This window comes from Glycine max, chromosome 14, assembly GCF_000004515.6.
Source record: "Glycine max cultivar Williams 82 chromosome 14, Glycine_max_v4.0, whole genome shotgun sequence".
Taxonomy (NCBI): domain Eukaryota; kingdom Viridiplantae; phylum Streptophyta; class Magnoliopsida; order Fabales; family Fabaceae; genus Glycine; species Glycine max.
In genome coordinates this window covers 30902684-30974772 of record NC_038250.2, presented here as the reverse complement: position 1 = coordinate 30974772, position 72089 = coordinate 30902684, and the positions used below count along the sequence as shown (strand labels likewise).

The window sequence follows — 72089 nt, the reverse complement described above, 5'->3', positions numbered from 1 at the left end:
AATAATTGCATTTAGGACCCTATAGTCAACACAAAATTGCCAAGTACCATCATTTTTTAGCACCAATAAAATAGAGGAGGAAAAATGACTATGACTGGGAATGATTAAGCCATCTTTAAGCATTTCAAAGATAAGTTTGGACATGGTATCTTTTTGGACATGAATGTGTATGTAAGATTTAACGCTTATGGGTGTAGAATTTGGAATGAGAGGAAAATGGTGGTCATGGACATGGGGTGGGGTAAAGCCTCGGGGTTGGTCAAAAATAGAAGCAAATTGGGTTAAGAGGGGTTGGATGGTGGCAAGCAAAGAAGCAAAAGGGTTAGTGTTTGGGCATATGGGCTATAGTATGGATTTATTAGATGGTGGGGTGTAGGTAAAGGTAAGGAGATGAAGAGAGACTATTGTATCGTGTTGTATGAAATGGTTAAATTGTTGGAGAGAAATTAGGCTAGGCTTAATAGTTGTATCTCCCTTGAGAGTCGCCTTGGTTTTGGCATGATTAAAGGACATGCAGGGTTGTTGTGCTTCACACATAATAGGCAAGTGAACCTAATCTAATTGTTGAAAGAAATAGTAAGTATAAGAGTTATCATATCCATAGAGATTATGTGCAACATAAAAGGAACCAACAAACAATTTTTACACATATTTGGTGCAACGAGTTATCAATTCATTGGCTTGAATGTGTTAAGTTTTAGTTTTTAGTCGCTATAACAAGTCGTCAATTCATTATGGTGAAACTAAACTATTTTTTACTTTTGAACACAAATTTTTGAGCGAAAATGAAATCAAAGAGAGAAAATGTTGCTAAGATAAAATCCACAAAATTCTCTTAGTTCAATCCAACCAAGATCTAAACTACAATGACTAATATCCTTAGTGATTAATCCTTGAGTTCCAAGCTAAATCCCTAATTCCTCTTGTGATTTAGACCTAGAAACTAATAGCTTGATCAGTGAATCTCTAAATGGAAGTGTTTGGTCCATTCTTGCATCAAATCCTTGCACAATTTAAATTTAGATCTAGGATTTGAACTTGTTTCCATACAATCCAAATTCCTAAAAGCTAGGTTAATCATTCTTAGCATGCATCTTAGCATAGAATTGAAAGAGGATCATATTAACTATGTGAATTGTTAACTCATTGGCAAGTGTACCAAATTTGTCACAAGTAGTAAAGTACTCGGAAGTTCGAGTGTCAAATCCACAGGGACTTTGTTTGTACTTAGATTGATGCAAACTCAAATTACAAGAAATAAATAAGGAAATTAAAATAAAAGATGAAGAAAGATAAAAGATAAGATAAAGATTTAAAAGAAAAGACACGAGATTTAAAAAAAAATAAAAGATAGAGAAGATAAAATATTTAAGTTAAAAGATGATTAATATAAAGATATAGAAGATAAAAAAAGATAATATAAGAAAAGTAAAAGATAAGAAAAATAAAAGATGAAGATGATGATAAAGAAAGATAAATTTAGAATGTGATAATGTTAGGACTTAGCCTGCCTTATTTGCCTAAGATGTATTATTTTAGATTTTTCTCTATCAATTTCGTGAATTTTTTTCCTACCCACATCTATTAGAATACTTGCCCCTGATGTCTCACGATGACAAGCCTATCTTACCTATCTATCTCCCAAACGTCTTTGCAAAGACTCAATAGATAAGAGGCATGAAGTTCTAATTCTAGATGTTTGCTTTGATGCGTGGGCATAATGCAATCACTGTATGTCTAGCAATGATTTTATTAAGATACCCCTTCTTTTTAGTTCTATTAGAAATTATCCTCTATCGAGCGACTAATCCCTAAAACTGATGCATGTAAGACCTTCCTTGTATTTTTATTAAGGATTACCCTCTGTCGAGCACCTAACCCCTAAAGATGATGCAGGGATGAATGATACATGAAATTAAAATAAGAAAGGATAATAGTAAATAAAACACCCATTTACATTGATAAATATGAAGTGTACAATACATCTTTTGGCTTTTTAGGCCTGTCAGGCCCTAACTAATGGTTTAGCCTCTCATAGCCATAAGGGGTCTTACACTTGAAAAGGGGTTTAGAAACTGATGGAAGATAAGGGATGGAAAAAGAAAGATTTTCCCTACTAGAGACACTCAGACTTAGGATGTATTAATTAAAGAGCTTTGAGTCTCCAGGGTGGTGTCTTTTCTCCTTGGCTTACTTCCTTTTTATAGTTGTTGGAGTGGACTTGGGTATGATGCCAAAAATCTTCCTTATTCATATTTTTGATATTTTCTGGATCTTTTTCGCTTTTAATCTCTCCTTTTCATATCTGCAAGTCATAAATAAGAAAAATATCAATTCCTAACATTTAAGCCAAAAATAACTACTAAATCAATATTTTTAAAGATATATTCAATATATTTTTATTATAAAAAATAGTTCATATTTAGCAGTTATCAAGAATTGATCAAAAAATAGAGATTACATATTTGATTTTTACTTCAATCACTTGACAACTATGAAATTTAACTCGTTTGGATCATGAAGGATCCAAATAGAACCTCAAGAGAGTAATAATGCAAGAAAAAAGAGAGAAAGAGATTTCCAGATTTTATTTCTGAAATTCACAAATAAATCAAAATTTCTTACAAAGGATGTTACAAGCTTTTTATATAGAGTTGAGATTACATTATTTTTTGTGCCACAAAGGATTTTCACTGTAGCAAAATTAAAATTATACACTATATACTTTTGCACTGGATTTTCATGCTTCTGAGCCTTGTTTGTTGGGGCAAATGGATCACTCGCTGATACGAATCAACTTATGGTCGTCTTGAAGTCAAGAAAACAAAACAAAAAGGAACTTGACCCTAACCGCAACTTGCCCATAGAACCAAAGTTATCAAAGAAGCGTGTCTCTAATCACGACCTGCCGATAGAACAAACACTATAAAATTCTTAACCAAAGAACAAAAGGGAGCTCTCTCTGTGGAGAAAACACTCAAATTCTTATTATTCAATTTATTCTTGTTGTTTTCCATTACATGGTTTCCTATTTATAGGGAAGTAGAAAAACAAGTAACATAAATAAATCCTAGTTTTATCTAAACTAAAGATAAGAAAATATCCTAATAAAGAAAACAAATATTAATAAGATATAATTTTCATCCTAATAAAGGAAATAAATCTAAAGATAAGATAAAATCCTAATAAAGGAAACAAATCCAAATACAAGATAAAAACATATCCTAACCATATTAATTCTAAATAATAAATCATAAATGTTGGTTGATATCTTCAACATCTTCAAATATCTCCTGGTATCTTCAACATCTTCAAATATTTTCTGATATTTTTAAATATCTTCGGATATCCTCAAATATCTTATAATATCTTCAAGGATAACTAATGCTAAAAATCATGAAAATATCTACAAATATGATGTTTGTTGGATCTTTATTACTCCTTGTAGTGAGTTTCTTTTAACTCCAAGGTCTTCAGATTTGTAGATTTCTTGTGGCGAATTGTAGCTTCACTAAGGCGAATCTTTGTCAATCATAGTTGATCAAAAGTCTTGGTTGTTGTTATGAAATTATGTCTACAACTCTTCATTCTTTGATAATTAAAATATGATCTTGTAACATCTAAATTTACACAAAAACATCAAACAATATCATTTTATTTTCTAAAACCAGTTTATACAATTTTTTAACAAAAACAACAACTATGTGGAGAAAATCTAAATAAAAGCTAAGATAATTGCTCACAACATAAGGCGTGATAAACAATTACGAAAATACCCCAAACATAAACAATTGTTTGTTCGCAACCAAGACAAAATTCAACAAACAATGAAAAAAATTATTTACACAAGCACAATAATGGTCAAAATCATCAAGCACATACATCATCATAATGAAATTTAAAATCATGCATGACCAAGGGAATTACATGTGCAAAAGTGTTTGTAAGGATTCATCAAAATCATGGAAGCAAGTCTTTTGAAATTGAGAAGTGCAACATCTTAGGACTGAGAATTCACTACTTTGCATGGACCCTTACAAGTCAAGTGTTTCACTTAAGGAATGATTTGTCAGGGTTATCACTTCCGCTCATTCACACATTGAAATGTCCAAACTCAACTTTGTTTTTCATCCCATTTTTCATCAAAAACATCACATAAAAGACATGTATCAATAAGGTCTTTTAGGCTTGTAACTTGGCTAGGCTTGCAACAAATTTTTGTTTTTCTAGCCAATCAAAATCATCCAAGGATCAAGGAGAAAAATAAATATACAAGTTTTGACATAAGCAAACACCTATTCTTTCCAATTTCTTTTCCCAACTAAGTTTCTCTTTTTGAGTGTGAATTTGACACTTTTTTGTTTATAAATTTTGCTTTTTATTTTGTTTTCTTGGAGACTTTGTCTCTATTTGCTTATTTTTTATTTTTGAGAAACTTGATCCCTGGATTTTTTTTTTCTACTCTTGCCCATTTTGATTTTATGACAACATTTTCATATGGTAAAACCACCCCAAACTTATGTCAAACTTTATCTTGAAAGATTGTTCTCATATTACTAAAATGAGAGAAGCAATGGTTTTTCTCATTGAGCTTTTATTGAAAGGTTTCAAAATAAAATATTTTTGTATTTTTTGTTCGAAAATGGTTCAAGGGTTAAAATTAATCAAATTATTTTTATTGTTGGCTTTTTGGCAAAGAGGCTAAAAAAATCATTAAAAAAGAAAAAAAAAAACAAGTACCTTGATCACTTTCAATGGGTGTTCAAAAACCCGATTATATAAAACTAATCCATAACTAACCATATCCAAATCACTTTAAATCCATTTTAATGGGTTGGTTATATATCTAAATCCATTTTTTTGGATTTTAAATCCAATCCAATTATTTGGATATGGATTGGGTTTTTATTAGATTTTTAGATTTTAAAGCGTTCCTCTTAAAACAACCTTGATCAAGGTCAGTCAAAAGCAAAATTTTGGTTGACATTAGTCGTGGTTATTTTCGGCCAACAACAATCGATGGTGTTTTTACATATGTTGGTCAGAGTTTTTCGACCGACATCGATTGATAATGTTTCTTAGCCGACATCGACCAAGGCTATTTTTTGGAAGATGTTAGCTAGGGCTTTTTGCAGCCGACGTTGCTCGAGGCTATTTTTTGCCGATGTCATCCAGATTTTTTTCAACCAACATTGGTTGATGATGTTTTTGGTTGACGCCGTCCCGAATTTTTCAACCCATGTGTTGCAGATGATGTTTTTGGGCCAACATTGGTCAAGGTTATTTATTTCTCAATCGACATCGACTAGGAAGTTTGGTGGTTGACGTCAACCGAGACTATTTTTTGACTGACACTGTTAGGGTTTGTTTCAGTCGACATCGACCAAGGCAATTTTTGGCTCAATGCTATTTTGAAACTGAAGTCATTCGATGCATTTTTTTTTTTGCTGACATCGGTTAGGTTTTTTTGGTTGACATTGGTGGGGTCTATTCTTTTGTTGGTGTCGACTAGGATTTTTTAGGTTGACATCAACTTGGATTTTTTTATGAGGTTGATCGGTGATTTTTTTTTTTTTGCCAACATCAGCTAGACCTATTTGTGGATGGCGTCAACCAAAAATCAGCAGCTGTGAGAATTGAAATAGGACTACATTAACTATGAGAATTAATCAAAAAATAGATATTACATGTGAAATTTAACACATTTAGATCATGAAGGATCCAAATAAAACCTCAATAGAATAACAATGGAGGAAGAGAAAGAGGGAAAAAAGAAAAAAAAATAGTTCAAGATTCTATTTTTGAACCAAAATTTCTTACAAAGGATGATACAATCTCTTTATATGTAGTTGAGATCACATTAATCTTTGTGCCATAGAGGATTTTCATTGCAGCGAAGCATAATTCGTTGGAGCGAAATTACAAATTATACACTACGGCCTTTTGCACTATATCTTTGTGCTTCTGAGCCTTGTTCATTAGGGTAAATGGGTGACTCGTAGCAAATTTCTCTTAACTCCAAAGTCTTCAGCTTTGTAGATTCATTGTGATGAATTGCACATCTCGCTATGGTGAGATCATTGTGGAGAAAGCACATCTCGCTATGGTGAGATCATGTCTAGAACTCTTTATTCTTTAATGATCAAAATATACTCTAGTAACATCCAAATTTACGATCATTTCTTTTTAATTTCTAAAACAACTTTATACAATTTATTAACAAAAACAACAATTATATAAAAAAATTTAAAGAAAAATTAAGATAATTACTGAACAAAATAAGATGTCAAAAGCAATTATCAAAGATATTGAAAAATCTGAGTTGATGGGACCCAAGGTACTTAGCCATTGCACGCCCAACACCAAATCATGCCTGAGCAGATCAAATGTTCCCGGTTACTAACCATGACTAAAATTGGGGAATATGGGTCATAGCCAGCTTCAAGTGTGAGGTAAAACAAGTCTGTATGATATTGTAGGAACTGCCAGAGTCCACTAATACCATAATAGGGTGACCAACAGTAGATCCTTGAAATTTAAGTGTTTGCGGGGAAGGGCTACCAGCTAAGGCCTGGGAAGATAAAAGTAAATGGACTAGTGAATCCGCTTGAGTTGGTTGTGAAGGCTCAGTTTGAGTAAGCATGAGAGCCAATTCTGTATGTTGGGCCTCTGAAATGGGGACATCATCCTCTACAATCAACACTAAAGTTTTGGGAGTTTAAACATTTATGGCCTGGAATGTATTTCCAATCATAATAATAAAACAACCCAAGAGCACACCTTTCATTGATGTGGGACTGGGAAACTCGTTTGATGGCGAGGGGTTAGGTAGGGGAGGTGTTTGTGATGGTGGATGCGGATTGAGGCTAAGTGGTTGGGGATTTGAAAAATGGTTTAGGTTTGGAATCCTTTAGCTTGGCCTCTATGAGTTTGTCCAAACCTATGGCTTGATGGATAAGCTAGGTCTGTGAATGTTAATTTCGCGTCTGATGTCAGGGCTTAGCCCAAAAAGGAAGCAATTAAGGAGATGTCGCCATTCGAACCATACACTTGGTTAGACAACTGCTCAAAACGACCTTGATATTCAGTAACGAAGCTCGTTTGGCGGCGTTTGTAAAGCTCTTCCTGGTGGTTGTGGTATAAGACGAAGGGCTGTAAAGCACCTCCAAAGCTCAAGTAAACGTTTCCCACTCAGTAAGTTGGTTGTTGTAGTGCATCAACTTATACTAACTCAAGGCCTCACCTTTCATATAAAAGGCTATGGTGGATCCTAAAGGAGGTGGACAATGAAAAATAGGGGTAACAAAAGGAGGTTGGTTGAAAAGGAAAGAAGCAATTGGTGTGGGAGTGAAAAATATAAAAATAGTTGGTGAAAATAGGTGTTTACACAACCCAAATTTAATAGTTTTTATTTTAAATAAAATTTGGGTTGGTAAATATTTTTATATTTTTGTATATTGTTTTTATAATATTTTTTTATATTATTTTATTTAATGTTTTTTACTTTTTTATATTTTATATTTTATTTAATATTTTTTTTAATTTTTTTTCTAATATTAAGAATTTATTTAATATAGAAACTATTAAATAAAATATAAAAAAATTAAATAAAATAATATAAAAATATATTAAATAAAAACAATATACAAAATATAAAAAATATTAAATAAAGTGTAACCCAACGGACCCAAGCGCGACCCGTCGTGCCTGGGTCTCCAACACGACCCGACGCGCCTGCTGCAGCGCTACCCATCGTGCTTGTACGCAGGGTGCGTCCCAAGTGCTGCCACGTGTTGCCTTTACGGCAAACGCGTCCTTCGAGGAGGCACTTTGTAGTACAAAAACAGATTCATGGAGTAAATAATTTTAAACCAGACCCATTTAAGTAAATAATTTATAAAAGAAACTTCATTTAGTATTTTTGGCATGCGGAGGGTGAATAATCAAAGGGGAAGTAACCTTGGCCATGGAAGAAAAGGGTGGGGTCACATCCGGTTGAGAGGTGATGGGTATCGTAAAGTTGGGTAGTGAAGCGACCTTATCCACCAAGGTATTAGTAACCGTGTGTAAACACCTTCATAACGGGTGTCCTGGACTATCTGAAGGTTATCCAAGCGTTCTGACATGGCTTGCAAGATTTCCTCCAACTCTTTACCCTTGTTTGTAGGCACGATGATGTGAAAGCACCAATGGTAGACTCTATTACCTTTGACAGCTAGGGTATATGAAATATAAAGCTACAACTACCAAACTATAAAAGGATAAAGAGATAATTGATTTCATAGTTCTAGTCAATACCAAAAGGCTACATATAAAGACCCTCAAGGATCCAAAGTTCACTACAATTCATGCTAGCTAATAATTAAAAACAATTTCTCTATTTAATTCCCCACACACAGTGGAGACTTGTTACTTTAAGCATGGTTTTCCACCCGAGTTCAAATTCAAAGACAAGGTTGTTATTTAATTCCCCATTAATGTTTTTGTTTGTTACGAATTTCCGAATAGCCTACATCAATTTTTAGGGTGTAATTTAGATATCTATTGGGAATAAAGAGATACTTTTTGCAGGTAAAAAGTGTAATTAAATCTTAAATTTGAGTAACAAGAACGTAGCACACAATTCGTCCATATTTTTAATTTTTATTTTTTTTAAGTATGTATTGTTGGAATCAAATAATTCCGTAGATGAAAATCATCATCTAGCAATGCCGAATGAGTCATGTTAATCATTAAGAAATTGAAGTGGAAGCCTACCTATATTCATGATGAATGATCACTCTTTAAAATTATGCGATTTGACCTTCCAGATCAACACATATTCTCTTGAGAGAATCCTTTAGTTTTCTCTCTGATGATGGAATGTCAAAAAAGAAGAGAATGATTAATGTACATGTTACTTAGGAACCATAACCTATTTAATAGACAACCCTAAGATTATTTTTGGTATCTCTATCTTATTCCATCGTAAAAATAAAATTATTCTCCACTCTCTACAAATTAAAAGTCCATATACCCTATTAGATATATTAAAGCCAAAATTACTAAAACCTTATTAGATCACTTTTAATTGAACTTTAACTTTAAATGAAAGTCTGCAATACATAGTTATTAATTTACATATAATGCGAAAGTTGGATTATGGATACAACATGTATAAGCTTTATAACAATTCTTTTGGAAGAAGGGTAAGCATACAGGGATGAAATTAAGAGACAAAAAATATTTTGATGCCTTCCCTTTCGTTGCAAAGACGTGTAATGAAACCCTTACTCCCAGTTTCACATGAACGATGACACTGGCCAAGGTGCCATCTTAATGGGAGTGGCTACCTGCACCCAGCATTATTGTTGGGGCACCCAGCATTATTGTTGGGGCACCCATCAAACAGTGAAGTGGTGAAACTGCCTTTCAGCAATTCTTCTTCCGGAAGAAGATTTTTTCTGGAAATTTTCGGAAAACCTCTTTTCGAAAATTTTCCGGAAAAACCTTCTTCCGGAAGAAGAATTTGTGACTCCCGAAAGTACCCAGAAACTACTTCCGGAAGAACGTCATCCTGAATGTTTCCGGAAGAAGGTTCTTCCGGAAGTTAGTTTTTTTGAAAAAAATATTTTATTTTGTAATAATTTACTTTTAATGGATAAACTAAATTATAAAATAATTAATACTATTATAAAATAATTAGTGAACGTAATTATGACTAATATTTATAATTTGTTTTTACGCGCATGTCAAATATTAATTTGTGTGACAATTTAGTATAATTTAAACCATAAAAATTAATTAATTCGTAAATTTTATTAAAAATATAAATTATTTATTATGATAACATTTAATTTCTATTACAAAATTATTTATTAGTATAATAAAATTTTATTATTTTATAACAAAATGAAGAAAAAAGAATTTTCATTTTATAATAATAAGTAAAAATAAAATAATATTTAATGCGTATGAAATGACGATTTTACCCTTGTGTAATTTTCTTTAAATTAACGCGTTCACGCTTCTTTTTACTGCGCTTTCTTCTCTGCTTTGTTTCTTCCGTTTTGGTTTTGGTTGCTTGTTGTTGTTCCGGTGGTGGTCCCTTTTGCAGTTTCCATTGGTGGTCCCGTGAAGTATTTGAAGATTTGGTGGTCCCGTGTTCCGTATTTGAAGTTTTGTTAGTGGTTGTTCTTCCTATTTCGTCGGAGGTACGCATTTATGAGTATTTTTTTCGTTTTCCGGCTAGTTTTTAGAGAAGAAAAACAGTAAAAACTGTATCCGGAAGAAATTTTAGGCACAGCAGGAGGAAGATCCGGAATGACTACTTCCGGAAGACCTTCTTCCGGAAGTTACTAAGGCCTATTCCGGAAGAAGTGCTTCCGGAAAACACTTCCGGAATGGGTCTTAGTAACTTCCGGAAGAAGGTCTTCCGGAATGTTAAATTATTAGCATTTTTTTTATTTCTGTTTGATAATTTATATATATATATATATATATATATATATATATATATATATAAATTAGGTATAATAATGGATTAATTAGGTATAATGGTATAATATTAAATGATTTAGGTAACTTAAATGTATAATGGTACAAAAATGTTTTATTAGTTGTTTATTATAGTGATAAGTTTAGTTTAAGTAAATAATATAGTTATAAATTTAGAATATATTTGTATTAGTTGTTACTATGTTTGTTAGTTAATAAGTAGTCAATTTATGGATGTGGTTATATGATAATTTGAATATACATTGTGTATGATGCATATGTGTTGTTAATGTTTTTGTTATTTAAGGTGTAGTAAATTTTTGGATGTGGTTATATGATAATTTGAATGTACTTGTGTATGATGCATATGTCCTTAAGATGGACGAAGATCGTATGACTTTGCGATGTCACAAGAAGTTCATATGGATTATGATTATGATAATCAAGAAGAATGTGGGGTGAATGAACCACATGTGGATTGTTCAAATGCTTTTAATACGTCTCAGGTAATCATAGATAATTTGAGTCATTTGGTTGAATTGATGGTTTGTATGAAAATTAAAATGTTAGGGTTGCGTTGTAGGTATTCGCTACTCGAGATGATGTTTTGCAATAGGCTCGAACAGTTGCCCATGAAAATGGATTTGTTGCAGTGATTATGAGGTCTGACACAGAGACCGGTAGCAGAGGAAGAAGTTCATTTGTCTTAATTGGGTGTGAAAGGAGTGGTACGTACAAGTGTAGAAATAAAGAATTCGTTAGAAAAGACACCGGGAGTAGGAAACCAGTGGTTGTCCCTTCAGGCTTCGTGGGAAACCAGTGCATGGAGGGGAAGGTTGGATGGTGAAGTTGATTTGTGGGATTCACAATCATGAATTGGCGAAGTCCTTAGTTGGACATCCATACGCCGAGCGATTGACTAAGGAAGAAAAGAAAATTATTGCTGATATGACAAAGTCGATGGTGAAACCGAAAAACATCTTGCTAACGTTGAAGGAACACAATGCCGACAGTTGCACCACGATAAAGCAAATTTACAATGCAAGAAGTGCATATCGTTCTTCAATAAGAGGAGCTGATACCGAAATGCAGCATCTGATGAAGCTTCTCGAACGTGATCAATACATTCATTGGCATAGATTGAAGGATGAAGTTGTGGTGCGTGATCTGTTTTGGTGTCACCCAGATGCAGTAAAGTTATGCAATGCATGTCATCTAGTGTTTTTTATAGACAGTACCGACAAAACAAACAGGTACAGACTCCCACTACTTGACTTTGTTGGAGTGACACCAACGGCGATGACATTCTCTGCTGGGTTTGCATATCTGGAGGTTGAGCATGTTAATAATATTGTATGGGCTTTGGAACGATTTCGAGGCCTATTTTTAAGACACGATCGCCTCCCTCTTGTTATTGTCACTGACAGAGACCTAGCACTGATGAATGCAGTGAAAAATGTGTTTCCCGAGTCTACTAATTTGTTGTGCAGGTTTCATATCGATAAGAATGTGAAGGCGAAGTGCAAATCTTTAATCGGGGAAAAAAATGCGTGGGACTATGTAATGGATAACTGGGGTACTTTGGTTGATTGTCCGTCCGAATACGAGTTCCATGAGTCACATCAGAAGTTTCAAGTTGCTTGTTCGCCTTGGCCGATGTTCGTTGACTATGTTAACGACACATGGATTATCCCCCACAAGGAAAAATTTATTACAGCATGGACGAATAAGGTCATGCACCTAGGCAACACAACAACAAACAGGTATTAACAACTGATTTTATTTGTTAGTAACGATTAATATTAAATGGTATTTAATTGTTGTATATTTTCATGTTTGTTGTGTATTTTAAATGTAGGGTTGAATCAGCTCATTGGGCTCTCAAAAGAGTACTACAAAATAGCGTTGGAGACCTATGTAGTGTTTGGGATGCCATGAACAACATGATCACGCTGCAACACGTCGAAATTAAAGCATCCTTTGAAACCAGTACGCATGTGGTTGGCCATGTATATAAAAAAACCTTATACAAGAGGCTTCTTGGGATGGTTTCGAGGGATGCTTTAAATCAGATTGCTTCTGAGATTGACCGTCTACGTTATCTCGGCAACAATCTCTCTTCTTGTGGTTGTGTGATGAGAAGCACGCACGGGCTTCCTTGTGCATGCGAGCTTTCTAGGTATACTGCTAGCAGCATCCCATTGGAGTCAGTCCATCTTTTTTGGAGGAGACTTTGCTTTAGGCCAATCATGAATTCGGTTATTACAGTAATTATTTACTTGAACATGGAAAAAGGGTTCATTTCCTATTTTTTTCGATTTTGAGGCTTTGTTTTGACGTGTTAGTTGACGGAACTGGGGAACGGGACTATTTTTTTTGGATTCTTTGACGTCCAAACATGAGAAATGGCCGCCCTCCATTGTCTCAGGGCACAGGCACACCCACGCAAAAAAATCCCAAACATGGGTACTTGAACATGGAAAAAGGGTTCATTTCCTATTTTTTTCGATTTTGAGGCTTTGTTTTGACGTGTTAGTTGACGGAACTGGGGAACGGGACTATTTTTTTTGGATTCTTTGACGTCCAAACATGAGAAATGGCCGCCCTCCATTGTCTCAGGGCACAGGCACACCCACGCAAAAAAATCCCAAACATGGGTACTTGAACATGGAAAAAGGGTTCATTTCCTATTTTTTTTCGATTTTGAGGCTTTGTTTTGACGTGTTAGTTGACGGAACTGGGGAACGGGACTATTTTTTTTGGATTCTTTGACGTCCAAACATGAGAAATGGCCGCCCTCCATTGTCTCATGGCACAGACACACCCACGCAAAAAAATCCCAAACATGGGTACTTGAACATGGAAAAAAGATTCATTTATGTAATTCTTACAAACAAAACTCATGATTCTAAAAACTTATGTTTTTTATGTAATTCTTACAAACATGGAAAAAGGGTTCATTTATGTAATTCTTACAAACATGGGTACTTGAACATGGAAAAAGGGTTCACTTATGAATTATTAATCATTTTAAAAACTTTTATTTTTTATGTAATTCTTACAAACAAAACTCATGATTCTAGGTTCCCTTTTTTTAAAAATAAATTTAAAACAACCGTAAACTTCGCTTAAGGACCACAAACAATCGGAATAACAAACTATATTATAAAATAATAAACTGTGCAAAACACGTCAACTATATTAAACAAAAACTGTAATAATTACAAATATTCATGTCAACTACAACACAACAAAATAAATACAATGATCAATGGTCCGTGCGGCGTCTCTGACGAGCCCTGACCGTCCCATCAGCACTGGGTCCCCCTCTCGCGATCGTCAGGCAGTCCTGCATAATGTCATATAACTCTGTGCCTGCAGTGACTATCCTAAGGTTGAGCACACGCTCCAACCTCTGTGCAATCGCCTCATATCCCTCGTAATCATCCTGTCAAAGTCAGTAAAAACATTTATTATGAAATTCAAAATAAACAACAACTCATAAAACATTAAACGCGCAAATAATCTTACCACATATGGAGGGGGGTCAAATGCCACTGGAACCTGGGGGCTGGGCGGCTGTATGTAGTCCTCAGGGTCTGCAGCTGGTGCATCCCTCTGTTGGTCAGCTGCCTGGGTCGGTGTCATGAAAGGGTGAGATATGCGGAAAAACCACTCAATGTAATCCGCAGATACCTGCCCAGGCACTAAACAAGGCTGACCCGCAGGTAGTAAGTGATCCGCAAACTCCATCCACCTGTCATCTATCTGATCCTGTGACAATCGTGCACTAACAGGCGGCGGAGGGATGCTCTGGATGTAACCGAACTGGCGTACCACCCTCTCCGGTCGAACTGCGACGATCATAGGACCCCATCTGAGCTGACCCTGGAACGATGAAATCTCCTGAAACGCCCTAACACCCCGATGCTCCGTGTACGGCAACCAGGACACATCTGTGACGGTCAAACCATCACAACGTGCCCTGTAGGGTGCTCCTGTGATGCCCTTCATGTGCACCTTCGACGTCAACCACCGGGAAGCACGTGGGGACGTCTCCTGGTATGTGTCGTCAGTCACGCACTGATGCACACTAGGGAAGTGCTCATAGATCCAGCACTACACAATAATTGAGGTTAACATAACATAAAAACATGTTTAAATCATAATCGAACCTAACATATTAATAAACACAAAATTTACCTGAAATAGCGTCAAGTACCCCGCAAGCTGTCTGGTGGTGGTCCTACAAGCCTCATCTAACTGGTCGTACATATGAACCAGCGCGGCAACCCCCCAAGCGTAACCACCACTATGAGCGAGGTCCCGGAAAGCGTCAAGATGGACCACATGCACGTATGTTGCACTCTTATTAGCAAAAAGAGTGCAACCGACAAGGTGCAGCAAATAAGCGCGAGCTGCGACAATCCACCGCCGAGCCTGACATCTGGTCTCATAAATGTCACGAACCCATCCTAATCGTACATATGCTCCACGTGTGAGCGCTGTCTCGGCTCTGGCCTCCTCCGCAGACACTTCCAGCAACTCCGTGAGCAAGAATCTGGCCTCCTCCGTAGAAAGAGCGTGGAAACTGTGCAAGGCGCCAGTGATGGGCAAATGTAGAATGGACGACACATCATCCAATGTGATCGTCAGCTCTCCTACTGGAAGGTGGAAGGTGCTAGTCTCACTGTGCCACCTCTCCACAAATGCGGATATAAGTCCAGGATCGCCAGTAATAACTGAACAATCTATCAGTGGACTTAATCCTGTGGCAGCCACCAGGCCTTCAATCTCAGGCACTGGCCTCCCAATCAGTGTCAGCTTCCTCCCATGTGACACTAACTTCAAATCAGGACGTTCCTGATTTGAAGTACAAATTATACAATTATTAAAAAAAAATTAATCATAAACAAATAAATAAACAATGACAAATAATTAACAAATTAAAATACCTGTCCACTCCACACGGCATGTGCAACATGCTCGGCAAATGATGTGAGCACTGACGGGTCACGTGGACCACCAGGGAATCCCTCTGCAGCATCATCACCATCTGACCCCTCACCACTATCAGCACCCTGTGCGTCCGCACGCATCTCAGGTGCCTCCGTAGGCTGCTCAGGGACATCATCAGTCATGTCAGCGACGTCCTCAGCCATATCACGTCCCTCCGTAGTCATCTGATGAACGCGTAGCCTACGGGCTGAGGCAGTAGGCCTACGCCTCTCGGGAACATCGCCAGCATCCTCGTCAGCAGCTCTATCTCTGCCTACAACTCTACCTATGGCACGACCTAAACCTCGTGTTCTGGCCATGATCTGTAAATCATGTCGAACACGTATTTTTTTCGGTCAAAATATACACAATTTTCTTTATAAAAAGTCAACTTTATTTATAAACAAATAAGACTAACTTAAATCAAATTATTTTCACACATACACGACCTAATTTTAAAAAAAAAATTAAACAACTTCATTTATATAAAAAAAAAACAACTAATGTAAAATAAAATTATTAATAAACATGCACAACTTAATTTTTTTAAAAAAAAATTAAACAACTTCATTTATAAAAAAAAAACACAACTAATATAAAAATAATTCATTACTAAACATCCACAACTTAATTTTTAAAAAAAAATAAACAACTTCATTTATAAAAAAAACACAACTAATGTAAAAAAAATTAATTAGTAAACATCCAACTCTTAATTTAAAAAAAAAAATAAGAAACTTCATTTCTAAAAAAAAACACAACTAAATTACTTAGTAAACATCAACAAGTTAATTTTTTTTAAAAAAAAATAAACAACTTCATTTATAAAAACAAAACACAACTAATATAAAAATAATTCATTACTAAACATCCACAACTTAATTTTTAAAAAAAATTAAACAACTAATGTAAAAAAAAAATTATTTAGTAAACATCCACAATTTTTTTTAGTAAATAAAATACTTCATTTATAATAAAATAAACTAATTAATTATAAAAAATTAGTATTTTTATAAAACTTCCAAAACACACAACTTTAATTATAAAAATAGACAACTTCATTTTTAAAGAAAAAACACTAATTTAAAAAAAAACAATAAACAAAAACAAACACAACTACTTTTATAAAAAAAAATTAATTTACAAATTAATATTTAGTAAAAATACACAATTTAAATTATAAAAAAAATATGACATCAAAAACCCAAACTTCATTTTTCATAAAATCTAAAAAACAAAATAACCAAAATAAATAAAATAATTCATTTAAAAAAAAAAACAAAACAATTTCTGTTTAAAAAAAATTTAAAAAAAAAACACAAAAAAAAAAACAAAAAAATCACTTCCGGAAGACGTGGTTCTTCCGGAAACACTCCGGAAGAAGGGTTCTTCCGGAAAGGTCTTCCGGAAGTTTGAAACTTCTTCCGGAAGTGGGCGTCTTCCGGAATTCTTCCGGATGAACCACTTCTTCCGGAAAGTTCCCGGAAGACGTTTTCCGGAAGTCTTCCGGAAGAAGTGTTCTTCCGGAAGACGTTTGGTTACTTCCGGAAGAACACTTCTTCCGGAAACTTTCCGGAAAACGTTCTTCCGGAACTTCCGGAAGAACCCCTAACGGGTCTTCCGGAAGACTCCGTCGTCAGCCATTTCCCCATTTTTTCCGGCATCTCCTGCTCTCGTCTTCTACCCTACGGTTCCGCTAACCTAAGGTTCTTCTAACCTACCCTAAATGCTACAACTACAGTGCATAATAAAAGCAAAGGGAAGATTAGGGACACCTACCTCGAACGGAAATGGCGTCCAACCGAAGCAGCAGCTGGGCTCGCGGTGAAGGAGAAGGCTCGCGGAAGAGGTATGCAAAGGAAGAAGGAGAAGGCTCGCGGAAGAGGTATGCAAAGGAAGAAAAGCAGACGCAAGAAGAAGGCTTAGTGATTCCGGGAGAGGAGAAGAAAACTATTTAAATATTTTAAACTTTTTTAATGAAGGGTAAAATGGTAGTTTCAATAAATTGCTGGGTGCACCAGCAATATTGCTGGGTGCACCTAGCATATCCCTAATTCCTTTGGTAACAGTGTAACATGATCCACAAAGGGAAGGGAGAAGAAATGAAACAAAGGCGTCCAGCCCATCAGGAACGAGAAAAAATAACAATTTCTTTTTAACAATTGGGCTTCAACAACAGATAACTAAATCCGGTAGCCTCCTACTAATGCAATCTATAACACTAAACTAATTACCTAATTAATTTATTTAATCTACACCTAGTTACTTAGTTTACTCCCAACTAAATATTTTTTATACAAATACAATAATTCTTAAGTTTTATTAAACAACATTAATGTTTGAGTTGACTAATTTTATTTTAATTCACCAACAAAATCTTTATTTTATCTAAATCCATAGTAATATTTTTATATTACTAATTTATTTTAGTTTGGTTAAAATATATTTTCGCAACCAATTACAAACACATATTAAAACTATAAACCAAAATAATAGTAAACCAAATCAAATACTATTTTGTTGATTTATTTATTTTACAAATAAAGAAATTAGGAGACTGAGGATGTCACAATAATATTAAAATTTACTCATTTTATTATTATTTTATGCTCCAGTTGCAGTTTATTCAAGTTTATTAATTTTTCTTTAACTTCAAATAATTAAGGATTCAACTTCTTATTTTATTAAAATAAGTGTATAAGCAATAATACTAATAATTTTTAAAATAATCTTGCTTTTTCATATTCAAAAAACTAGAAAAAGAGGATTACGTTCTCTACTTATAAATTATCAATTTATTAATATTTTCAAAACTCTTTCAGGACTTCTAGCGTAATCTCTATCTATTATACAAGTAAGGCCCTGACTACCGGAGCTCTGTCCTTTTGCCACCTGTCCCACTACCGGACTCTGTCATGTTGACACCTGTCCAATTATAAACCTTCTTTTATGCTTCTTTGCTCATTGTCGTGTGTTGCCACCTGTCCAATAATAAACCCTCTTTTATGCTTTGCTCATTGCTCACTTCAGTCCATGTGTCCTGCTCCTTAGTTTACCCTCTTTTATGCTTTCAGTCCACGTGTCCTGCCCCTTCACTGTCTTCTTTTTTTATTATTTTATTTATATTTATTTTGTTCAGTGCTCACACGGCTCCTCACATGCTCAAGTTTTTTTCCACAACCACAAGCCACATGTCACTTTCTAATTGCCAGATTTCGCCTCACCATTTAATTCGGTTTAATTCTAGAACTTTCTTCTCTCTCTTCCATTTCTCTTGCGTCCATCTAGATTCTCTCGCCCCCCCCCCCCCCCCCTCTTTCTCTTCCTCAACTTCTTCTCTTTTCTTCTCTATCAATATTCAGTTTCCCCTTTTTTTTCTTCTCCGCTTTTGTTTCTCCTCCTTTATTCTTTTGCATCCATCCTGTTTTTGTTTCTCCTCCTTTATTCTTTTATGTCCATCCATATTTTGTTTCACGTCAATATTCTATTTTTTCCCTTTTTTGTCTAATTTTTTGTGCTTTGATTTTTAGCACAGTCTAACGACGGTGTTGAAGGTTACGAGGCTTTGCCCATGGAAGAGTTGGGATAGGCTACTAAAGAATAAAGGTATTGAAGAATAAAAGTTCCATTTTTATCTATTTTTTCTCCTTTTTTTGCCTAATTTTTGGTTGTCTGATTTTTTGTGGTTTGATTTTTGGGACAGGCTAACGGTAGTGTTGAAAGTTACGGCGCTTTGCCCATGCAAGGGTTGCAACAATAAGACTTGAGGTTACTGTTGTTTTTCGTTTTTTTTAAAGAAAATTATTTCCTGTAATTTTTGCTACAAGAGTTGTTGCTGATTTCTTTTTGTTTCTCTTCTAATTCTTTTTCGTTTTTTAAAATGCAGGTTCGTAGACACAAAAGCTTAATTTTTTGTGGTGTTTTTCCTTTATTTTGTTTTCTGACTTCTCCCAATACAAAAGTTTAAATTGTTTTGTGTTTTTTTGGCATGTTGTATGCAGAGAAGGTGGAAAAACACATTAAAGTTGTGATTTTTATCTCAAAAACTTCATGGGTTCAGGTTCATAAACACAAAGGCTTAAATTTTTTTGGGTGTTCTGCCTTTATTTTGTTTTCTACATGAGTACAGGTTTTGTGTTGAACAAAAAGCGTGTCACTTTTTTCATAATTTCCTTTTTTAAAAAATTTATCTTCTCCCATTTTTGCTACAAGAGTTGTTGCTGATTTCTTTTTGTTTCTCTTCTAATTCTTTTTCTTTTTTTTAAAATAATTATCTTCTGCCATTTTTGCTACAAAGAGTTGTTGCTGATTTTTTACATCCTCTCCATCTTCCATTTTTGTTCCTCTCCATTCCTCTTCATATTCATATTCTGTTTTATTTCTATTTTTGTTTTGGTTCCATTTTCGTTTATCTCACTGCCTATTCATTGTTTTTAATGAATTGCTATTGTATGCATAGAAGGTTGAAGAAGACACTGAAGCTGCCATTTTTTACTCCAAAAAGCTTGCATTTTTATCTGATTTTTATGTCAAAAGGTTTGTCTCCTTTGTTTCTCTGTCTACATGTTCGTTTTCTGTGTTTCTTTGTTTCTCCATCTTCCTTTTTCGCTCCTCTCCATTCATCTTCCTTCATATTCTGTTTTCTTTGTTTCTTTGTTTCTCCAACTTCCATTTTCGTTCATTTTCGTTCATCTTCATATTCCGTTTTGCTCCTATTTTTGTTTTGGTTCCATTTTTGTTTATCTCACTACATGTTAATTGTTTTTTATGAATCGTTATTGTATGTAGAGAAGGTGGAAGGAGACACTAAAGCTGTCCTTTTTAACTCCAAAAACCTTCGATTTTTATTTGATTTTTATCTCAAATAGGATTCTTTTCTTTGTTTCTCTATCTACAGGTTCGTTTTCTTTATTTGTTTTCTTTATATTCTGTTTGACTTTTATTTTTGTTTTGGTTCCATTTTTGTTTATCTCACTGCATGTTGATTGTTTTTTATGAATCAGTATTGTATGCAGACAAGGTTGAAGAAGACACTATACCTATCATTTTTTACTCCAAATATTACACTAAGTAGCATAATATTATCATTATCTTCGTATCCTAACAGAATAGTCTCATTAATTTGAAGATCATGACCATTTTCATACTCCAACAAAATATTTAAAATTGATGGACAAAAATTAATTGGCAAGTACCTATTAATGGAAAGGTTTTTTTTTCAATTTTCCTAACGTTTTTGTTTCATTTTTAAATTGGCAGTATAATATTTAAAGCTGATTGTTAAGTAACATAATATTATGATTATCTTCATATCTTAACGGAATAGTCTCATTAATTTGAAAATCATGACCATTTTCATACTTCAACATAATATTTAAAATTAATTTCCAAAAATTAAAAATTAATTGGCAAGCTCCTATTAATGGAAAGGGTTTTTTCAAATATTACACTATCAATTTTACCAAATTGACAGCATAATATTTAAAACTGATTGTTAAGTAACATAATATTAGGATTATCTTCATATCCTAACGGAATAGTCTCATTAATTTGAAGATCATGACTATTTTCATACTCCAACAGAATGTTTAAAATTAATTGACAAAAATTAATTGGCAAGTACCTATTAATGGAAAGGATTTTTTCAAATATTACACTATCAATTTTACCAAATGGACAATATAATATTTAAAGCTGATTGATAAGAGAATCTTGATGAAGGCAAAAGAGATGGAGGAGAGAGAAGAAAGTTCTGAAATTAAGGGGAATTAAATGGTACAGTGAAATCCGACAATTAGAAAGCGACACGTGTGGCTTGGTGGTACTGGAAAAAAACATCAGCACGTGAGGAAGGTGTGAGCACTGAGCAAAAAAATAAATTAATAAATAAATAAAATTAAAAAATGGCATTGTAGGACACGTGGGTTGAAGTGAGAAAAGAAGGATTGGAGAGTTTATTATTTTTTATTGGACAAAATTAATTGGCAAAAATTAATTGACAAGTACCTATTAATGGAAAGGTTTTTTCCAAATATTACACTAAGTAACATAATATTATCATTATCTTCATATCCTAACGGAATAGTCTGATTAATTTGAAGATCATGACCATTTTCATACTCCAACAAAATATTTAAAATTGATTGGCAAAAATTAATTGGCAAGTACCTATTAATGGAAAGGGTTTTTTCAATTTTCCTAACGTTTTTGTTTCATTTTTAAATTAGCAGTATAATATTTAAAGCTGATTGTTAAGTAACATAATATTATTATTATCTTCATATCTTAACAGAATAGTCTCATTAATTTGAAGATCATGACCATTTTCATACTTCAAAAAAATATTTACAATTAATTTTCAAAAATTAATTGGCGAATTTCTATTAATGGAAAGGGTTTTTCCAAATATTACACTATCAATTTTACCAAATTGACAGCATAATATTTAAAACTGATAGTTAAGTAACATAATATTATGATTATCTTCATATCCTAAGGAAATAGTCTCATTAATTTGAAGATCATGACCATTTTCATACTTCAATAGAATGTTTAAAATTAATTGACAAAAATTAATTGGCAAGTACCTATTAATGGAAAGGATTTTTTCAGATATTACACTATCAATTTTACCAAATGGACAATATAATATTTAAAGTTGATTGATAAGAAAATCTTGACGGAGGCAAAAGAGATGGAGGAGAGAGAAGAAAGTTCTCGAATTAAGGGGAATTAAATGATGCAGTGAAATCCGACAATTAGAAAGCGACATGTGTGGCTTGGTGGTACTGGAAAAAAACATCAGCACGTGAGGAAGGTGTGAGCATTGAGCAAAATAAAAAATTAATTAATAAATAAATAAAATTAAAAAATGGCATTGTAGGACACGTGGATTGAAGTGAGAAAAGAAGGATTGGAAAGTTTATTATTTTTTATTGGACAAAATTAATTGGCAAGTACTTATTAATGGAAAGGTTTTTTCCAAATATTACAGTATCAATTTTACCATATTATTCAAATCAACTTTAATTTTCTATTTGTTTTTATCGTAATCATTGTCAATTTATTAACATTAACATTTAATTATTAAAGGTTCCATTTTTATCTATTTTTTTCCCGTTTCTTTTTGTCTAATTTTGATTTGTTTTTGTTGTCTATGTTTTCTTTGTTTCTTTATTTTTTACAGTGCAAAAACTTAAATGTTTTTAGTTTGCCTCTATTGCATGCACATGTGGTAGAAGAACACACTACAAGTGCGGTTTTTATCTGGAAACTCCACGAGTGCAGGTTTGATTTTTTGGTTTATGATTAAAAAATTTCATATTCATCAAAAAGTTTTGGCTTTTGTCTTTTTTTGGGTTTTATGATTTTTCCCGTTTCAATCCATGTGTTCTGCCCGTGTTTGCTTTTATTTCTTTTCCTCTTCCCATTATTTTGCCCCTCCCTCCACGTGTCCTGCCCGGGTTTTTCCATCTCTTCTTTTCCCATTGTCATTCCATTCTCATTCTCACTCCGTTCACCCTTTCACATTCTCATTCTCTTCTGATCCCTTTCTCTCACTCCTCATTTTTTTTAAAGAGAGAAAAGGTTGCGACAGACACAAAGAAAGAAGAGAAAGATCAGAAAAAAAAAGTGATAACGTAATTTCATGAGAGACATAAAGAGGAGACAAGGGAAAACGTAGTTGCAACACCTGGCACTGAGGACGGATTTTTTTGGGAAATAAATGAATTATTAATTAATTTCAAAAAGGAAATGCTATTGGAGCTTCTACACCTTGCCTTGCATTTTCGATTTATATCTGTATCATTGGTAAATTTTTAAAAAATGGTTTTTTACAGCCCAAAAGCTTGGGCCAATCTTCTACGCTTTTTAAACATCTAAGGTTGTGATTTTCAAAACCAAATCTATGATTTTTATGTCTGCTTCCACCATTACATTACATTATTATTTATTTGAATTAGTTAATAAAAACCATCTAATTTGGTAAAAAAATCTTTGCTTCATACCAAAAAATTAGTCTTCTCAGATTATTTATTTATTTTATTATATATATATAATATATAATATATAACATAATTACTTTGTTAACACCTGTCATATTAAATACATGCTGATTAGTTTTTGCTCATATATTTATTTCACTACATTTTTATAAATATCAATATTGGTTGTGGACATTCAGTAAACAAAAAAAAATCAGTCACAATGATTCAGATGACTCCCCACCTCCAATCTTGCCATGCTCCATTGAATGCTCCACAATTCTCAAACCCCTCTGTATTTTTCCCCTTACACATTTTCACCAACCACTGTGTCACTTCAACATTTATTCTTCACAGCCCACTTCCTAGCAGATATTCAATGTTCATTCCTTGAACATAAAATACTAAAACAGCTTAGAGAATGCCTTCAGAGTTATCAACTGACTCAACCAAGACAAGTACCAGTTCTGATTCATCAACAACTACAAGCAAGGTGCATGTGAAACCAATTACTCGCTTACTTTCTCAAAATATTTTGAACATTGTTCATTCTCTGTTTTCCTGGATTTTTTCCATTTCAGTTCCGTCCACTCTTTCTCTCCTACATTTTTTCCATTTCTTATTCTCTTCTATTCTCGTTCTCACTCCATTCACATGGGTTTTTGTTTTGCTTTGTAACGACCCGCCTCGTCGCTACAGTATCCACACTCTAATATTCGATAATTTCAATTTTTATAAAAATAACTCCCTTAATTTTTTATTATGAAAATAGAAGTGATTTTGTCACAACATAAATTCATCCAACAACACACCATTACTTAAGTGAATATGCATAATTACATAGAAACAATAATTCAGTACATGTCATACACATAACGAAAATTAAATATGTTCATATATATATAATTAAAATTCCAGTTTTACATCTTTAACTCAACAAAATAAAACTTAAAAACCAACTACGAAGGAGTTGATTACAAAACACAACTCTCTCCCAAAATAACGCCAACGTCATCACATCGGTTCGGCGGCTCCTCACCAGAATCTTACTCCCTACACCCTGCCACTGTCATTCTGCTCCCACGAACAAGGTTCGTGATCATCACAGGTATCAACCACACGATACAAAATTGCAAGGGTGAGTTTATTATAAAAGAACCAATACCAATTCCAAATAACCACAATTAGCAAGGGACATAGGCAAACATGATAAGCATACGCAACAATCATTATTCAACACTCATATCCAACAAATATTCATCATTCACATCCAACAATTACTCATCATCCATCCATGGACCCAATCAAGACTGCACAGAATGATGCATGCACCTAACTCAACACTCAGATGCAATGTGGTACGTACCAACAACAACCAAATCTCAGGAAATAGCCTAAGTGTGTCCACACGACACTCTCACTTAGGGAACTGTGCTGAGTTTGTCGAGACCACCCGGTTGTGCACGTAACAGCCCCCCTCCCATAGGTGATAAGCCTGGGAGCCCAAAGGTGTTCCCTACCAGGTGACAGCCCCCTAGTACAAAGTACATTTGGCCACAGTTACTCTATTTCCTGTGTCATATGAGCTATGATCACGACCAAAAGTAAGTGTCAAAGATCATGGACCAATTAAAGCACCTAAGCATCCCCTAAGGAATGCTTAGATTCTCTAACCACGCTAGTTACCCACGCCTGGGCCATCCGACAAGGTCAGTGCACTCTACCCCCCATGACATACACTTCATACGACGTATGATCGTGGCCAAAAGCTAGTGCCAAAGACCCTGGAAGGTCAGTGCACAATGCCCCCCACGATCATACACAACATTCAACGTATGAACGTGGCCAAAAGCTAGTGCCAAAGACCCTGAAAGGTCAATGCACAGTGCCCCCCACGAACATACACAATATGCACATGCCAATGCATTTCCAACATCAATCAACAAATCGTATTTCCATGTCATTCACAACATAAATATTATCTCATCTCAATGACGTTATCAACAACAACAACAACCTCATTTCATATTCACATATTCATCAATAATAACAATTCATGTTGAAATAGTCTTTATTAACAATGTCATCTCAAATCAGTATCATCATAATTATCATTATCATCACATATCAATTAAAATCCTCAATAGCAACATCAACAACAATTCAAACAAACACAACAATATCATTTCCACACGCACGGTCTTCAAACAACACATTTCAAACAACCAAAACAATATCATTCATCACAATACATATATATATATATATCGCATCCCATTAGTTAAAACGTAATTTTCTTTGAAGAAAAATCAGCATGCAACAGGGACAGACAGATATCCTCATAGCTAGGTTCCCTGACCCTAACTAATGTGTTAAAATGGTAAATTTTATAATAAACTCCTCTCACCTATCGTGAGCTATCCCGCGGATTCCTCGTCACGTCACTTGAAGATTCCTTTTGTCCTTGCTCGTCGATTCCACACAAGCCTCTACCATGCCAAAACGAAGGAGACTTAGTATGGATTTCAGAAAACAAAGCTAGTAACAGTGCTCTGGGTTAAACACCCACATCACTATATGAAAGAGCTGAGAGCATTTCAGGTTTTACAAAGGAACGTCATTTGGAAATTCCGACCACGCTGATGTGACCGGGGTTCAGTGTAGGTTACGAAAATAATATGATTTCATAAAAGGATAACGTTTACAAAGTCTCTTTCTCTAAGGTTTTCCAAAGGAAGCATAAGACATGCAATGGCGGTTCCAAAGTCAGAAAAGATGAAAAGATAAGATGAAACTAACAAGAAACAAGCACAGAACCATGGTTACCTCGAAAGAAAATGAAAGGTCGGATTAGGGTTTCGTTCTCTACCGAAACCGCAAGCCAAGTTGGAAGATTCCACTTCGGTTGAAGGGTTCCTCTCGGTGTGAGGTTTCAATGGAGAACAACGATGGTTTGTGGTGGCTAATGGTGGCTATGGGTGATGGATAAAGTGCTTGGGACTTTAGAAATGGCTTTGGAAGAAAGAAAGAAGAAGAAATGACGTTTTTCCTAAGCTACACGAAAGCAAAGGCAGAAGTGCTTAAATAAGAAATGCTCTCGGGAACGGAAGCTTCTAGCACACTCCAGACATTTTTTCAAAGATCCCAACGGTCAGATCATGTAAACTTGTCTTATGAAGTTGCAGACCAAATTTCGAGAAGATCCAACGGTTAACGAAGGCTGGGAAGCGTTTTTACCGAGGTAGCTTCATGTAGTTTTCTCTAGAAGCTTTATTAGGAGGCTTCCTCCAAAAGCTTCATTAAGAGGCTTCTAGCACACTCCAGACATCTTCTCAAAGATTCCAACGGTCAGATAATGGACAATTGTCTTGTGAAGTTTCAAACCAAATTTTGAGAAGATCCAACGGTTAACGAAGGCTGGGCAGCGTTTTTACCAAGACAGCTTCATGTAGCTTTCTCTAGAAGCTTCATTAAGAGGCTTCCTCCAGAAGCTTCCTCGTGGCTTCTTTGAGAAGCTAGATCCTTATCTATCCACACTCCTCTTTTAACTAAATTAACCTCCTTAAAAATAATTACGGATGAAAATAACGCAACAAATAATCAAACATCAAACATAATTACTAATAATATATAGATCTATGTATCAGGGTGTTACATGCTTCCTGCTGGCTTAGCTTTTTGTTTTGTATTTTACTTCCTTTTCATTCTCGGCCCGTTGCATGTAATTGTTTATTCTTTTTGTTATTTAAATTTTTTATTTGGTTTTTATGTATATTGTTTTCGACTGAAAGACTGTTCAGCCTGAAAAAATGTGTGACCTTTGTCATACCTACCTTTTCTTTGTCTCCTGCTATTCTGATCTAGCTATGGAACCAAGCCTTCTTTCTTCCTTTATGTTTTGAATGCATGCACGAATATATTTTGACTCATTAATATTGTCAACTGTTATAAAGATTATTTTGTTTATTTTTTACCAGCAGACAAAGAATACACAATTTCCTTTGTTATTTGATTGTTAATCTACATTCCAGTCGAAAGATACTTTATGTCAGCATCCTCTTAAGTTTGGCATGAGTACCACCCTAAAAGTTTGATCCAAAAGATTAAAGGCACATTTACAGCAGTAAGAATGCTGCAAAATGAAACCTTTATGTCACAAACAATGTACATACAACTTTTTTTCATTTTAATATGTTGTTGTCATTCTCCACATATTTTAGACGTTCCTATTTCAGTGCCATACTTGATTTTCAATTTAGCATTTCCTCTAATTGCAGATTGAATATCCAACTCACACTAATCCATTAATCCTACAGTTCACTGCAGTATTACACAATGATATGGTAATGTTACATACTAATTGTTTTTATTCTTCATGTTGTTTCATATTTGCTTTCTTGCTATAATTATTTGCAGGACATTATAGAAGTGCCCACTTTTTACCACCAACAATGGGCACCAGAATACCCCGAGTTTGTCAACTTTAGATATGATGGAACAATATACCAAATCAGGCTAAGGCAGCATCGGAAAAAAGTCTACTTTGCAGAAGGGCTGAAAGAATTCAGAAAAGATTTATCAATTTACGAATCTGTGATCATTAAATTCTTGGCATGCAACAGCAAATCCATGTTTGATCTTTATTTCGTTCCCTCACTGGAATGCCAGACTTGCGTAAGGCCAGAAGTTATGTCAAGACAACATATTTGGACACTTGAAATCACACAATCAATTCTTGGTGCACCAGGACCACTGGTAACAATGAAAACCTCTTCAATGTTGCTTATTAATTCATGCTTATATATCATGCTGTTTTTTTCCCATGCAGAGACTCCCCAATTGTGCCATGACACATGTAAATGCCTGCGGTCAACACATGACCATTCTTAGGAGATTTGGACCTCCATTACAGTGGAATGTTGTGGTGGTTGATGGTGGAGTTGGGCTCAAATATGTTGTCCAACCATGGTATCAATTCCTTGCAGATAATGATTTCTCCCATGGTGATGAAGTCTCCTCCTATTATAGGACCGTTGATAAAATATGGGAAATTGTCATCCGCCGGAGAAAGAATTGGGAGTATTAGAGTTAGCTTATGTACTTTGATTTTTCTATCTTTTTGTCTTTTATAAACATTTTGTCAATTACATGGTCTCTTTCTTATTTACTTATTTGACATTGAACATCAGATATATTATAAATGTTTAATCTTTTTATTTTACACATTAGCTTAAATTTTATTTCTCTTTTACACATCAGTATTGGTTCATAAAAACATTTTTATTTTGTTTTCTGCCAGAGTTAAACATCCTACGCATGGAGTATATTTCTGATGCAGTTGAGATGTATTCCACATAAATTTTGGCTTTCAGATTTGGTTTTGTCATATGACATTGTTAAGGAATGTATCAGTGAGTTTTGAGTTTTCATGGTTTGAATTTGAATGAAATGAGTCTGTTTTATTTAATCTGCTATATTAGTAATTTATAACTGCTGTACTACAAATTTATTGTTTAGTAAACTGAACATTGTTGATGGAGGGATATTGTTGTCTACTCTGCTCATCTTACACATTCCCTGCTATGCTCATCTCATATTTATTTGCTGCTTATTCCAGTGCTTATGTTTTACAGACCATGTAATATCCATGTTCTGTTTTTAGATTTACTTGATCAGAAAAAAACTTATCCCACCATGTTGTGACCTTTCGATATTTTTGCTTCTAATTATTGAACATTTTAGTTTTTTAAAGTTACGGGAAAAAGTTTTGTTTTTTCCTAACCTTTGTGTTTTGCATTTTCGTTCCCCACAAAATTACCCTTCTTCACTAAATGAGAAAGCCAATAGTAACATAAGCAATGGATTCTCTCATTCCCGTCCTGCATTTGGAAAACAACAGCACAGAGTAAAAAAAAGAAATAAAATTAAAATTAAACAAAAATTGTGGATTTTTAAAGATATAAAAACCAAATATTTATATTTTGCAATAAAGAGATCATAGTTGTGAATTTTAAAAAATAGAATAATCAAATGTTTTAATTATAAAATAAAGAGATCAAATTGTAGATTAAATAAAATTAAAAAAAAAACAAAATTGCATTTAAGTTTAGCAATTTTTAACTATTAAAATGCTATATGTTTAAATTAATTTAAGCTGCATATTTTTTTACATTCAAATTGCTAGAATAGTTTTTTAACTTTAAATTACAAAAAGTATTAACTTTGTGTCCCGTAATCATATACAAATATTAAAGTTTAATCATAATCTTTTGTAACTCAACAAAAAAACTTAAATATTACATTATTAATCTTAAAAATTAATTTCGACACTCAGTTATCCCTAATTAGTTGCAACTTAACAATCAATTCTATTTTTAAAAAATATTTTATGGATTTATGAATGAAACAAAACATTAGCCGTAATCGCAACGACCCAATTGCAAGAGCGGAGCTCTACCAACTGAGCTATATCCCCCCGAGCCGAGTGGAGCAGGCATGAAAGAGTCAAGTCAGTTTTCTATTCTTTTCCTTGACGCAGCTGGGCCATCCTGGTCTTGAACCAGAGACCTTGCCCGTGAAGTAAATCATCGAACCTACAGTCCAACCAATTGGAAGAGAATCAATAGATTCCTTTTCGGGAGCGATTCATCCTTCCCGAACGCAGCATACAACTATTCGTTGTACTGCGCTCTCCAAGTGTGCTTGTTCCCCCTTCTTCTTTACCACAGAAAGTCTTTGTGAAATAACTCCGATGAGAAGAAAAAGGAAGGCATTAAGAGACCCTCCTGGCACAACCCTAGACACTCTAAGATCCTTTTTCAAACCTGCTCCCACCATTTCGAGTCAAGAGATAGATAAATAGACACATCTCATTGCACTAATCGGGGGTGTTCGTAGTGACTGAGGGGGTCAAAGACCAAGAAGTGAGTTATTTATCACCCAAGCATTCTATTCTTCTTATGGCTAGATCCAATCTCCTGGTCCCTATGGAAAGGAAAAAGAATTTTTCACGTTCTTCCTTTCGGGAAGGAAGGATTAGTAAAATCCTATTGATTGCAATTTTCTCTAGACCCCCGGGAAAAGCATGAAAATCCGTACTTAACAATCAAATTTAAATATTCTGTTAGTATATGAAAATAATCATGATTTTCAAATTAATAATTATATTCTGTTAGGATATTCCTAATTTAGACGTTGAGTTATTCCTAATAAATTGGTTCTTAACAATCAATTTTAAATATAACCAATCAAAATAATATGTTTACTATTACTATTAGCACCAACATTGAATAAATTAAATAAATATTAATTAATTACATGTTAATAATTGAATAAATAAATTAATAATATCAGTTAAAGTATTATATATTAACCTTAATGATATCATAATTCAAATTAAAAATTTGAAATTTTAAAATCTTGCATGATGAGTTTCAATTTTATAGAGACATTAAACATAAAATGTAGACAAAGAATCTATAAAATTGCAACCAATGCATTTCAGAAAACCATCGATTCGCAGTTGATACTTTCCCTTATGAATGCTAATATCTATTATATATTTCATTTGTTCTGTCTAGATGCTGTGAGCAATCTGCAGAATTGCAACTATGGGGTAAGGATGTGTGGGTAACGCTACCCAGTACTTTTTTTGTTTAATTATTATTATTATTATTATTATTATTATTATTATTATTATTATTATTATTATTATTTAAATTTGTATTTTAATTTGATACTTTCCATCAAAAAACATTTGAATGTCATAAATAAAATATATGTACCTGGAAGTCATTTTTATTGTATCCATGTGATCAAAGACATGCATGTTAGCTTATCGTTTTTCTCTATTCATGGTACTTTTGTTGTTCTGTTTTTTAATGGTAGCTTTGCTGTTGTATTTTCTTTTATAAATGTATAACTTTTGACTTCCTATTATTGATGTTTTTCTCTTCTTCATTTTTCCAGATACAAACAAGGTTTGCCTTCTTTTTCGGTGATGTTTTCATGTATGGTTTCTTACATGCATGTTAGATTTTTGTTTTTTTGTGTTGGATGAGTTATTCCATCTGTCCACATATGACACAATCAAAGTTCTTCTGTTTCATCCATGTTAAGCTTGATTACCATCACACATTAGCCATTTTGTTGTACTGCTTTCCTATCACACCATGTTGTGTTCTTAGACCACATTAATATATATAATTTATGTATTTGCCTCTGTAGCTATTCAATCTATGTCCACATATGACACAATCAAAGTTCTCCTGTTTCATCCATGTTAAGCTTCATTACCATCACATTAAATTCAACTATATTAACAACTTTGTTACATACTTAACTCAATCCTAATCTTTTGTCCTCTCCATTTAGTTATTTAACCCTCTATTTCTTTATTTTGTTTTGCTATTTTGTCATAACACTGATGCAAAGAAGTTGAATAGGGAATGTAGCATATACATAGATATATAAAATTTATCTTGCAAACCCACAATATTTTTGAATTTTTTTCCTATGTTTTTTTTATATAATTTAAAATAATTTCAAAATGTTTCCAACATAATCAACTATTTTTACAAATAATCTTTATGTTATATACAAACAGCACCCTGACTAATAGTATTTATGTCACTTACCGTGAAATTTCGACCCATACATCACATGGACTCTCCACTAGTGTTATTATATTTTAAAGGTGATAAAATGATACTTTTTCAATAATTTGCGAAGCTTGAAGAATTTTTATTTATATAATATAATTGGGGCTGAAGTATAAAATAAAGAGTGGATGAAGAGCCTTAATTGTTATTTAATAGAAAAGAATGTAATGATTGACCAGTAATCTAAAAGTAATAATAGATTACGTGTAAAATGCGTCGGAAACTCAATAAAGCAGATAAGTTTTTTAGTTCTCCAATAAAGCAGATTTTGTCATGAAGCTATTTAGTAAGATTTACCCAACAAGAGCAAAAAGTTAGGACATACTTTGAATAAAGGACAAAAGTTGCATGTATTTTCATAAGCAAAATCGGTCTTGTTCTCTAGTAATAATTGAAGTTTTACTTCAATAATTTGTATAATAAAAGATAACATTAATTAGAAATATAGAGCTTCAATATAAAAGAAAAAGAAAGAATCATGCTAATGACCGGAAGGGATTGCACTTCACGGGAAATTGCACTATCTGTGAACTATAAATGTCTTAAAAGCTAAAGTAGTCACTGGTTACTATCTCTCGGCGTCCTTTTCCTTCATATATGTCTATCTATTTCGTTGGAATTGATGATCGATTCATTGACAATTAATATTAATTAAAAGTGTGCTTCGAAAATTATTTCAACCACGTTGAATGCAAATTAATTTTCATTTTTTCATAATAAAAAAATATAAGATTAAAATATTAAACATGTGATGTTATAAATAATAAAATGAAAGATAATGCAAAAAAAAAATCAAAATATATTTTTAGTCTTTGTCATGAAAGAACTGTTTTGTTTTAATTATTTTAAGCTCTCATGCTCTTTTTATAAATGATATATCAGACGAAAATGAAATATATAAACTCAGGGAACAAATGCATGTATTATATATAGGTATTTTATCATCAATAATGCATTTAGTAGGCATTACTATTCTTTAATGTCATTCAATATCTAGCCTTTCAACTCCAAAACTGATGGAACACTTGACCTTCTAAGTTCAATACGTCCAGACCACTGTTAAAGAGTTAATCAAAGCTTTTAATAGAAAATTATTGCATTCTTTCACTTGGTCCAAACATTTTGACTTATTGACTAAAATAAGTTAATGTTCAATTTTCTTAAGAAAATAACATGTGAATCATAGCGGTTGTCCTCTTATAACGAGTAATATCATCTATGTATTACGATATATTCAATTTCCCAAGTAGTATACTTGATATGGTAATAAAACTTAATGAATAAACTCAATGTTTATTTTTGGTCCAAAACATAGATTTCTCAAATAAATCCATGTGCACCTGAATATGAGAAAATATCATAATATAAGAGTTTCAACTCTAACATGTATGTATACAATCATAAAGTGGAACCAAGTCTCATTCTCTATATATGATGATCCTTGAACTTAAACGGTGACATGCCCTTAGTCAAAGGATCAACAATCATTAGCTTAGTCCTTGTATGCTCAATGATCACTTTCTTGTCTTTTACTCTTTCTCTAATGGCTAAGTGCTTAATGTCAATTTGCTTACTTTGACTTTCATTTTTGTTATTCTTAGCCATAAAGATAACAACTAAGTTATCGCAGAAAATTCTCAAAGGTCTTGAAATAGTATAAACTATCTTCAACCCATAAATGAAACTCTTAAGTCATACACCATGTGATGTAACCTCAAAACAAGAGACAAACTCAACTTCCATGGTAGAAGTAGCAATCAAAGTCTGCTTAACACTCCTCCATGAAATAGCTCCACTAGCCATCATGAAAATGTAGTCAAATGTTGATTTGCAAGAATCAACACAGCCAAAAAAGTTTGAGTCTAAATAACCAATCACATCTAGATTGTCCATATGTGTTATACATAAACATGTAATCTTTGGTCCCTTGAAGGTACCTCATCACTTTCTTTGCAGCTCTCTAGCGGTCAATATCTTGATTACTTTGATATCTTTCTAACATTCCAACTACAAAAGCAATGTCAGGCTTTGAGCATACTTGAGCATACACAAGGCTTCCAACAACTAAAGCATAAGGAATGTTTTTCATTTGGTTCCCTCTCAAAGTCATTCTTTGGGCATTGGTTCAAATTAAACCTATCACCCTTCACAGTAGGAGCGATACTTGGCGAATAATCTTTCATCTTAAATCTCTCTAAGATTTTATTAATATAGGTTTCCTGTGATAGACCTAAAATACCTCAAGGTCTATCTCTAGGAATATTAATGCCAATGATATAAGATGCATCACTCATATCCTTCATGTCAAAATTCTTAGGGAGAAATTGTTTCACCTCATGTAGCAAACCCCAATCATTGACTGCAAGTAAAATATCATTTACATATAAAACAAGAAAATATATTTTACTCCTACTGACCTTGTGGTATATGCATTGATCCATGGGGTTTTTTTTTTATCAAAACCAAATGAAGAAATTATCCCATGAAACTTAAGGTACCACTGACGGGAGGCTTGTTTTAAACCATATATAAATTTCTTAAGCTTGCAAACCAAATGCTCACCATTGCTAAAGGAGAAGCCTTCAAATTATTTCATATAAACCTTCTCCTCTAAATCACCATTAAGAAATATTATTTTTACATTCATTTGTTGCAACTCAAGGTCAAAATGAACAACTAATGCTAAAATACCATGAAGAAAATCTTTCTTAGATACAAGAGAATTTTTCTTAGTCACGGTCACACGGTTGTGGTTATTACAATTGTTACGATGCATATTACACATGAAATTAATATGTTTGCAATAAATGTAAAAAAGAATTTTACAATTATTCTAATAATTGGTATATCTTTTATTTATAACAATAACATAACTTTTCATTTATTTTAAGATTTGCCATCCCTTAACATCCCAAGACAGCCAAACCTATTCGACCATTGACACTTAGAAGTTCAAAGTAAAAGATTGAAATCTAAATTTCATTTAATTTAGAGCAAATTACACCTGCTTCTCTTGCCTTGACTTATTACACTGCATCATTTCCGTTAAATTGCATTACTTTTGTTTCCATGGGCCAACTCCGTCAAGTAACAGTATTAATTTTAAGTGAAATGTCAAAAGGGGCCATTCTCACTTAATCTCTTCCCACCCTTCAAACCTCTCACGTCCCAATCCCTAATCCCGCACTCTTCCACCACCAGACACACCTGACTCGCTGTCGGGCCACCCGGATCTGCTGCAGAGCGACACTAAGTGGAGCTTCGTCGACCTCACCCAACCTCCTTCCTCGCGTGCTCGACGACCGCCCTATCCTGGCTACGCTCGCCACCGTCATTATGGCGTTGCTCGTCCTCACCTGTGTTAGAACGTGACAATGCATGTGGTTTTTCAGATCTAAAGGAGAAAAGGGGATATCGGATGGATTACGGTAGAGAAAAGCCAAAAGGGAAACATATCTAAAGGACAAAGGGGAAACCGGAAAATTTGCAGATCTTGCCTCACCAACGTCGCCCTCCACTCCTTCAATAGTGGCCGTGATGTTTTAGGAATGGTGGGGGAGAAACAAAAAAAAGGTTTCAAAGTCCATTTGTTTTCTTTACGTTAAATGCAAAAGCTACAGGGACTAATAACTTTGGAATTGATGGATATGCTTATTTAGAATTTATGAATAATGTACTGTTTAAGAATCAACGAACCCTAACGGTCAAAAATTTATTTTGGAGTTAAAGATTTTAAGATTAAGAATTAATGAATCTGGAAGTTATTTTTTTACACTCAATTTTTTTATCGTGTTATTTCTCCCATTTTTTATATCACATATTGTTGGGTTTGTGTTAGATGAATGAATAGTGCTTTAGAAGAGAATTGGATTTTGTTTGAGATTTTGGTTTCAAAAAAGCTCCATGCTTTTAATAAATGGACTAAGGAAGATGAGGATAATTTTGTCTAAATTTTGTTTATTAAATAAGTATATGTATGACGTGTGATGACTTTTAGCTAACAGAAACAACACCGTTAAATTATAGGTGTGTATCTGTAATAAAATTATAAAAATTAAGAGAGATTTGCGTAAATTTTTAATAATGAGGGGTTGTAGGTATAAGAAATCCCAAATGAGGAGGAGGTAGAGGTAGATGTAATTTGCTCTTTAAAATTTAATTTTGATAAGAAATACGGAATATAACAGTTTAAAAAGGCCCGGTTATTTAAAAACATGGGCCACATGTAGGGCGTAAGAAGGGAAGTATATTGTAAGCCAACATTTTACCACCGCATTCCGATGGATCCTCTTGGTGAAACATTTTACCGCCGTTGTGCGTTGTGCCACTAACATATGAAGGTATAATCGTAGTCGTTTTAATGGATTTTCGCATGTTTATAGACACGCAATATTAAAACAATTAACCAGCTCAAAGAAATTAATGGATCAGATAAGAATCCAATATACTATGTAGAGATAAATGAGAAGGAAAAAACTGAAAAGTTGAGAAAGATAAAAAAGTAAGAAAAAAGTTGAGAAAGATAAGAAAGGAGAGGACGATAGACTTGACAGAAAGCTGAGTGAGCGAGTAGAGAAAATAAAGTTAGGAATAAGAGTTTGGAAAAAGAAAATGACTTTTTTAAAGTTAAATTCAAATAATATTTTATATTCAAAGAGTTGACAGATGGTTTAAGCAAGTGGTTCTATTGTCTCTCTCCTTGCTCAATTCTTCCTCCTATCAGTGCTTCTTAGTTTGGTCATGCTTATGACTGTCTATATGTAATCTCACTTTCTTCCTCTTATCAATGCCTCTTAGTTCTGCAAGGCTAACGCTGTCTATGTTTTTATATCTTAATCGCATTCGCTGTGCCAGCATCTTGGTCACTGTTCAGTCCTCCTCAAGTAAACACTGTAAACAAAGAAACACAAAGATTTCTAGTTTATAATTTATAAATAAACCCTCAAGCCACTAGGAAGCGCGAGTTGTGAGTGATAATCGAGCAAAAGAAAATTAAGCAATGGGATTGAAGGCCATGCCAATGCAACTTACCATGCTGTTGCTGATTGCTCTAGCAGAAGCAGCTGACCAAGCCCTGCCTGGCTGCTCGAACTCTTGCGGAAGCGTTTCACAAATTCCGTATCCATTTGGCATGGGCAACTCTTCCGTCACCGGTGAGAATTGTTTCTTGGAGGACCCATTGGAACTCACTTGCAGAGATTCCACTTTATATCACGGAAACGGTAACGTCCAAATTCTGAACATAACCCTCGACGGTAAAATGGACATGCTTTTCTTCGTCTCGAAGGTTTGCAAAAAAAAATCTGCTGGCGGAGTAGAAACAGAAGGTAATGAAGCTACTCTCACAACTCCGGCTTTCGCCATTTCTAGCGAGGACAACAAGTTCGTCAGCGTAGGGTGCGACACTTACGGCTACCTCAACAGCTATCGCGACGGCACCAAATCTTCAATGGGGTGCTTGACAAGATGTGACAGCAGAGAGAGCGTGCGAAACATGCAGAGAGATGGAAAATGTACCGGAATTGGATGTTGCCAGATCGATATACCACCTGGAATGAAGAACATTAGTTTACAAACATTCACCTATAACAATTTCAATTCCTCTTCCGACTTCAACAAATGCAGCTATTCCTTTGTGGTGAAAAATGGCAACTATACTTTCTCGATGGATCATTTAAAAGGACTCCCGTTCAATAAAGCACCCTTTGTCGTAGATTGGACTGTTGGAAACCAGACATGTGGCATTTCCAAGGGTAAACTCGACTATGCGTGCAGAAATAATAGCGATTGTGTGGACTCGGGATATGGTTACCGATGCAAATGTAAAGAAGGCTTTGAAGGAAACCCATACCATCCCGATGGTTGCAAAGGTAATTAATTATGCTAAACATTAACCTCTCTATTTGTTCTCCTTCATATAATTTGCTCTACCCTTGTAGGAACAATATCTACCGACAACACAGACAGTCGGACACTGATTATGGTTACTCGTGCAGATGTAATCGTAGCTGCACAGACAATTTATCCCCTAAAACCTAAAAAAAATATTTGATATGGGAAGAAAACAAAGAAAGAGAACTACATCCCTCTCAAAAAAGCTATGCTAGCTAACAGCTTCAGCTGAGAGCTGCAAGCTAACTTCAGGAGGAGGGTTAATATATATACCTATATATAACTTTTGCAATCATATATGTACCAGCATTTATTAATTTTATTTTGTCAGTTTGATTAATTAATTATTGTTCCTATATATGTTATCAAAAGACCCATATTAGGAATTTAGTTAGCTCCTTTAGTTACATCGTTTTTATTGCCTTTAGAAATTTAGTAACCTACCACAAAACAATTTCACTTTAGTAAGTTCTTCGTTGCTTCTATTTGGGATTTGCAGACGTTGACGAATGTAAGATAGGCAATCATGCATGCATAAGTGAAAAAAATTGTCTGAACACCAATGGATCCTACATATGTTTCTGTCCGAAGGGGCAATCCGGAAATGGAACAAAGGGAGAAGGGTGCCACCAACAAGATGTTGTTACCAAGGTAGTCATAGGTAAGCAACTGAGCACATCCAATTAGGCTACAAAGATTAGAGTCATATTTAACTTATATTTTTAATAAGTATTTATTGGGGAAGAAAATCAAAAGATAAAATGAATTGAATTTCTATCAAAAATAAAAATCAACTTCAGTATTATATATATATATATATATTCTTTTAACTTTTTTTAAAGCCAAATTACATAAGTTAATTTTCAGTTATGAAAGAAATTTAATTTAATTTTTTAAATCTTTTCACTTAGAAGTCTATATTGAAAAGTTTATCAACGAAACAAACATAGTTCAAAGAACAATTCAAGAATACTTGTGTTTGACTTATTCTGACTGCAGGAGTAGCAGCAGGAATTGTTATTCTATTTGTGGGGACTACTTCATTGTACTTGACATACCAGAAAAGGAAACTCATCAAACTTAGAGAGAAATACTTTCAGCAGAATGGTGGTTCCATTTTACTACAGAAACTCTCTACAAGAGAAAACTCCCAAATTCAAATTTTCACAAAACAAGAACTAAAGAAGGCCACCAACAACTTTGACGAGAGCTTAATCATTGGCAAAGGAGGTTTTGGTACAGTTTTCAAAGGACATCTAGCAGATAACAGAATTGTTGCTATCAAGAAGTCCAAAATAGTTGATAAGAGCCAAAATGAACAATTTGTTAACGAGGTGATTGTTCTATCACAAATCAATCATAGAAATGTGGTCAAACTACTGGGATGTTGTTTAGAGACAGAAGTTCCTTTACTGGTTTATGAATTTGTTAACAATGGTACCCTTTTTGATTTTATACACACCGAAAGAAAGGTAAATGATGCAACTTGGAAAACCCGTGTAAGGATAGCAGCAGAGGCAGCTGGAGCTCTAGCATATCTGCATTCAGAAGCCTCAATACCCATTATCCACCGAGATGTGAAGACTGCTAACGTACTGTTGGATGACACTTACACTGCCAAAGTATCTGATTTTGGAGCTTCAAAATTGGTTCCACTTGATCAAACTGAATTAGCCACAATAGTGCAAGGAACGATTGGTTACTTGGACCCAGAGTACATGCAAACCAGCCAACTAACGGAGAAAAGTGATGTCTATAGCTTTGGGGCAGTGCTTGTAGAGCTGTTAACAGGGGAGAAACCTTATTCTTTTGGCAGGCCTGAAGAGAAAAGAAGTCTTGCTAACCACTTTCTATCTTGCTTGAAAGAGGATTGCCTGTTTGATGTTCTTCAAGATGGCATTTTGAATGAAGAAAATGAAAAGGAGATTAAGAAGGTTGCTTTTCTTGCTGCAAAGTGCTTGAGAGTTAAAGGGGAGGAAAGACCTAGCATGAAGGAAGTGGCAATGGAGTTGGAGATGCATCAGTGGATTAATACAGACGCAAATCTAAAGGAGTCTGATTACTTGGTTCACAAGGTATCATCTATCGTTTCCGAGCCTGGTGATAGCAGCAGCCATCAAGAGTATGACAGCATTAGGGATCAAGTACTACCTTCTTTGGGTGATGGAAGATGATGCCTTGGCATCATACACTCCATTTTATATCAAAGTTCTGTTACAACCTTTTGAATCTTTATGAAAAATCCATTTAATTGTTTTCATGAGTGTGTATTTGTGTGTACGTATGTATTCTAGTATGCTATATATGCACTTAGTATGTATGTATGTATTCTACTTTGTGCGTATGTATGTATGTCTGGATTGACTAATTGTTTAAGCTTCTAATCAACGGTTTTTGCTAATTCATGGCATAATTAACTTGTTTTCATTGCTCAATTCTCAATTTATAGTGAGTTACATGCACGTCCCAGGAGCACATAAACATGTGTGAAACCCTTGTCTGATTGTCATATCTAGCGAAGCAAAATCAATGATCATTCTCCTCCCCTATTGCTATGTGATTCTATTTATTAATTTCGCAAGTGAGAATAATACAAACAAACCCAAAGACAAATAATTGGTGGACTTCTTGCACCTAAAAACAAAATAAAATACGAAGTTTATAACAAGTCTCTATTCTTGGTTTCTGTAACCATGAAGCATAGTTTAAAACACTTTGAATTTCAACTCTGAAAGTGTATGAGATCCCAACTGACTTGAAATACTGCTAGCTAAACTTCGATAATATCAAATGCTGAAAAAACAATGTTATATTTAACAATGAAAGGGTTAATGGAACGGCATCATCCCAACAACTCAAAAGCACAATGACATTTAGATTTTATGCATGCCAAGCACCGGATCAAGACTTAGAAAATAATATCCTCTAAGATGATCAAATTGACGTAGGATACAAACAATCCGTCAACATATCATGGAAAGAAAAATACTAACAACACAAACTAGTATACCTTTATTTAATTACAACCAAATTAATTCTTGATACCTATTTTTATTAAAAAAAAAAAAAAGAATTAATACTATTGAGTCGTTAAACACATTCTCCAATCTCCATCAGTGATTGCATCTATAAGAACTTGGCGGGGAACTGTCTTTCTCTGAACTAGAAAGAGTCTTAATTAAAAGAGTGCTCAGTGTCTCAGTCATTCAATTAGGTTCAGTTTCCTTTCTTTCCATCTACGTCGCTCATCATGACCCATTCATATGGTAATTCGTAAAATATTAAATTATTGACATGCAACCTAAAGGAACATATATTGTAGATTTATGTTAACCAAAACTTATATCCTTCTTTTTCCCAACCGCCTCTGTCCATGAGCTATTCAACCTTCCAAGTGGCAGATTTGACTCTAGTTGTCTTCTTGAAAGTAGTAGAGAAATTTGTCCTTGAAATTTAGATGTTGGTCTCATGTCGTTTTGACCTTTACAACTCCAGATATGCTTAAAATACTAAACCAATGTTTATCTGTTTGGACAAAACATCAATAGCTTATAATTCGGAGTCAGTTAGGAAAGGAAATATTAATGATACATGAAATCATAAGGGAAGAAGAGAGTTCTGAACAACTTAGAGAAGATGATCAGCTTCAGCTCACTTGTTATTCATCAATGGTGGAAGCTTATATACATGTGATGCATGGTTGTTATAACCGAAAGCTAACTACCCTAACCAATCTAACTAATCTAACTGATACTGTTATACAGTTAAGAGCCCCCCTCAAGCTGGGAATGGATATTCATCATTCCCAGCTTGTTACAAAGGTGCTGAAAAATGCCGAGTGAAAGGGCCTTAGTGAATATATCTGCGAGTTGCAGGGATGATGAAATCGGAAAGAGTTTTATGAGACCTGAGTTAAGCTTCTGTCGGACAATATGGCAATCTATCTCAATGTGTTTGGTTAGTTCATGGAAAACGGGATTAGTGGCTATTTGAATTGCTGACTGATTGTCGTAGTTTAAGGTTGCTGGTTGAATGAGTGTGGCGCGAAAGTCCTGAAGCAGAAAAGTCAGTCATTGTAGCTCGCAAGTAGTGGAAGCGAGAGCGCGATATTCAGCTTTGGAGGAGCTGCGTGATACAGTTGATTGCTTCTTTGATTGCCAAGAGACAACAGAAGAACCAAAGTAAACTAAGTAACCCGTAGTGGACTTCCTTGAGTCTTTGCATCCTGCCCAATCCGAGTCACTGAATGCTCGGAGTTGTGGAGTGCCTGCGGCAACGAAGAAGAGTCCTGAACCTGGTGTACCCTTGAGGTATCGGAGGATGCGAAAAGCGGCTTGAAGATGAGCATTGGTGGGAGTGGCCATGTACTGGCTGAGTTGCTGGACTACGTATGTTATATCGGGTCGTGTGTTGGTAAGGTATATGAGTTTGCCTATCAATCTTCTATAGGAAGAAGAAGACTCGGCTGAAAGAAGACTTCCTGAATCTGCTTGTAGCTTTGTGGAGTAATCCATTGGTGTTGAATTGGGCTTGCAACCTAGCATTCCTGAATCACTCAAAATATCCAATGTATACTTACGTTGACATAGATGGATTCCTTTAGAGGTGCGTGCGATTTCGAGCCCAAGAAAGAACTTTAAATCCTCAAGATCCTTGATTCTGAACTCGCGATCCAGGAGGGTGATCATAGTTTGTATTTCAGCTATGTTGTTTCCCGTGAGGATGATATCATCCACGTATACTAGGAGTATGGTAGTGATGTCTCCGATGAAGCGCAAGAAGAGGGAGTGATCTGCATTCGACTGTTGAAACCCATGAGAGCTTAAGAAGCTCGATAACTTCATGAACCATTGTCTGCTGGCTTGTTTGAGTCCGTAAAGGGACCGTTGAAGACGACACACAAGCTGTGGATTGTCAACCGAAAGTCCTGGAGGTATTTGCATATACACCTCTTCGTCAAGTTCTCCATGGAAGAACGCATTGTTGACGTCCAGCTGCCGTAAATGCCACTGGTTGAGTGCAACTATCGCAAGAAGAAGGCGCACCGTGGTGAGCTTTGCTACCGGAGAGAACGTGTCAAGGTAATCCAACCCCTCCATTTGGGTGTACCCCTTTGCAACTAATCGCGCCTTGTGCCTCTCTATGGATCCATCTGCCCGATACTTGATTTTGTATATCCACCTACACCCAATAGTTGTCTTGTGAGGAGGAAGAGGTGTGAGTCTCCATGTGTTGTTCGTCTGGAGAGCCTGTAACTCGACCTTCATTGCCTTAATCCAGCAGTCATGGCGAGAAGCTTCGGCATATTAGGTAGGTTCTGCTGTTGAGGAAATGCTCATGACGAAATTCCTGTGTGCAGGAGACAAACGTGAATATGAAAGCACGGAACTAAGTGGGTAACGAACGACCGCTGAAGTATTTGGTGTAGATGAAGCAAGGTCTCTATGATAGTCTTGGAGATATGTTGGGGTGTTTTTGGCTTTTGTGGATCGCCTAAGATGTGGAAGAGGTTGCTCATTTGAAGGTTCATTGGATGACGGTACTGATATCGTAGGTTGTGATGAGCGATTTTCTATTTGTGGGTCAAGGCTCTTGCCGAAAAAGGGTCCCGGAGAGGGAGCTGAATGTTCTGAGTTTATATGCTGGGTTTCAGAATAGTAAGGAAAATGATCCTCATAAAACGTGACATTTCTAGATACGGTAACATCATTAGAATGCAAATCATATACAAGATATCCTTTCGTATGCATTTTAAAACCAATGAAGATGCATGGGTGTGCCCTAGCATCAAGCTTTTGCCGATTTGCTTTGAGCGTATTAATGTAGCACAGACACCTGAAAACACGAAGGTTAGAGATGTCGCATGGATGCTTATGTAGCTTTTCGTAAGGTGAAATGTTATGCAAGTATGGTGTGGGGATGCAATTAATTAGGTATGTGGCATGTGGCAAGGCGTAACACCAGAAGCTAGGTGGTAGACTCGCCTGAAATAAGAGTGCGCGTGTGATATTGAGTAGATGCTGATGCTTTCGTTCTACGATACCGTTTTGTTCTGGGGTTTCAACACATGTTGTTTGGTGTATGATTCCCTTTGATGCATAATAATGATGCATGAAGAACTCAATTCCATTGTCACTTCTGATGATTTTAACTTTGCCATTGTATTGTGTTTCAATGAATGTAATGAAATTTATAATGACCTGTCGTGTTTCAGCTTTAGATTTCATGAGATGTACCCATGTGCAGCGTGAACAATCGTCGACAATGGTCAAGAAATATTTATGCCCATGCATTGATGGTTTAGAACACGGACCCCATATATCCATATGAAGCAAATCGAAAACATGAGATGCATGTGAATTACTAAGAGAAAAAGGCATTTTCTTGTGCTTCACATAATGACATGTGTTGCAAACAAAGTTCTTATTATTTCTTAGAAGAGGATAGTAGGTTTCATACATTGTATCCTTTCAGCTGATGGGTGACCTAACCTAAAATGCCAAAGATCTATGGGAATTACATTGCATCGAGGATGAGTGATAGTAGAGTTCATGACTTTGGTGGTCAACTGGTTAGGTATCAGGTGATAGAGACCATGCTTTGCTTCAACTATACCAATCTTCATATGGTTGTTCATTTCCTGCAGTACACATGATGTGGAAGAAAAAATTAATTCACAATTAATAGAAGACACAAGCTTTGATATCGAAATAAGGTTGAATGTGAAAGAGGGTATGTAAAGAACATCGTGTAAGGTTATGTTGGACGAGAGCTGGACAGTTCTTGAGTGAGTTGCATGAACATATTGAACGTTCGGGAGTTTCACTGTGATTGGATTGATTCGTTTATGGGAATGAAGATTGTGCAGGGAGCAGGTTACGTGATCTGTAGCCCCTGAATCTAATATCCAGGAGGTGAGAGACGCTTTGAAAGAAAGAGACATACCTGGGTTTGTTGGAGTATTGTCGATGCATGATGAGATTGAAGCCACCTGTCTGGGTTGAGTGAGTGTCGTGTTCCCTGCGGATGGCTCCTGGATTAAGGCAAGAAGTGCCTTGTACTGCTCAGGGGAGAAGCGAACAAACTCATGAGACTCGTGATGCTGAGCTTGATCATCAGTGGCTTTGCTTTCAACTGCCACTACGTTGTTCACGGTGGTCCTTCCACTGTAAGGCTTGTATCCCGGCGGGTACCCGTGTTTCCGATAACAGACATCTACAGTATGTCCTATCTTGCCGCAGTGAGTACATGCTTTTCTTCCATTACTCTTATTTCTTGCATCATGATTAGAGGGTACTCCATGCTTCTTATAGCACGCACTTTCCACATGACCAATGCGTCCACAGAAATCACAAACGGTCTTAGCAGCGTTAATAGAGATATCTTTGGGTTCGAAGTTAATACCTGGTCCGGTGTTACCCAGTAGTTGCCTTTCCTGTTGAGCTACATAGGAGAATATTTTGGAGATAGCGGGTATGGGATCCATGAGGAGAACATGAGAACGAATATTAGCATATTGTTCGTTCAAGCCTCGTAGGAACTGCATGGCTCTATCCTCGAGCTTCCGTTGTGCGATAATGGTGAATGCGTTGCAGGAACACCTGATATTACAGGAACAGATGGGATCGGGTCTAAAGTTCTCAATCTCATCCCAAATCACGCGTAGACGAGTGAAATACTCAGTCACTGTGAGTGAGCCTTGTTTCATCGTTGAAGCTTCTTGCTGAAGGTCGAATATGCGCAGAAGATCACCCTGTGAATATCTTGATTTCAGATTGCGCCAGATTTCTTCGGCTTTGTCCATCCAAAGTATAGGTTGACGTATGGAGGTGGCCACCGAGTGAACTATCCACGAGACAACCATATTGTTACATCGACGCCACGCTCCATGCATTCTATCTATTTTCAGAGGTCCAGGTGCGCTGCCATCTATGAACTCTACTTTGTTCTTGGCACTTAATGCAGTGACCATGGACCTGCTCCATGAGTGGTAGTTGGTCGAATCTAGGATTGGGGAAATGAGGGCAGTGGCCGGGTTCTTGCTCGGATGGAGGTAGAGATAACTCTCCATGTTGTTGATGGATGTTTCATTCATGGTGGATTTCTGTGGGTAGTGGAAGGAGGAACGAATGCGCAGCAGAACTCTTCACTAGAAGAGCTCTGATACCATATTAATGATACATGAAATCATAAGGGAAGAAGAGAGTTCTGAACAACTTAGAGAAAATGATCAGCTTCAGCTCACTTGTTATTCATCAATGGTGGAAGCTTATATACATGTGATGCATGGTTGTTATAACCGAAAGCTAACTACCCTAACCAATCTAACTAATCTAACTGATACTGTTATACAGTTAAGAGGAAAGACTACTAGAAAGTTGTTAGACTTGTGTAGGAAAGACTCTAGTATGTGTGTGTGAATACGTGACACGAATGTAACTAGATAGAATTTAGGAATTGAGAGCACTATGTATAAGAAGCCTAGACTTACCATCTGTTAATGCATCATGGTTGAAGTTTGACTACCTAAGCAATTTTTTGCTTTGTGTTCTAAGAAAGATTATTAAGGCTACATTCTCCTAACTTATCTGCATAACATTCTAGAATACACACAAATACATACATATATATTCCTACATACATATATACATACACATGAAAACAATAAAGATAGTTTCATAAAGATTACAAAAGTTGTAGAATTTTCATAAAAAGCGAAATGCAGTGCATGCTGCCGTGTCACCATATCATCTTCCATTATCCAAGGCAATTAGTACATGATCCCTGATGCTGTCATAGCCATTATATTGAAGGCTGCTGCTATCACGATGTTCATAAATCTTGGATGGTGCATCATGAAGCAAGTATTGAGTCTCCTCCAGATTTTTCTCTCTATTGATCCATGGGTGTTTCTCCATTTGCCTTATTGCCTCCAACTCCATTGCCACTTCCTTCATGCTGGGTCTTTCCTCCCCATTGAGTCTTAAGCAGTTTGCAGCAAGAACAGTGACTTCCATGATCTCCTTTTTATTTTCTTCATTCAGAAGGCCAAATTGAAGAACATCAATCAGGCGATCCTCTTTCAAGCATGATAGAAAGTGGTTAGCGAGACTTCTTTCCTCTTCTGGCCTGCTAAAAGAAAGAGGTTTCTCCCCTGTCAGTAGCTCTACAAGCACTACCCCAAAGCTGTAGACATCACTTTTCTCAGTTAGTTGGCTTGTAAGCATGTACTCCGGATCCAGATAGCCAAAAGTTCCTTGCACCATTGTGGCTAATTCAGTTTGATCAAGTGGAACCAATCTTGAAGCTCCAAAATCAGACACTTTGGCGGTGTAAGTGTCATCCAAGAGAATGTTAGCAGTCTTCACATCTCTGTGGATAATGGCTATTGAGGCTGCAGAGTGCAAATACCATAGAGCTCCGGCTGCCTCAGCTGCTATCCTTAGACGAGTTTTCCAAGTTCCATTATTTACCATTCTTTCAGTGTGTATAAATTCGTATAGGGTACCATTTTGAACAAATTCATAAACCAGTAAAGGAATTTCTGTCTCTAAACAGCATCCCAAGAGTTTGACCACATTCCTATGATTGATTTGGGATAGAACAATCACCTCATTAATGAATTGTTCCTTTTGGCTCTCATCAATTATTCTGGACTTCTTGATAGCTACAGTTCTGTTTCTATCTGCTAGAAATCCTTTGAAAACTGTACCATAACCTCCTTTCCCAATGATTGAGCTCTCATCAAAGTTGTTGGTGGCCTTCTTTAGCTGTTCTTCTTTGAAAACTTGAGTAGTTTGGGAAGTGTCTTCTCTTCTAGAAAGTTTTCTTAGCAAAATCAAACCGCCATTCTGCTGAAAGAACTTTTCTTTTAGTTTGGCAAGTTTCCTTTTCTGGTATATTAAGTACGTCATGGCAGTCCCCCCAAATAGAATAAGAAATCCTACTCCTGCTCCTGCATTAAAAATATGTTGCATGCTTTAGTGTGGGTTTGTGATATTAGATATAATTAAGTTATACATTTAGATAAATCAATTTATTTGTATTATAGCTAAATGTAATTATCTAGAAGCAAGTTGATACTTAACAATATGCTTATCATTAGGTGCATTCTAATCTAACAAACTGAATTCAAATATATTGATTTATCTAAATTTGTAACTTTATATCATCTAATATGTGGAAGCCTTAAAGGCAAAGCAACGCAAAAGCAACACCCAGGTTGCTTTGGCATTTTTGCATCGGAACCTGAAATTTTCCCATTGAATGTGATTTCAACGTGTTTGTAAACACAGCCTCTGTAGTTCTTCTAATAGAGATACATGCAAGAAAAGAGTACAAACATATGATGTAAATTAGATGTGCTTAGTTGCTTACCAATGACTACCATGGTATGTATGCGACAACCTCCTTCCTTTCTTCCATTTCCCGTTTGCCACTTACGACAGAAACATGTGTAATTTCCGATGGTGTTGCGACAATTTTTATTACTTATGCAGGTATGGTTTGCGGTCTTACATTCGTCAATGTCTGCAAATCCCATACAGAAATAACAGAGAACTTACTAGTGAAAAGGTTTTGTGGTAGGTTACTTAATTTCTTAAGGTAATAAAATGGGTGCAACTACCACTGAGGCACTGAGCTAACTAAAATATTCTGATATATGATACGATTTGTGTTTTAAATATTCAAGTCTAATCGTTTTAGTATAGCACAACAATACTAATTAAACTAATTCTTTGCTTTCTATATTTTAGATTGGCTTAAATATATTTTTAGTTCTCAAATGTGAGTCATTTTTTTAGTGTTTCATATGTGAAGTTTCTTTTTTTAGTCCCTATAATCCACAAAATGTTCTTTTTTATCCTTTTGCAAAGTGTGAGTCAAATAAGAAATAGGAGGTTCACAATTTTTTGCATTTTTACCACCATAATTGATTTTCTATTTTATATTTTAAAGTATGATTGGTGGTTTGAAATTGTCAAAATCAAGTCAATAAAAAAAATTAAAGCAATTCTTAAAGGGACTAATGGATTTTTAATTTTTTATTGAGTTGATTATGATAGTTTTTAACCACTAGAAGTGTACTATAAAATGTAAAATAGAAAATCAAACATGACGATCAAAAGTCACAAATTGCAAATTTCTTATTCCATGTTTGATTTGTGTTGTGCAGAAGATCTAAAAAAATATTTTATGAATTTCAAGGACTAAAAAAATAACTTTGAATTTGGAGGATTAAAAAATAAATTACTCAACTCTAAAGGAGTAAAAACGTATTTAAACCTTTTAAAATTTTACCCATGATCTTTTTTTATTTATTTAGTACATGTTAAAGTGGTTGTTTTTTGTTTGGCTCTTTGTATAGTATGTGTTTCACTTGTAGAACGGAACTCAACGTTGTTAGTTAGAGACATGGGTTCACTCAATTGTAATAGTTATTGTTTTGTCCATCTATCCAAATGCAATTATGTTATGGTTTGTTTTTATTTCAGGGAAGTTATTTGAAATCATGATTGTGTTCTAGTAGATGCAGGTGTAAATTGGAATAATTATAAATAGAGAAAAATCATTAACATTACATCAAAGAGTAGTTCTAGTAGGTTAAGTTTCCAACATTCTCATCTTTTGAATTTACTTCTACAATATTATTGGGTTCTCTAATTTTTCTGCCTTTAATTAATCAATTTAAGTTCTTGTTTAATTTCTTCTCTTATTTGATTTAATTTTCTGCCAATTTAAATTATTTTTTTTTCGTAACCTTTTGAAGTCAATTTTCTTTAACTTCTTTTAATAATAAAATATTCATCAACTTAAGTACAAACAAAGTTTCTATGGATTCGACACTCGGACTTTTGTTTTAACTTTATTACTTGAGACGAATTGGTGCACTTGCTAATCCATCAAGATCTATCTTTGTTAGTTGGTCATCCTATCGAAGTTCTAGATCGTACCTTGAGGAGTGAATTGCTGTCATTTAATTTTGAGGATTTCCTTCCAATGTACAAGATGTACTTTGAAGACCTTGGTCTCCAACTTCTTTTTACTCCTTTTCAAGTTACCCTCTTGAATTTTTATCAAGTTTGCCCATCTTAATTGTATCCCAACAGTTGGGGTATCATCCTTGCCTTTGAGAAATTATCTCAATGGTTAGGACTTGAGTGTTCTCATATTTTTTTAGCTTTTTCTTCGTCCCATACCTGTTGAACTATGAAAAGAAAGGGTTGCCCTGCTCTTAAGGTCGGCGAATGGTCGCAAAATCTCTGAGATTTTCCAAAGTTCATATAAAGTCTATAAGGATAAGTATTTTTGGGTCTGTCCAACCAAGACTTCATGGTCCCTTATTTTTAACATTGTAGGGATTACCTCTAATAGTAGGGAGTAGAATGCGGCGAAGTTTCCTTTGTACTGGATCGAAGACCATTATCGAGACGAGGCCAATGCCTAATATGTCGTTGATAATGATTTGTCAAAGGAAGAAACGAGATGCTAGGACAAGATTCTTGCATTTCGGAAGAGATGGCGTCGGGCTATTCCAAGAGGGTTTAGTGACTTTTTCAGTGTATATGGGATGGATTGTTGTTGATGGTTAAACTTGAATCTTTGAGACCGACCATGAGTAGGATGGTAGGTATGAAGGTGTTGTATCTTAAACCTCAAGGAATCCAAGTTTAGTTGTAGTTGTGAGTAGACATGTAAGTTAGGGGATGCTAAAAAGGCCCTCAACCTAGGGCTGGAGAATGTCGGTGGTGGTTAATGGTGAAAGGGCCTATAGAATGAATAGATAGGTGAACTCCTAGATAGGTTAAGATCTTTACAAGCCTTGTTGAGGTAAGCTACTAACCACGCTCATCCATTTTTGATAAAACCATACTTCCTCCATTGGATTAATTTGGGCCTCATAGAATGGTCAAATAAAAGAGTGCAATTGTGTTAAGGGATGTGCTTAGGTTAATTGCTCATGTAGTGTAAATCTCCATGGAGTAAATTCTATCTTTGGTATTGATGATTGATGGACTAATGATGATGATGTTGGATGGATGAATCATGGTGATAATGATTGGTTGAATGATCATGATGGTGTTGTATGATTATTGAATCTGGATGTGATGGTTGATGAATTGATGATTATTATGACATGCTCTGTTATATGATTTTGTATATTTTATGCCTTAAGTATGACTTTTAAATATTACGTTCTACATGTATATGGTGGTGCTTGTTTATGGTTTAATTTTTAAGTTGTATATTATTTTAGTATGTTTGTTTTTCGTAAGCTTACCCTTATGTTGTTGCATATGTGGTTTATGCTTGTGATGATGTTGTATCTAACATACATGGAGCAGATAATTAGGAGGTGACCCCGTGTTTTCAAAGATTTCATGGATATGCGTACTTAGACTTGAAGACATGATTTTCATTTCTTGTTTCCATTTTAGCATTATATACAATTTTGACTTACTCAGAATTTAGGTGATTTATCTTTATTGAGTTGTTTATCTTATATGCATGTTTTGATGAGATTTGAGCTACTCTGATGTTGTATAGGTTATGTTGTGATGGAGTGCCATAAGGCACATAGTTTATTCATTTGTTTACATATCATGTGATGTCTTATCTATATATCGTGCATTTTAGTTTTGGGCTTCGAAATGCAAAATTTTTACAAGTACTTTTGTAATTAAATTAATAAAAGAGTTTTAAATGAATTAAAATAAAGTCTTCTACTTGAGATAATTCATAGTTTCATGTAATGGCGATGGGTCATTGCATTTATGATATCAGAGACGATCATATCTTTTGGGAACAAACCTATAGGGAATAGGTCTGTTATGTCTTTTGTTGCATAGCTTTGATTGTTTGTTTTGTTATGGGTACCTTTCCAAGAGTTAAGTATGACATTTTGGGGGTCTTAGTTGGGTGTTGGATCTCTAACTAGAGTTAGAAAATCCTTTGGTTGTGTTTTCTAGTTCACTAGAAGTGGCTACAATGCAATTGTGAGATTGATCACTTCAAAATCATGTTTGGGCATTGAAGGTGGGAGACAATGTTGTATGACATACTTATTGAAAAATATGTCCTTAGTCTCTTTTGTTGGGTGTTGTGAAATTATTTTTGTGAGAGAATGATTGCTAGTTGTTGAACCATTTTTAATTGATTCTCTAAGAAGATCATTGGTATGATGTTTGTTGTACGTTGAGTACAATTATTCCTAGGGGAGAATAATTGTATTCAGCAAGTATGCTTGTGCAATTTCACTATGATCCCTAATTAGTTCGCCTTGTTAGAGAATTATAGCGAGATAGAGGTTGTCACAATTCTTTGTGCGAAAATCCTCGAGAATTTGACGTATTGGTCAGACGAATTGCGAAGAATTGAGTGAGACTGAGATTCTCTAGACTAAGAACTTATCTCAAATAGGATGTGTTAAGGCTAGTAATCCTTAGGTCAATACTATGTGCTTGATGAGATTTCCTTTTTTATATAACCTACGATGCTTTTAAGAATTTCTATTTGTCTTGTTCAGTGTTTTAACATGTTTGACGTAGTTTGGAATTGGTTTTCTTTTGGAAATGAAGATGGTGTTGTACCATTTCACCCAAAGTGATTTTACAAAGGATTTGGATTTATAAGTCTTGTTTTTTGAATAATTGTTGTGTCTCCTTATGTAAACATGTTTTAACTTGCTTGATGTTGTCTAAAGTGTCTTCTTTAAAAATGAAGATATTTCTTTTAACCTTATCTACTCAAATTGTTTTGTAAAGGTTTTAATGTTTAAACTTCTTGTCCATTTATGTTAGGTTGTTGTGTTTTCTTTCAATGATAGCTTTTTGTTTTTCAAGTTTGTTGGTTTTATTAATTCAATTGCAATGTATTTCACTTGGTTTTCTTATCTCCTTTATGCAAAAACAAACTAGATCTCTTGATGCATGATTATGTTTAATAACCCTATATGTTTGAAAATCCTTTTATGAAGTTGTTACCTTATGGTTTCTTTGTTCTCTTTACATTACCTTTAACCACTTGTCAATATAAAAATTTAGTTGTGATGCATGTGATCTTTTTCCATGAAATCTTTTAGGACTTATTTCTAAAAATGGAAAAACATTTTGGTGATTTCCTTTTCCCAATGGCAAGTTTTATTACTTCCTCATTGGTGGAAATCAATTTTTGAAAAAAAAAATTGACATCCTTTGCAAAATTTTCTTTAGTTTTGGGATTTCATTTTCTCAAATACGAAATTGATTTCAAAGTTGTTCTTGAAAGTAAAAGTTTGTCCATTTGAACTTGTTTTTCCAAATGTGGTAATGTCTTTCTTCAACCTTTACCGCCATATTTCTTTGGTTATAGCATGGATGTTGAAGGGTTTAATAAGGATTCATGGTTTCATTTAAAACTCATCATCCTTCATTTTTGCATATATTTCATTTCGAAGAACTTTTTATGTTTTCGTTCCTCAGTTGTATCTTCATGTTTTCATCTTTTAGGGGATTCATTTGTTAGTATATTAGTAGGTTGTGGTTGTGTTCCAAAAATCGTATTAGATACTCTTGTCAAGAACACACATAGTTGTGAGATGATGTCGAAACCCATGTTTTAACCAAACTAGGTTAGAACCTTTTAGGACTTTTATCCTTAGCCTCTAGTACTAGATTTTGAAGTCAATAACAAGATGACTCCTTTAGAGGAGTAGTCTAGAAAGTAAGCATGTTGACCTTCCCTAGTAGTCAGTGATAAGAGGAGTCAGCGCTCCGAGTGATTGTTAGAACCTGGTAGTTTCTTAAGTTAAGATCTTCTACCTTGGTAAGAGTTGGTATATATGTTTTCGTGTGAGGATGGAAACCTTAGTAGAAATTGCGATCAAAAGGGAGAGAATCTTGTCTTGGGCAAGACCCTATGATGTGAGTAACATGGTGATGATTATAGTGCATAGAGTTATGAACCCTAGAGGGAACCTTCATTATAACCCATAGGAATGACCTACCTTTCCTATGTTTTTGGAAAAAACATTTTGAGATATTTGTTAAACATCTTGTTGCAGGTTTAAGTTCACTCATCTTGTGTTTTGAAAAAAAAAGGATTTGTATGCATTATGAAAAAAAGTTTTCACCTTCTTACAGTTGTTTTAAATTCATGTTTTCAAAAAATAAGAAGGTTTATAGTAAAGATCTTGGTTTTATGCAAAAAGAGTTACACGATATTGGTAAGATGGAAAATTGGTTAGGAACATTCTATCTAGGAGGATTAAGGTTGGGGAATTTGGGTGAAGCACTCGACAGAAAGGGGCGACTTGACCAGATAAGAGACAAAGGAGGAAAGATCAAGACCTTCAGAAAGCGAAGTAGTTGTGTGCTTGATCGGTGCTTATGATATTTTCTTCATAAGAAATTTTTTAGGATGAAATTTTTCTTATAAGGGAGTATTGTAACATCGTATTTTTCATAATGTTTGATTAAGTGGTTTTAATTAATTATCAAGTGTAATTAAATTTAAACCAAGTGATTGAAGTAAACTAACTATTTATGTGGTGATGTTGTGCTTAAGTTTGTGTGTGTTTAGTGAATTTTAGTGAGTTTTGGCCTGAGCAGTTAAGCCTTGATGTGTGTTAGGGGGATGGGTGTGCTTAAGGAAAGCCTGAGTGTGAAAAGGAGAATAATAAGGTCATAAAATCCCCAATTATGAAACCCTAACCCTCAATCCAAAAACTAAAATATAAAAAATGGTAAGAAAAAAGAAAAGATAACTAACTATAATGAAATCGAAGAGTGTGGCCTAGTTGACCATGACGAAATTGATCCTTGATAAAATTGTTAGAGGGTTTCTCGCTGGGATTTTTGGCCATAGAGGTGATTAGAGCGTTCTTTACTGATTAGGGTCGAGAAAGAGAACAAATAATTGATGACCATAAAGGTGATTGGGGTGCTACATACTAATTAGAGTCGAGAAAGAGAAACAAACAAAGTCAGATAATGAGACACATATAATTGTGATGACAGTGAGGAAATGAGAAAGGTAAAGAGAGAGTAAGGAAACAAGAAACGTAAAGAGTAAAAGATAGGAGTCAGAAAGGCAAAATGTGTTCAACTAAAAGACAGAGGGAACTAAAAACAAATAGGGAAATTTTAAAAGAAATTAAATATTAAAAATAAATGAACAAAACTAGGTTAATTTAAAACTGGCAGGAATTATCTACAATTTAAAGAATAACCACATTTACTTAACTAGGGTTACTAAACCCTTGATAAGTTCATGCGTTCCCTGGCGTTCCCTGGCGTTCAAAAACACTTATTAACAAACTCCCATTAAATCTAGTTTTTCTTGTAGTGAAATAATCTTTCCTTCTAACCATTCATATGTGTTGGAAGGGTTAGCTAGGGTCTTTGGGAAGGTTTTTGTTGAAATGAAAATGGTACACTTGGGAGGCTAAGTTCCACACTAAAACTCCGCCTCACTAAAGCAACTGGAGGGGTTTTACTTAGTGGGGTATCTTCCCAAGTACTATCCCTAGGTTTTGACTTCAAATGACGTGTCGAGTGGTGAGAACTACTTCCCAAGAAGTTTAGTGACTTTTCAGTGTATGTGGGAGGGATTGTTGTCAATGGTGAAACTTGAATCTTTGAGACCAACCATGAGTAAGATGTGGGTACGAAGGTGTTGTAACTTAAACCTCAAGAAATCCAAGTTTAATTGTTGTTATTGTGAGTAGGCGTGCAAAAAGCCCTCAACCTAGGGTTGGAGGTTGTCGCTGGTGGCTAACAGTGAAAAGGCCTATAGGATGGATGAGTGGGCGAACTCCTAGAGAGGTTAAGGTCTTTGCAAGTCTAATCGAGGTAAGCCATTATCCATTTTCGATAAATAACACTTCCTCTACAGATTAATCTAGGTCTCTCTGAATGGTCAGATCATAGAGTCCAACAATGTTGAGGGATGTGCTTAGGTTAATTGATTGATTCACTGATGTTTGATGGATGAATCATGGTGATGATGATTGATTGACTGATGATGATGGTTGAATCTTGCATGTGATGGTTGATGAACTGATGATTATAATGAGATGCCCTATTATATGAATTTCTAAGATATATGTCTTAAGTATGATTTCTGAATATTATGTTCTATATGTATATGATGGTGTTTGTTTATGCTTTAACTGTTAAGTTGTAAACTGCTTTAGTATGCTGTTTTTTGGTAATCTTACCCTTGTGTTGTTGCATATATAGTTCGTATATGTGATGATCTTTTATCTGACGGACATGGGGAGCAAATGGCTTTTTGGTGACCTCATGTCTTTCAAACACTTTATGGATATGTGTACCTAGACGTGAAGACGTGATTTTCATTTCCATTTTCCTTTTTAGCATTATATACAGTGTTGACTAGCTTAGAGTTTAGGTGGCTTATCTTTAGGGTTGTTTATGTTATATTAATGTTTTCATGAAATTTGAGTTGTTATATATGATTATGTTATGATGGAGTGCCATAAGGAACATAGTTTATTCAATTGTTTACATATAATGTGATATCTAATCTAGATATCATGTGTTTTAACTTTGACCTTTGAAATGTAAAAAGTTTACAAATACTTTCACAATTAAATTAATAAAAAAGTTTTAAATGAATTTAAATAAAAATTTTCGCTGAGATTGTTCATAGTTCCATGTAATGATTGGGTTATTACAATCTCGATTTAGAAATAGGAGATCAAAATTATGGATTTAAAATCATAGGGAGACCAAAATTATAATTTTAGTCTAATAAAAACATCTCTCTAGGTGGTAGGGTGGTGTCGATAAAATTAGCTTGTTGTTTATTATTAATTATCTACATTTTTTTCTTTCTTTAAGGCACAAAAGGCATTATTTTTCTACTCAGATCTATTTTTTTATAAAAATCTTATAAGGAGGGTGGGGGAAACAAAATATACATCGAGTGACATAGGAAAAAGTATGTAAAAAGAGTATAAAGAAGTAGGGATAAACAAAATATACATTATGAAATAAAATTGTATTACTAGTGAGAACAATAATCACTATGACATACCAAAGTATAAGTATGAGAGTATATCTATATATATGTGTGTCATATATATATATATATATATATATATATATATATATATATATATATATATATATATATATAAAGTGAAGAATATAAATTAAAGTTAAATAAGGATAAATTTAAAGTGAAGAATATAAATCAAATAATTAAGATGTGCTTAAATATTCTAATTAATAAACATATAAATAAGAAGATGAAGATCGAAGAAGGACAAACATGATATTATGATGAAAAGTAGTGAGAGGAAAACCGGAACTAACTTTTAGATCTAACACCGTTGAAAATGCTTATTATATAATAAACTAAAATTTCCATGAACTTAATAAATAAAAAATAATCAAATTATAAATATACTAAGCAAGTTAAGATGATATTTTAACCATTGTTAAATTAACACACACGTACACACGTGTACAACCACCCACAAGCACATGTGAACCCACCCATCCATATCCACATATATTTCAAATCAAACCAAAAGTGTAACTATTTACTGTTTGTTTGGATAAGTTTCTTAATTAGAAATACTTCTATGAAAAAAAATAAAAAAATGAAATAATTTTTTTATTAGTTAAAATTAATTTTTTATTAGTTAAATATTAGTTAATATGTATAAATTTTCTTATATAACTTCTCTAAAAAAACATTTATAAATTAATTAATAAAGATAAAATTAATTTCAACTCATGGAAAAACACATTTTTCATATTTAAATTTTTTTAAAGTGCTTCTAGAAAAATTTATCCATATAATGTACCCAAAAAAATTATTTAATCATTTAGTTTTTATATTTGAGTCAACTTTTTCATTTTAGCTTGTGTACCTAAAAATTCTATGTTTTAATATCTATACATGCATTTTTTTTATGTTTGACTCTAATATCTCTATTTTTTATGTTTTTAAATCGTCAAAAAATAAACAAGGACCCAAATATAAAAATAAAAAAAAATTGTTTCGTACAGGGGCTGAAACGTTTTTAGGTAGAGAGGCTAAAACAAAAAGATAGTGTAGGTATAAAGGCTGAATAATTAATTAAACCTAAAAAAAGGAAAATATATAATATGGATGTGATTATTTCTGTTTATAACGTTATTTTAACAATTATTTTTCATTTATATTTATATAAGAAAGAAAAATGCATGGTCTGTGATTGTTGCTAAAATTAAATATATTCAAAGTAGATAAATAGATGTTTTGATTTTGAGGAATAAATTAATTACCTGTGCAGCCATCTGGAAGGTATGGGTTTCCATGGTAGCCATGATTACATCTGCATCGATAACCATAGCCAGAATCCTTGTCATCGCAATCGCTATTGTTCCTGCATGCATAGTCGTCTTTTTTCTTGGCTGCTTTGCAGTTTCGGTCTCCTATGGTCCAATCAAGAACCAAGGGAAGCGTTTTGTATGTCAGACTACGTAGATGAGTGGTAGAAAAATTATAAAAGCCATTCTTGACAACAAAGGAATAGCTGCAGTTTCCCCAATTTTGCGTTGCATTATCGAGAAATTCTGCACGTACAGTGATGTTTCTCATCCCTGTAGGAATATCCACCTGGCAACACCCTATACCCGAGCACGTACCGTTTTGGATCTTCCTTGTGTTGCCGTGAGTGCTCGTTAAGCACCCTGTTGAATATGACTCCCCGTTGAAATAACTGTTGACGTATCCATAACTATGGGTACCAACAGTTAGTAATTTGTTGTCCTTGCTAGAGATGCTGAAATAGCCTGTTCCCAGCCAGGGGATCGTGCTGTTTGTTCCGTTGCAAACCTTTGCGACGAAAAACCATACGTCCATTTGGTGAGCTAGGATGCTTATGTTTGAAACTGTGATGTTACCCGCTATCAATCTGGAGTTGTTGCAAGTAAGTTTAAACTTGGGCTCCAAGAAACAGGATCGGTGATCCGGCGTAGACGAGTTGCCTATACCGAATGGATATGGAATTTCGATATCTCCACAAGTGGATTTGCAGCCAGGTAGGGCTTGTTTTGGTGTAGTGGCAGAAAGTGTTTGATGAGGTGCAACAGCTACTACTACCAGGGCTAATGCGACCATTAGCACCCGCCGCAGTTGCAAGTGTTTCATCACTAACTCCATTGGAAGGGGGAGATCACAAATTAGAAAGTTACTCAACACCCACAAGGGTTTTGTGCCCTTTGCCATGCATATCAATCTATCTTGGAGAGCGGTGTGCTATATGCTCCTATGTTGCGATGACTCAAAATATATTTATGTTACGATCGTAACGAATCACATTTTAAATCAATTGCTCTATTGTTACTTTATTAAAATTCCTACTAAAGTTTGAGGAAGACTGACCAGATATATATCCTCCTATCGACGTACTTCAACTCAGACTTTTGAATATTGATCGCAGTCACTTTTGTACGTAGTTGCGCTAGCAAAGGCCGGCATACAACCTTGACGTCGATGTACAAATTGTATTATTTAATTCGTGTATTATGTCACCCGATATTGATATAACGAATTAAGTCTAAAGATTTTTGTTATTTATTGATTTAATTTTTGTATCTAAGTTCGGTGAACAAGTGTTATTGACTTTCAAGGATGACTGACCAGGCTCGGATCAAAATAACGGGAATCAAGACTTTGAATATTGATCGCAGTCTGTTTCAGTTACGTTTGCAGTAGTAACCGACAAGGGTAGCAAATGCCAACGTAGTTACAGTAATGACGTCGAGATACAAACCTTCAAAACTATATCAATATCACTTAATAAAATAAAACTAAAAATGAGACTTCAAAACTATATCAATGCAGTCTAAAAATAATTTTATTTTATTACTTACAAATAATCATCTTCGATTTGATGATGCAGTAGATAAAATATCACATTATTACGTCTTATCATCCACAATCTCATTATTACATTATCATCTCACCTTCAATAATGTGACAACAACGTGTCAATAATTAAACTTGATATTCTGTCTATCACGCCATATAATGAAATGAGACTAAACTAATTATGTGTAGTAAATTGAAACAAATAATTTTTAGGTAGTTATTTAACAAAATAAAATTTTAGGTAAACCAATTTGAAAAATAAATTTTTAGTTAACAAAATGATAAGGAGGAATTTTATCAAAATAAATAATTTAATACCAAATAAAATGATAAATGATAAATTTTATTATTTTATTGAAAATAAAAATAAAAATAATAGTCCTAAATTTAAGTTATGTTTAAAAGCAAATCTTATAAGTCAATAAAAAAAATCGTTTTTCAAACACTTTTATTTGATCAAATATTTGTAAACTTGTTAAAAAAACTAAAAATTAATTAAAATAACTTGATGAGTATATGTAATTTACTTTTGTATAAACTTAAGAAACTTTATCCTATTTATTTTTTTAAGATAATTATTCATTCAAAATAAGAAATACATTAAATTAATAAGATTTTTTATTGGTAGACAAAAATACTACTATTTGAAATTTATAATAATTCATTTGTCAATTTATCATGTTTAATCAAATGAACTAGATTAATAAGATAATATTAAATATGAAATTAAAGAGTTAAGATGCATACATTTAGTATCTAGACAAAGTTAAAAGAGAACCACAAGATCAAATAGTGAGATATATATTTTGGGTTCAGAGAATAATGAAGGAAGAGTGATAGAAGACATAACATGTTACATGTATAAATTGATCATAGATCGCAAAACACTAATTATAAATAGTTTAAATAAGTTTTCCATACCTGAAAAATATATCGTTTTCAAATTATTAACTAAAAATTCATTTTTTGTCAAATACCTAGCTGAAAATTTTTTATGTCCCTCTTAACAGAAAACGACAAATGGTAAGTAATAAAATGAAATTAAATTTTTTTAGATATTTGGTTGAAAAAATGAATATTACTTAATAATTTAAAAATAACTTATATTTTAAGTATGAAAAACTTAATTAAATCATAAAATTATAATAGTTTTGCATATTGCTTTGAAACCTTAATGCAACAATTAAAACCTGCCCAGTGGCAAGTGCAGAGCGCTAAAGGGTTGGTTCCATTTCCTTCAATCACAAATTATAATATTGGCCTTTCGAAGGGGACAAGTGACTAGTTCCTTCCTCTTTCTTTTGACCAGAGGGTTTCATTTATTTTAGGTTAAATTATATCTTTGTTTAATTTGGTTACTTATGTTTTAGAATCTTCAATTTATTCCTTTGTGTTTTTAAAGTAAATCAAGATAGTTTTTCTGAAACAAAAATCGTTTTTGGATTTTGGAACCCAGTTTTGAATCTATTTTTATTAATTTCAGATGTGAAAATTATTTTGTTAGATTCACTTACATAAAATTTATGGAAATCGATCAATTGATTTACGAATAAAAAAGGGATTAAATATGGTGAAAATCACATGAAAAATAAATCTCATGAACAGCAGGAAATTATAATAATTTAATTTATTAGATTTTTTAATTTTTCATTGTTCATTGAATTTACTTTTCACTATGTTTATCGTCTTTTTTTAGTTGAAACATCAATTGGGTTCTATAATTTTCATGTGAGTCAAGTGAATAAATTTTACCTCTCGAGTTAGTCATAAAATTATACACCAAAACATAAAACCATCATTGTTTCAAAAGGACTATTTTGACTCTAAAAACCTAAAGTAAATAAATTGGAGATTCCAAACCATAAAGTAACAAACTGATCAAAAACTAAAATATAAAGGACCAAACATGTAATTTAGCTTTTATTTTATACATCTAAAAATAAGTTTAAGGAAAATGATTCCTAAAAAATCAAAGGATGTAGACACCTCGAGACTTGAGAGTAGTTTTATGAAAACTTGCCGAGTCATCAACTTGGTCAAGACATTAGGTCAATGGATTAGAAATTCAACTGATGGTTACTTATTGACTTGGTATATATTAAAAATTAAAAAATATATATATAATATATCTAACAAAATGTGATCAACTCATTTTTATATTATAAAATTAAATTCATTGTCATTATCAAACTATAAATATTATATAATCATTTATTACTATAAATTATTTTGTAGGTATTATCATTAAATAACTAGGAAAACTTTTATTTTCTAAAACTAAATACAAAAGTTATTGAATGACTATAAATAAGTATAGTGAAGATGTATAAAACACAAATATTATATCATATCATGATCAATATAATAATAATTAGTTATTATACATTGTTATCAAGATAAAAAAAATAATAATATTATAAGAGCATATTATATGTCATTCAATAATTAGCTATTGACAACTTAACATGTTATAGGAACTGAAAAGGAAAAAAAAAATTCTTCTCAATCGAGAACTCAGTCCAAGTCACTAGGTTTCATCATACCAAGCCGAGCCAAATAAGGTCACTTACATTTTCGGTCCTACACCTTAATCAGATCGTCCTAGACACCAAGTCCTGATCCAACTAGCTGGACCGATCCAATTTTAGTAACTATGCTTGAGAGAGATATGAAGAGAGAAAAAATAAGTAATTGATAATAGGATAGAAGTGAGAAAAATGACATGTGTTAATATGGTGTTTATAAATTTGGAGTGTACAAATATCACCACTCCAAGTTTAAATACATTTTTCATCATTAGAGATATATAGCATTTATTTTACTCCATGTAAAATTTATTGAAATTTTGATTTCTACAATATTTATTGTAATTTATTTTTGGACCCTTTAGTCTCCAATGGATCAAGCTTAATGGACCGATTCAAGGCATGATCCGATAGGTCATGGGCCAATTGACCCGACCTCGACATGTAGATCCCACTTTACTGCGTTATTAGTGTTTTGTAGGTTGAATCCAATAGATCAATCCGATCATATTCTAATTATATTTTTATCATATCTTAATAATATCTTATTTCCGAAATCAATGAAGAAATTTTTTTATTAGATCTTCCCATGATTAAAGAATTACTGTATAATCTACCCTCACTATAAAAAAAGAGAGATCTAACGGCGATTAGTTTTGGCCTTACCCACAATTTTAACCTCCGTTAAACACATTTCCTGCGGTTCTCTTTCCATTAGAAAAGCTTCCATGACAAACGCTTTACACTTTACTAGCGGCTTTTACCAGTCCTCGAAGGCGCAAATATTCCCTCCATTTTTTAATTAAGCCCCTGGTAACTACCAAGGGTTTATAACCCCGATTAACGCCAAAATATAGGGCTAGTCTCCCTAAGATCGACTACCATAAACGCCACAATTATGGCTAGTAGCTTTAGAATCCTTGAGACTTACCAGGGGATTATAACCCCTGTTATTACCAAAGTTTTTTTTTTTATAAAAAATTACTATTTAAGATATATGAAACTTTTTTTAACTTATTTAACAAATATTTCAGACACTATTATATCTATATTCTCTAATTAAATTTTTCATGAATTGCTTCTTTCACTGCTAGTAGCAGTAACAGGATAGCTCTTGAATTAAACGTGATTAATGAGCATGTATTAAAATATCAAAATCTAATGAGCAACATAAGGTGAGGAGCGTACGCTAGCTAACAACTCAAGCTCAATTATTTAGTAAAATAAGTATACACAATCAGTCAAGGATATAAAAAAAAAAAGCATCATAAAAAGTACTATATCCTTATATGACCCTTCCAACCCTCCAATCCTAGTTTGATGGATCATCATCAGTCTTCTGAGCAACTAATTCATCAAAAAGTATACACATATCGGAGGGATAGGTAGCTTTCGAGAAAGTGTCTACTTAATTGGTTGCTTGGATGCTTGCCTTCATCCATTCTGATGATATAATATATTAATATAAAATGTTAACACACAAAGCAAACAAAACAAATAGAGAAAAAATCATTTTTGTAAATTCCTAACCTGCAACAATCAACAACTCCAGGTTTAAACCAAAAATTAAATAAATAGACAAATAAATAATTAACGAACAAAAGTATATCTTTTTTTCAAAGATATAATCATGATATAACTATTCCCATTCATTTCGGTTGATTGATTGAGTAATAGCTTATGATTTGAGGATTCAGGGTCATATGCGATATACTTATATCCTAACATAAAGACGAAAAACAGTGTAGAGATGATTGATCCAGTTAATTACCCAAGCACATGATGAAGATCAAATATAGTTACAAAAGGCAAGGCAGAGAAATTCAAAATGAAAATTAAATTAATGATCCCCCGTTCAAAATAATAAATTTGAGAGATAAATGAAATTAATTAATGATTTATGTGAAATAAAGATTAGCTGATGGTACAGCTAGCATTTAAATAAATGAAATTCCACTTGGTTATAATTAATCATATCAAAATGTTAGAAAGATAACACGATATAAAAGAAAAGAAAAGCAAAGACTCAAATGGAAATTAATTTTATTCAGTGTTGTATAAAGGCAATATACCTACGACTTACTGGCATTATCTGCGGGAACTTTGAGCCGAGTTTTCTTTCCATTGTCATAAAAAATCTTTTCCAGGGTGTGATGTCTTGAAGTGCAACTAAGGCTATCTCAAGCATGTCAAATCCAGCTTGATTTGCAAACGTAAAAACGGATAATCACTACTAAAAAAGAGGACTTTTACGACAACATTTTTACGTCCGTTATACGAAAACCGATGTAGTGGATTTAACAGTGGCATTTTCGTAAATAGTTATAACTTTTTAAAGACGGTTACCTTAAAACCGGCTTCAAAAATACTTTACGAGAGCGGTTTTAAAAAACCGTCTTTGAAAGGATGGAGTTTTCCAATTTCTATGCTGACGTGGCACGTTATAACTGGTTAGCTTTGAAAACCCTATATCTTACTTTTTCTTCTATCCTGACTCTTCATTGCCGTCATAGTGAGCGCGGGAGAGAGAAGAAACACTCTTTGCCCTCTCATCTTCAAGCTCTGATGGCGAACTTGTGTCGTCTTCTATAAGATTGAAGAAAAAGTGTGCAGCTGTCCAATGTCGATGAACCACCACGACGCGTTCAGCACCACGACGGCGCTGACGAGACCCCACCAGAACTCCAGAATGAGCAACCAGCTGAACAAAGTGTGTAGCACCAGTGCCGCCGCCGCGATCCACGCCATCACCATGATCCTGCTCTGCGCCTGCAGGAACTTCTGCGCCGGGTAGTTCACCGCGTACGCGAACAGCTGCGGGATCATCCACACCGCGAACTCCCCCCCCGCTGCCGAAATCGCCTCTGTCTGCCTTATAGCTCTAAGCATAGGCCCCGCGAAGATGTAGAGGAGCGACAGCAGGATCGCGGTGGCGTTCACAATCACCCACGAGCGCTGCATGTACACTCCCAACATGTGCACTTGCCCCGCTCCGTAAGCTTGTCCACATAGCGTTTCCAACGCGCTTCCCATTCCAAACTGCGCGGTAAGTTCACAAGTGGGTAAGTAGTTTAATCACATGTTAGGCCTCTTTGAATATAAGGTGTTTTTGAGAATTTTTTTAACAGAAAATATAGAACTTTTTCTAATAGAAAAGCTCTCAAAAATATTTTTAATCTTGTATCCAAAAGCTTATTATCATGGTTAGGGCGAAGGAAGAGACGAGAGAGAAGGTTGAGGAGAAAGAGAGAGAGATTGAAGAGATGAGACAGAGAATTGAAGATGTAGAGAAAGTTAGAGTTGTGGAAATGAAAGAGAAAGGAGAGAGTGGATGGTGAATGGACGAAGTGGTTGGGGATTGTGTGGCCGGTGGTGATGACTGGGAGTGGAGCCGTTGCTGCAGTGTTCTATTTCTGTTTTCAGAAACATAGTAGGTGACGTTTCAAATTATTTTCTTAATTTTCCTACAAGGCTACAACTCTTTCAGACGATTTCCCTTTATTTTAAATTTTAGTAGAAATAATTTTAGGCTATTAATGTAATTAGATTGCAAGTGTAAATTAAGTTTCATAATAATTTTTATATGTTGTAAAAAATTTATATTGAAACATATAAAACTAAATGGTGAGTGAAACTAATTTTGATAAAAAAAAAATTAAAATAAATCCTTGGTTAGGAATATTTGTGAGTGAGAACTTAGTTTTGTGAGTGAAACTAATTTATAATAGCCAATTCATATGATAAACTCCTCTGGAATTTCAGCAAGGACGAAATACTCGGCCAAATTAAATTAGCCTACTATATAATATTATGGAACCAATGATTGATAATTTTCATTTTTGTGTTGGAGGATGCTACACATAATATAAAATTATTTTATTTGGAGAATGCTTTGTGTTCGTGATGTTCTTACTACCTTACCAGGTTCCATTTATCTTCAAAGGGACTTCAGTGTCCAATTGATGTTCTTCCTATGTAATGCAACCTAATTGAGGCTGGTGTCTTTTGCAGGAAGATGGCCACAGGGTTAGGCTAGCTACTCATAAAAACTTTGAAGATTTTGTCATGAATGCAGGCTTGGAGTTTTACCCTTTGGACGTAGATCCAACTTGTTTTAATGACATCACCTGGTAGTATCTTTTATTAGTAGCTTGACCCATCAGTCTAACTTGAATTGTAGATAGGACTCTATTTGAAAAAAAAATTATAAATAAAATCAAACAATTAATTAGATGAAATATACAGTTTGCTTTCCCATTACTGATATACCACTATAGTTGTATGCAATTGTTATTACAATAGGGTTAAGATTGATGTCTTGGATTTTGTTTCCTTGACCTTGCTTCAAATTATGTACCACCAAAATCACGCTGAACGGTGTTAAAATCAATATGTGGAATTATATCCTTAGAGACTAAGGATTATTGGTATATAAGGAATTGATTGAACCTGGACGGTGTTAAAATCAAGCTTAGGATTTTACTTTATATTCATCTTAGGTGGATTCAAGTGATTAATTAATTAACAAATATTAATATTATAAAGTAGTTTTGTTTTGCCACGTTCTAATTTGGAGGCCTTTTATAATTATAATTCATCATTCATCCATACCAAAACTTGATTATATATCAATATAATTATATAATTATATAATTATAAATAGCTTCTGTTTCAAGAGCCTGTTTATTAGTATATATTATCCTGTGTTTAAACCAACACCAAAATCTATGTTATTCACGAAACCGCGATAACTAATATTAATATTTCCCTTTATTTTAATTTAATTTGCTGTATATTCTTTTCATATGTTGAAATCATTGGAAGCGTTAGCTACTATCTATTCGGATTGAAATACCCTATGGCCTATAGATGGACTTCATGAAACAAGTATATATTTCTTGAACCCATTATTGTAGTTCTTGCATTTTTTTCCCTTTTGCTCTAGAATCTGGAAAGTCTTATTGTTTTATACCCTACTTTCTTCTTTCTCTATTTTTTCAATTGTGGTGAGCTTTGCATTATAATATAATAAGAAAAATGCATGTGACTTGTCTCTGACTCTTTAGTATTCTTATTTTGTTTAAAACAAATATAAGTATAACATTACACCTTTTGCTTCATTTTCACGATCATAAGAAAGCTTCACCCTGCCCCATCAAGAGTTGTGGAATAGAATTGCATTGCTGAAAATGAGGAGTACTTGTGATGAATGGAAACCTTTCTTAGTAATGATAGCAATTGATTTTTCTTTTGCGGCAGTGAATATCCTTCTCAAGAAAGTCCTGGAAGAGGGAATGAACCATTTGGTTTTTATCACATACCGGCTGTCAATTGCTACCATTTTCATAGCCCCAATCGGCTACTTTAGGGACAGGTTAGTACCCTCAACTTCTTAATTTAGTAGTTATCTTTTTTGGGGTGGTGGTGAAGTCTTTGATATTGTTAACATCCAGATAGATCAAATTGCTATAATGAATGGTTTTGAACTCACCCACCTAAGTCACAATTTGTTTGTATTGGCATCAAGAATGTTAAGCTAGTAATTTGTCCATGTATACTTGAAGGGATATTAGATGTCTTATTATAAGAACAATACAAAATGTTATCTATCATAAATTAAAATTACAGTAAATATTTCTTATTAAAATCATCTAAATGGTGAAGTGGCACAGTTTCTGATGCTAGTGTTATCCTTTTTCTTTTCTTTTTTTTCTTTCTCTTGACCAATAAGTTAAGAATTTTCCAATATGTTTTTATTATTAACTATTTCAGGTCTGGAGATTCAACAGCTCGAATTTGGAAAATTGTTGATGGAGCTTGTGACTCTAGTGTGCAAAATGAACCAGTAAATGTTGTAAATGTTGTGGTGCTGCAGCACTTCAAAGAAAGCACCAATGAGAAAAGCAAGGAACCCATTTACTAGCAAAATGCACACACAGGTTAGAATCCACTTACTCATCTATTTTTCATATAAAGAGTGTTGGTGTTGTCGTTGACTGTGGAATTTGACTGCTTGTGAAGTTACTGTATGGTCCATTTACGTTTGCTTTGGAAGGGGTAATTTTGTGTATTGTGTAGGGTGGTTATTGTCTTTTCATTCCACAATTAAAGGACCAATAGTATTGATAATGATGATTATGACTGGGTGTTGTTTACCGTTAAGGCTATGGAGGTCCAACTTGATTGCCACTATTTGGGTTAAAGTGGGATTATATTTTGACAGATTTGCTACATAATGAAAGTAATTTTTTAGGGAGGCTTCATCCAATCTAGTTAGGCTAATGGATTTAATTAAGATTAGGTCTTGACTGTGATTTTTTTTGCTAAAATTAATAGTTTTAGCCAATATGTTATTTTTAGATTGGCGTGTCAATTCATTATTAAAGAACATCGTTAGGAAATAGTTAATTTGACTTTGTGTAGTTTGCAAGTACATGTAGCCATAGAGGATCCATCCTTAATTAGATGTTTAGGAATTGAACTTTCACGTTTTGATAATCACTCATTAATCAAATCAAAATAACATGCTACGTTGTGGGAAAATTAATTAATTAGTCACTTGGTTTAGGGAGTTTGTCCAGCTTAATTTTTACTTGTTTGGTAATGATAACTTTTTTCCCTCTCAGTTTACTTTATGCTATTAGGTACACAAATGATTTTTATTATGTGCCTGTAATGTGAAAGTACAAATTATAGCACACCATAGTATTCTACTTAATCATTATAATATATTTGCCTTCACCTATGTAATACTTGTGATCATTATCTTTTTGCCTATTTTTATGTGTTTAATTGATTATTTTGTATACAGAATTGTAATGATTGTCTTAAAGAATTGGCCTCAACAAAAATAAATGAGATAAAAAAAGAGAATTAAAAAAAATCTTTCTAAGATGGTTCTTCATATAACCGATGTAGAAAGAATAATATTCTAAGACGGTCCACTCAAGACACTCGTCTTAGAATGTAATACTTTCTAAGAAGGTTCTACTTAGAACTGATGTAGAAAGAAATACTTTTTAAGACGGTTCTACGTAAAACCGATGTAGAAATCAGTATATTCTAAGACGGTCCCCTTAAGACACCTGTCTTAGAATGTCAGTACATTCTAAGACGATTTTTTTTGAATCGTCGTCGTAGGTCCCTGCTTTTATGACACGCGCTACAAAGACGATTCAAAACCGTCGTGGAAAGTGCCTTACAACCGATGTAGAATCCTCTTTTTGTAGTAGTGAATGTCTGGTAAAATCATAGAGATTAAGTTATAATTTCCTAAATATTATCAAATATGAAGAACAATTATGGAACTAGAACACAAAAGACAGTAAACATGGATAGCTCCTGACTTGGAAAATGACAAATGGTCATAATACAAGGTGTGTGAAATAAGGACAACTAAACCAGAAATATATTTCACTACCTTCACATTTTAGAAGTTATACCCCTAGATAGAATCTGCTAAGCAAGTATACAATCCTAATAATTAGGATCATGCTCATATTTCTAAGGTAAACAATCACTACTAGAAAGAATGGTTTTAACATCGCTACGTTAACATCGGGTTTTGATAAAACCGATGTTAACAAAAATGCGATGACATATTTGTAAATAACATGAGTTTGTTAATATTGATTTTTGAAAAAACCGATGTTAACAAACTCATTTTCATATCGGTTTTTGAAAAAACCGATGTTAACCTTTTTCCTTTTATTGAATCTGCCTCCCCTTCTTCTTGGTCTCACTCTCACTCTCCACGGTAGCCCAACGGCTCCTCAGTCTCACTCTCCATGGCGGCACTTCAAGTCCTTAGTCTCACTCTTGCTCGTCGTCACATCTCTTCGTCTGGGCTCTGTCTCTCACGCCTCTACTCTCTTTCTCTTTGCCTCTTTGTCTCCACTCTCAGGTCTCTTACCTTGAACCACGTACGAACACCACCCTGGTTGAAGATTATATTTTGTATTTGGTACAATGGCCCTTGACGTTAGTTTCAACTCATTTGAGTTCAATGTGTGTATTTGGTACAATATGACATTGTAGTTTTTTGTGTTTAGTTTTGTTGTCTTTATATTAATTTATTCTAAGTAATTAGTAAGGTGGAACTATGCTTGAATTTTGGTTAATTTTCTTCCTTTGTAGATGACATTTGTAATTTTACTTGTAAACCTAGAACAAAAAACAAAGGGAGAAAAAAGATGGGGTCAGAGAGAATTTGACCCTCTGAGAGGTTTTTCTGAACTGATTTTAAGACGTGGAAGGTGGTAGATGTGGTGTCGAATTGAGAATGTAACGTGTGCAAGTGAAGCAAGGGTGGCAAAGTGGTTCACTCATAATGAACACAACTTGTATATAAAGCAATAATCATTAATCACATAAAATAATTTATAAAAGCATTCATAACAAAGAAGAAAATGAAAACTTTATGAATGACATTCCTACTTGTGAAGATGGTCACTAACAATTGCAACAGTGAATGTCGTGATGACAATACAAACAGGAAAAGGAAAAATGCCTACAAAATAAATCATATCAAAGCCAACATGAGTTTTTTTTCTCCGTGTAGAACCTAAAACTGAATGTATATTTGTTTCGTACAACAACTGAAAAGGAAAATATTATTATTAAGATCAAAGCCAACATTATTGTAACGTTGACAAACACCATGAACCGATTTATAAATGTTTTTAATGCAGACAACCAAATACAGGGGTTTTACATGTGACAAACACAAATTGGTATCAACTTCAAGTGTAGTTATGAAATTCTAGTTTAACTTATTTTTAGATATAGTTCAAGAAAAAAAATATTTAGATAGTCATTTATAGCATATTTTGTGTATTTCTATAATATGTTTACCGGTGGTTTGTATCCTGTATCAATTTGATAACCTCACGATATTTCCAAGTTTTGATCCGGTACAAGGCATGCATAAAATCCTAAGGTGAAATTGCATTGACCTCTCCTGAGGTTTGCTTAAATGGCACAAACCACCCCTCTAGTTTTTGGAAAACAAAGACCTCCCCTGTATGTTAACTCTGTTAAGTTATATTAAAATAAATCACCCCTTCACTGTCCCAAGAAAGGATCACCAAATTATTAAAACATGAGACTATGAGAGAGATATTAGGAATAACTGAATTTATTTCCCAAATAAACACATTTCTTAGTTTAATATGGAGACTAGCTTTGTAATATTCAGTCTCAGTAAGTTGCCTTTTTCGTAAAATGTTTGAGTGTTACTGCACAAGTTGGTTTTACACGCCTTTGCTGAAAAATTTTATACTGTCATAACTCACGACATATGGTTTGTGCACATCCAATTTGCTGGTGCATGAAACCATGGAAACTGAGGTTTTCAAAATATGTTATTTTGTTTTGTTTTTTGCAAATGGCCCTTTGTGTATAAAATCAGTAGTAGCCTAGTAGGTATTCAGGGATGGATACAACTGGTGTCTTATTTTGAACGGTGAGGAAATTTGGCATTTAAATACTACACAATTGGCATATTGCACGTAAGGATAATATCGTCTTCATATATAGAAATTGTGTATATTTTGAGTTAGTAGGATTACAAAGCTGGAGTTAAAAAAGTATACACTGTTATCAACTAAGGGTTGAGTGTGTCATTTGGAGAAATAATTGAGGTAAATGTTCACTTGAAAACTAGAGGGGAGGGGTGTGTC

General features: G+C 34.1%; 2 protein-coding genes across 3 annotated transcripts; one reads left to right on the top strand and one right to left on the bottom strand.

Annotated features, from left to right (window-relative positions):
* The first annotated feature begins 36524 nt into the window (after positions 1 to 36524).
* LOC100779983 (putative wall-associated receptor kinase-like 16) lies at positions 36525 to 40446 on the top strand. Its single transcript, XM_003545630.5, has 3 exons — positions 36525 to 37989; positions 38511 to 38672; positions 39011 to 40446. The coding sequence occupies exons 1-3, from the start codon at positions 37119 to 37121 to the stop codon at positions 40183 to 40185; spliced, it is 2208 nt and encodes a 735-aa protein (XP_003545678.1). The 5' UTR covers positions 36525 to 37118; the 3' UTR covers positions 40186 to 40446.
* A 6036-nt stretch (positions 40447 to 46482) lies between these two features.
* LOC100778914 (putative wall-associated receptor kinase-like 16) lies at positions 46483 to 59439 on the bottom strand. Of its 2 annotated transcripts, XM_014766634.2 has the most exons (3): positions 58294 to 59438; positions 48389 to 48541; positions 46483 to 47966 (listed from the first exon to the last, which is right to left on the bottom strand). In XM_014766634.2, the coding sequence occupies exons 1-3, from the start codon at positions 59237 to 59239 to the stop codon at positions 46759 to 46761; spliced, it is 2307 nt and encodes a 768-aa protein (XP_014622120.1). In that variant the 5' UTR covers positions 59240 to 59438; the 3' UTR covers positions 46483 to 46758. The 2 variants fall into 2 exon arrangements, with proteins under 2 accessions (XP_014622120.1, XP_040865023.1); XM_041009089.1 differs by lacking the exon at positions 48389 to 48541 and having other exon boundaries at positions 58294 to 59439.
* Positions 59440 to 72089: the final 12650 nt, after the last annotated feature.

Excerpts from the sequence above, each read along its gene's own strand:
- LOC100779983 (XM_003545630.5), top strand. The coding sequence starts at position 37,119 with ATGGGATTGAAGGCCATGCCAATGCAACTTACCATGCTGTTGCTGATT. Across the intron at positions 37,990-38,510 it reads CCATCCCGATGGTTGCAAAG|ACGTTGACGAATGTAAGATA; the intron begins GTAATTAATTAT and ends TGGGATTTGCAG. Across the intron at positions 38,673-39,010 it reads TGTTACCAAGGTAGTCATAG|GAGTAGCAGCAGGAATTGTT; the intron begins GTAAGCAACTGA and ends TTCTGACTGCAG.
- LOC100778914 (XM_014766634.2), bottom strand. The coding sequence starts at position 59,239 with ATGGCAAAGGGCACAAAACCCTTGTGGGTGTTGAGTAACTTTCTAATT. Across the intron at positions 48,542-58,293 it reads CCTTCCAGATGGCTGCACAG|ACATTGACGAATGTAAGACC; the intron begins GTAATTAATTTA and ends TGGGATTTGCAG. Across the intron at positions 47,967-48,388 it reads ACATACCATGGTAGTCATTG|GAGCAGGAGTAGGATTTCTT; the intron begins GTAAGCAACTAA and ends TTTTTAATGCAG.